General features: G+C 65.9%; 8 protein-coding genes across 16 annotated transcripts in view; 2 read left to right on the forward strand and 6 right to left on the reverse strand.

Annotated features, from left to right (window-relative positions):
• Nucleotides 1-23: 23 nt before the first annotated feature.
• On the reverse strand, nt 24-3,617 carry CUNH14orf93 (chromosome unknown C14orf93 homolog). The gene is given in 5 exon segments (XM_073326956.1): nt 24-1,675; nt 1,953-2,014; nt 2,094-2,351; nt 3,091-3,215; nt 3,218-3,617. Coding segments are annotated over 5 exon segments (1,053 nt in total). The 5' UTR covers nt 3,588-3,617; the 3' UTR covers nt 24-1,437.
• Nucleotides 3,618-11,842: 8,225 nt separating this feature from the next.
• PSMB5 (proteasome 20S subunit beta 5) lies at nt 11,843-14,326 on the reverse strand. The gene is made up of 3 exons (XM_073326957.1): nt 14,091-14,326; nt 12,727-13,033; nt 11,843-12,363 (listed from the first exon to the last, which is right to left on the reverse strand). Exons 1-3 carry the CDS (start codon nt 14,292-14,294, stop codon nt 12,062-12,064), a joined length of 813 nt encoding a protein of 270 aa, XP_073183058.1. The 5' UTR covers nt 14,295-14,326; the 3' UTR covers nt 11,843-12,061.
• Nucleotides 14,327-15,292: 966 nt separating this feature from the next.
• Nucleotides 15,293-19,023, forward strand: PSMB11 (proteasome subunit beta 11). Its single transcript, XM_073326960.1, has one exon. The coding sequence runs from the start codon at nt 16,941-16,943 to the stop codon at nt 17,739-17,741; it is 801 nt and encodes a 266-aa protein (XP_073183061.1). The 5' UTR covers nt 15,293-16,940; the 3' UTR covers nt 17,742-19,023.
• A 257-nt stretch (nt 19,024-19,280) lies between these two features.
• CDH24 (cadherin 24) lies at nt 19,281-29,197 on the reverse strand. The gene is given in 20 exon segments (XM_073326958.1): nt 19,281-20,206; nt 20,209-20,289; nt 20,292-20,346; nt 20,349-20,415; nt 20,417-20,511; nt 20,892-21,547; nt 21,550-21,589; nt 21,698-21,819; nt 22,686-22,822; nt 23,739-23,803; nt 23,805-23,993; nt 25,087-25,122; nt 25,124-25,181; nt 25,183-25,285; nt 26,027-26,167; nt 27,185-27,304; nt 27,380-27,549; nt 27,551-27,672; nt 27,905-28,074; nt 28,077-29,197. Coding segments are annotated over 20 exon segments (2,556 nt in total). The 5' UTR covers nt 28,108-29,197; the 3' UTR covers nt 19,281-20,108.
• Nucleotides 29,198-37,207: 8,010 nt separating this feature from the next.
• On the reverse strand, nt 37,208-57,466 carry ACIN1 (apoptotic chromatin condensation inducer 1). 8 transcript variants are annotated; one of them, XM_073326964.1, is made up of 18 exons: nt 56,678-57,466; nt 53,466-53,531; nt 52,999-53,164; nt 51,898-51,992; nt 50,331-51,584; nt 47,680-47,862; nt 47,358-47,443; nt 44,771-44,912; nt 41,412-41,457; nt 40,951-41,087; nt 40,397-40,549; nt 40,140-40,284; nt 39,621-39,766; nt 38,886-38,993; nt 38,700-38,807; nt 38,125-38,428; nt 37,866-37,966; nt 37,208-37,731 (listed from the first exon to the last, which is right to left on the reverse strand). In XM_073326964.1, the coding sequence occupies exons 1-18, from the start codon at nt 56,813-56,815 to the stop codon at nt 37,459-37,461; spliced, it is 3,651 nt and encodes a 1,216-aa protein (XP_073183065.1). In that variant the 5' UTR covers nt 56,816-57,466; the 3' UTR covers nt 37,208-37,458. The 8 variants fall into 8 exon arrangements, with proteins under 8 accessions (XP_073183065.1, XP_073183069.1, XP_073183066.1 ...); XM_073326968.1 differs by having other exon boundaries at nt 40,951-41,084; nt 52,999-53,110; nt 56,678-57,465; XM_073326965.1 differs by having other exon boundaries at nt 52,999-53,110; nt 56,678-57,465.
• Nucleotides 57,097-59,216, forward strand: CUNH14orf119 (chromosome unknown C14orf119 homolog). Its single transcript, XM_073326970.1, has 2 exons — nt 57,097-57,390; nt 58,199-59,216. The coding sequence occupies exon 2, from the start codon at nt 58,199-58,201 to the stop codon at nt 58,550-58,552; it is 354 nt and encodes a 117-aa protein (XP_073183071.1). The 5' UTR covers nt 57,097-57,390; the 3' UTR covers nt 58,553-59,216.
• A 1,362-nt stretch (nt 59,217-60,578) lies between these two features.
• On the reverse strand, nt 60,579-62,487 carry CEBPE (CCAAT enhancer binding protein epsilon). The gene is made up of 2 exons (XM_073326955.1): nt 61,559-62,487; nt 60,579-60,903 (listed from the first exon to the last, which is right to left on the reverse strand). Exons 1-2 carry the CDS (start codon nt 61,937-61,939, stop codon nt 60,598-60,600), a joined length of 687 nt encoding a protein of 228 aa, XP_073183056.1. The 5' UTR covers nt 61,940-62,487; the 3' UTR covers nt 60,579-60,597.
• A 1,431-nt stretch (nt 62,488-63,918) lies between these two features.
• Nucleotides 63,919-65,231, reverse strand: part of SLC7A8 (solute carrier family 7 member 8) — a 9,898-nt gene continuing 8,585 nt past the window's right edge. For both annotated transcript variants that reach the window (XM_073326954.1, XM_073326953.1), the window contains 2 exons: nt 64,481-64,658; nt 63,919-64,293 (listed from right to left, as the gene is read on the reverse strand). In XM_073326954.1, coding sequence (XP_073183055.1) covers nt 64,163-64,293; nt 64,481-64,658 — 309 coding nt within the window. In that variant the 3' untranslated portion in view covers nt 63,919-64,162. The remainder of the gene's footprint in view (nt 64,294-64,480; nt 64,659-65,231) is intronic.

Raw genomic sequence — 65,231 nt, forward strand, 5'->3', positions numbered from 1 at the left:
ACGCGCTATCTCAGAGTGCAGGAAGCGCCAAGGGACACAGAGAGGGGCCAGGGGTCGGTCAGGAAGCGCCTAGGGGCACAGAGAGGGGCCAGGGGTCGGGCAGGAAGCGCCTAGGGGCACAGAGAGGGGCCAGGGGTCGGGCAGGAAGCCCCAAGGGGCACAGAGAGGGGTCAGGGGTTGGGCAGGAAGCGCCAAGGGCACCGAGGGGTCAGGGGTTGGGCAGGAAGCGCCAAGGGGCACAGAGAGGGGCCAGGGGTTGGGCAGGAAGCGCCAAGGGGCACAGAGAGGGGTCAGGGGTTGGGCAGGAAGCGCCAAGGGGCACAGAGAGGGGTCAGGGGTTGGGCAGGAAGCGCCAAGGGCACCGAGGGGTCAGGGGTTGGGCAGGAAGCGCCAAGGGGCACAGAGAGGGGTCAGGGGTTGGGCAGGAAGCGCGAAGGGGCACAGAGAGGGGTCAGGGGTTGGGCAGGAAGCGCCAAGGGGCACAGAGAGGGGCCAGGGGTTGGGCAGGAAGCGCGAAGGGGCACAGAGAGGGGTCAGGGGTCGGGCAGGAAGCGCGAAGGGGCACAGAGAGGGGTCAGGGGTCGGGCAGGAAGCGCGAAGGGGCACAGAGAGGGGTCAGGGGTTGGGCAGGAAGCGCCTAGGGGCACAGAGAGGGGTCAGGGGTCGGGCAGGAAGCGCCAAGGGGCACAGAGAGGGGCCAAGGGTCGGTCAGGAAGCGCCTAGGGGCACAGAGAGGGGCCAGGGGTCGGGCAGGTAGCGCCAAGGGGCACAGAGAGGGGTCAGGGGTTGGGCAGGAAGCGCCAAGGGCACCGAGGGGTCAGGGGTTGGGCAGGAAGCGCCAAGGGGCACAGAGAGGGGCCAGGGGTTGGGCAGGAAGCGCCAAGGGGCACAGAGAGGGGTCAGGGGTTGGGCAGGAAGCGCCAAGGGGCACAGAGAGGGGTCAGGGGTTGGGCAGGAAGCGCCAAGGGCACCGAGGGGTCAGGGGTTGGGCAGGAAGCGCCAAGGGGCACAGAGAGGGGTCAGGGGTTGGGCAGGAAGCGCCTAGGGGCACAGAGAGGGGTCAGGGGTTGGGCAGGAAGCGCCAAGGGGCACAGAGAGGGGCCAGGGGTCGGGCAGGAAGCGCCAAGGGGCACAGAGAGGGGTCAGGGGTTGGGCAGGAAGCGCCAAGGGCACCAAGGGGTCAGGGGTTGGGCAGGAAGCGCCAAGGGGCACAGAGAGGGGCCAGGGGTTGGGCAGGAAGCGCGAAGGGGCACAGAGAGGGGTCAGGGGTTGGGCAGGAAGCGCCTAGGGGCACAGAGAGGGGTCAGGGGTCGGGCAGGAAGCGCGAAGGGGCACAGAGAGGGGTCAGGGGTTGGGCAGGAAGCGCCTAGGGGCACAGAGAGGGGTCAGGGGTTGGGCAGGAAGCGCCAAGGGGCACAGAGAGGGGCCAAGGGTCGGTCAGGAAGCGCCTAGGGGCACAGAGAGGGGCCAGGGGTCGGGCAGGAAGCGCCAAGGGGCACAGAGAGGGGTCAGGGGTCGGGCAGGAAGCATGTTTAGGGGCACGGGGGGGCAAGGTGTAAACACGCACTCACCCTTTAGCTCCTTGTCAGTGTAGTTATGCTGACTCGTCACCAGTTCGTGCCTCAGTTTCTCCAACAGGAATTTCACCACCCCAATGTTCCAGGAAGACTTGATGCTGCCAAGGTGGCAGAAGGGAGGGCGAGAGTCATGCCAAAGCCCCCCATCCCACTGCCAGACAGGTCTAGAGGTTAGAGTGTGGGGCTGGGAGCCAGGACTCCTGGGTTCTATCCCAGCTCTGGGAGTGGAGGGGGCCTAGTGGATAGAGCAGAGTGGAGAGCAATCCAGGACTCCTGGGTTCTCTCCCTGGCTCTAGGAGGTGGGTGGGCCTAGTGGTTATAGCGGAGCGAAGGGGCATGCCAGGACTCCTGGGTTCATTGCGGGGAGGGACTCACCTTTCAGAGCCATTGAATCTCCTCTGGTTGGTGATGTTGTTGTGGACGTTATGGACGAGTTTCTGTGGGGCAGACAGTGAGTCACTGGCGTGAGGGGTCCCCAGCCGCCCCCCTCCGCCAGCCCGGCTAGCCTCCACTCACCGACAGCACCAGGTCCCTCTTGCGCCGGGAGTTCTTGGGCCCACTGCCCCGGCTGCGGCAGGGGCCGCTGGTGAACCCCAGGGAGAACCGGGGCTCCCCTGGGCTGCCATTCTCTAGGGCCGTGCAGGGGGGTGGCTCCTCGGAACCCGAGGGTGAGGGTTCCCCCACGGGCTGGGGGGAAGGGGAGGGGGTGGTGGGGAAAGCCGGGACCACCACTCGCTGAAGAGGGTCCTCCAGGGGGGGCTGCTCCTCCAGCACCTGGGGGAGAAATGCATCAGCCCTGATGGTGCCCCTCACTCCCGACCCGCAGCCCCCTGGGCTCTCCCCACAGCCCCGCGGTGCCCCTCACTCCCGACCCGCAGCCCCCTGGGCTCTCCCCACAGCCCCGCGGTGCCCCTCACTCCCGACCCGCAGCCCCCTGGGCTCTCCCCACAGCCCCGCGGTGCCCCTCACTCCCGACCCGCAGCCCCCTGGGCTCTCCCCACAGCCCCGCGGTGCCCCTCACTCCCGACCCGCAGCCCCCTGGGCTCTCCCCACAGCCCGACGGTGCCCCTCACTCCTGACCCGCAACCGCCTGGGATCTCCCCACAGCCCCGCGGTGCCCCTCACTCCCGACCCGCAGCCCCCTGGGCTCTCCCACAGCCCCACGGTGCCCCTCACTCCCGACCCGCAGCCCCCTGGGCTCTCCCCACAGCCCCGTGGTGCCCCTCACTCCCGACCCGCAGCCCCCTAGGACACTCCTTCAGCCCCGCGGTGCCCCTCACTCCTGGCTCACAGCCCCCTGTGCCCTCCCTACAGCCCCACGGTGCCCCTCACTCCCAATCCGCAGCACTGGCATTGCCCTTCAAGCCTGTGCCCTGGGCACCAAGTGGGGGTTGGCGTGACTCCCACAATGCATCACTGCCAAGCAGCTCTTGGACAGGAGCCAGCTGTTCCCGGCCAGGGGGGGCTAAGCTACCACCATGGCAGGGCGCAGTGGGGTCTGTGGCTCACACACCCCACCCAGTCCCGAGTCTCCAGGCTGCACAGGTGAGAAACCCAGGCGTCCGGGAGGTTCTGTCGCTGCTCCTAGCTGCCTCAGCTCCTCGATCACCCCTTGGACGCTGCTCCCCAAGCCTTCAGCTCCTCCTCGGGCTCCTCGGGCTCCTCGGCCACCGTCGGGCAGGGGCTGGCCTTGACGGTCGGGGGCGCCCCCCTCCGCAGCCCCCCCACCTCCTCCTCCAGCCGCTGCAGGGCCTGGTTGTTGGCCTTTGCCAGGGCCAGGGCGGCCTCGGCCAGCCCCACGGCCTTGTCCAGGCGCTGGTAAATGACGTGCAGCAGCTGCTCGGAGCTCTGCACTGCCAGCCCGTGGCCCGAGACACTGATGGGGGCACAGGGGGCTGGGGGTGTACCACCACCCCCCTCTGCCCCCGGCTCCCGCTTGCAGGCACAGCAGCAGGCCGTGGCCTCCTGGGCACCGGGGGGTGAGAAGAGGATGGTGGCGCTGAAGGACATGGCGAGCCCAAGGGTTTGTGGGAGCTTCTCGCTCAACGCGCTATCTCAGAGTATGGGCGCACCCGGGGGCGGCTCCCAGAGCCCATGGCTCCCCTGGGCGGGGCTGAGCACTACGGGAGCTGAGGGGAGGGAAAGTCAAGGAAAATATAACCTCGGGGGGACGGGCGACTGTGGGAAGGGGTTGGCATGACCCAGGGGTGGGTGGCTGTGGTGGGGGTGACATGACCCAAGGGGTGAGTGGCTGTGGGGGGGTGACCCAAGGGGGGTGGCTGTAAGGGTGGGGTTAGCATGATGGGAGGACAGCTGTCGGGGGGTTAGTGGCTGCGAGGGGGGGGTTGCATGACAGGGGGGTGGCTGTGAGGGCAGGGTTGGCTTGATCCCGGGGGAGGGTGGCTGTGAGGGAGGGATGGTGTGGCCCTGGGGGAATGAGTGGCTGTGAGGGGGGGGGTGGCATGACCCAAGGGGGTGAGTGGCTGTGAGGGGGGGTGTGGGGCATGACCCAGGGGGATGGGTGCCGGGGGGGGAGTTGGTGTGACCAGGTGGGGGCCTTGGCTGCAAGGGGAGCTTGACGGCTGTGAGGCAGGTGGGTGCCGTAGCCTAGACATCAGTGGCCATGAGGGCCAGGGAGTTGGCGCCTGACCCGGGATGGGGGAAGGGGGTTGGCGCCTGACCCGGGATGGGGGAAGGGGGTTGGCGCCTGACCCGGGATGAGGGAAGGGGGTTGGCGCCTGACCCGGGATGGGGGAAGGGGGTTGGCGCCTGACCCGGGATGGGGGAAGGGGGTTGGCGCCTGACCCGGGATGGGGGAAGGGGGTTGGCGCCTGACCCGGGATGGGGGAAGGGGGTTGGCGCCTGACCCGGGATGGGGGAAGGGGGTTGGCGCCTGACCCGGGATGGGGGAAGGGAGTTGGCGCCTGACCCGGGATGGGGGAAGGGGGTTGGCGCCTGACCCGGGATGGGGGAAGGGGGTTGGCGCCTGACCCGGGATGGGGGAAGGGGGTTGGCGCCTGACCCGGGATGGGGGAAGGGGGTTGGCGCCTGACCCGGGATGGGGGAAGGGGGTTGGCGCCTGACCCGGGATGGGGGAAGGGAGTTGGCCTGACCCAGAAGTGGGTGACCCTTGAAGCTGATGTGAGACAGGCTGGGGACTGGAACGAGGCCAGGCTTGAAGTGGTTTCCATTATATCTAGGGTTGCAGGTTGGGTCAATGGCTCTCAGCCTCCCACTGTACAGATTGCTCCATTGCCACTGGCCACGGGGCTGGGGCGGGTGGGTGGCATGATGTGGGCTGGGGAGGCTGACAGTGAGGCAGGGCTGGGGCGGAGGGTTGGCATGACAGAGGGCTGGGGGGGGGTTGGTGTGACACGTGGTCAGGGGTGGGTTGGCTTCATGCTGGCCGGGAGTGTTGGCGTGACGTAGGTCTGGGGGTGGTTGGCATGATAGAGGGCTGGGGGCGGGTTGGTGTGGTGGAGGGCTGGGGTGGGTTGGCATGACATGGGGCCCAGTTGGCTTCCTGCAGGCCGGGGCGGGGCTTGGCGTGATGGAGGGCCGAGGGTGGGTTGGCATGACATGGGGCCCGGTTGGCTTCATGCAGGCCGGGGGGGGTTGGCGTGATGGAAGGCCCGGGGGGGGTGGTTGGCGTGATGGAGGGCCGAGGGTGGGTTGGCGTGATGTAGGTCTGCGGGGGGGTTGGCGTGATGGAAGGCCCGGGGGGGGGGGGGTGGTTGGCGTGATGGAGGGCCGAGGGTGGGTTGGCGTGATGTAGGTCTGCGGGGGGGTTGGCGTGATGGAGGGCCCCGGGGGGGTTGGCGTGATGGAGGGCCCCGGGGGGGGGGGTGGTTGGCGTGATGGAGGGCCGAGGGTGGGTTGCCGTGATGTAGGTCTGTGGGGGGGTTGGCGTGATGCAGGGCCTGGGGGGGTTGGCATGACATGGGGGCCCGGTTGGCTTCATGCAGGCCGGGGGGGGGTTGGTGTGATGGAGGGCCCGGGGGGGGTGGTTGGCGTGATGGAGGGCCGAGGGTGGGTTGGCGTGATGTAGGTCTGCGGGGGGGTTGGCGTGATGGAGTGCCTCGGGGGGGGGTTGGCGTGATGGAGGGCCCCGGGGGGGGTGGTTGGCGTGATGCAGGGCCCGGGGGGGGGTTGGCGTGATGGAGGGCCCCGGGGGGGTGGTTGGCGTGATGGAGGGCCGAGGGTGGGTTGGCGTGATGGAGGGCCCCGGGGGGGTGGTTGGCGTGATGGAGGGCCCGGGGGGGTGGTTGGCGTGATGGAGGGCCCGGGGGGGGGTGTGATGGAGGGCCCCGGGGGGGTTGGCGTGATGGAGGGCCCCGGGGGGGTTGGCGTGATGGAGGGCCCGGGGGGGGGGTTGGCGTGATGGAGGGCCCCAGGGGGGTGGTTGGCGTGATGGAGGGCCGAGGGTGGGGTGGCGTGATGTAGGTCTGCGGGGGGTTGGCGTGATGCAGGGCCTGGGGGGGTTGGGATGACATGGGGCCCGGTTGGCTTCATGCAGGCCGGGGGGGGGGGGGGTTGCGTGATGGAGGGCCCGGGGGGGGGGGTTGGCGTGATGGAGGGCCCGGGGGGGGGGGGGTTGGCGTGATGGAGGGCCGAGGGTGGGGTGGCGTGATGTAGGTCTGCGGGGGGGTTGGCGTGATGCAGGGCCTGGGGGGGTTGGGATGACATGGGGCCCGGTTGGCTTCATGCAGGCCGGGGGGGGGGGGTTGGCGTGACGTAGGTCTGGGGGGGGCTGGCGTGATGCAGGGCCTGGGGGGGGTTGGCGTCCTGTGGGGCGAGGAGTCCTCTGGGACCCTCATTTCCATAAATGCTAATGACGCCCCTCCCTCCCGGGCCGTTGGTTGTTTACTTGGGGCCCAGCGGTTTAGAATCTTGGCCTGCCCAACGTTCCACTCCCTGTGTGCAGCGCGGGGGCGGGGCGGGGGCGATGGGAGGAGGGAGCGAGCGCCGGGGCCGTGTACAAAGCGCCGCGTCCCCTCGCCACCAACGCTCTCATTGGCTAGCGCGGGAGAAGCCCGAAGTAGCCGATTGGCTGTGAGCCGGCTGTCTCTAGGCCAGGGCAGACGGGAGGGGGGTTCTCAGAGCAAAGATGGGAGAAGGGGTCCCTCAAGGGGGACTTTGATGTTGGGCCCTTTTCATGGCCACCCCGTAGCCATCTAGGATTTCGGGGCTGCCCCCTCAACAGATGATCTCCAGACCTGGTCACACCAACCACGCCCCCACCTCCTGTCAGGTCACCCCAACCTCTGTCATGGCCGCCCCAGCGTGGGTCATGCCAACCACCCCCCACCTCCTGTCAGGTCACGCCACCCTCTGTCATGGCCGCCCCAGCCTGGGTCATGCCAACCACCCCCCACCTCCTGTCAGGTCACGCCAACCTCTGTCATGGCCGCCCCAGCCTGGGTCATGCCAACCACGCCCCCACCTCCTGTCAGGTCACGCCACCCTCTGTCATGGCCGCCCCAGCCTGGGTCATGCCAACCACCCCCCACCTCCTGTCAGGTCGCGCCACCGTCTGTCATGGCCGCCCCAGCCTGGGTCATGCCAACCACGCCCCCACCTCCTGTCAGGTCACCCCAACCTCTGTCATGGCCGCCCCAGCCTGGGTCATGCCAACCACCCCCCACCTCCTGTCAGGTCACGCCAACCTCTGTCATGGCCGCCCCAGCCTGGGTCATGCCAACCACGCCCCCACCTCCTGTCAGGTCACGCCACCCTCTGTCATGGCCGCCCCAGCCTGGGTCATGCCAACCACCCCCCACCTCCTGTCAGGTCGCGCCACCCTCTGTCATGGCCGCCCCAGCCTGGGTCATGCCAACCACGCCCCCACCTCCTGTCAGGTCACGCCACCCTCTGTCATGGCCGCCCCAGCCTGGGTCATGCCAACCACCCCCCACCTCCTGTCAGGTCGCGCCACCCTCTGTCATGGCCGCCCCAGCCTGGGTCATGCCAACCACCCCCCCACCTCCTGTCAGGTCGCGCCACCCTCTGTCATGGCCGCCCCAGCCTGGGTCATGCCAACCACCCCCCACCTCCTGTCAGGTCGCGCCAACCTCTGTCATGGCCGCCCCAGCCTGGGTCATGCCAACCACCCCCCACCTCCTGTCAGGTCACGCCAACCTCTGTCATGGCCGCCCCAGCCTGGGTCATGCCAACCACGCCCCCACCTCCTGTCAGGTCACGCCACCGTCTGTCATGGCCGCCCCAGCCTGGGTCATGCCAACCACCCCCCACCTCCTGTCAGGTCACGCCACCCTCTGTCATGGCCGCCCCAGCCTGGGTCATGCCAACCACGCCCCCACCTCCTGTCAGGTCACGCCACCCTCTGTCATGGCCGCCCACGCGTGGTCCTCCTCCCCATCCATCCTCCCCATGCCTGGCCAGTGGTGCTAGAACATTTTTAATAGTGGGGGTGTTGAAAGCCAGCCCTGTGCACCCCACCCCCACGCTGAGGCTGGGAGCACTCCCTGCACCCATTCCTATGCACACGGCCCTTCTCCCCCCCCCCGGCCATCCCTCCCCACACCGGACTTCTCCACCGCTCCCCTCCCCATCCGTCCCTCCCCACGCCGGGCCTTCTCCACCCCTCCCCTCCCCTTCCTTCCCCACACCGGCCTTCTCCCCTGGCCTTCTCCCCTGGGTGCGTGTACATCTGTCCTCCCACCCGCAAGAGCTGTGCAACCGAATCCTGCTCCCCCACAGATATCTATCTACCCCCTCCAGGCCCTTCCTGCCCACCCCCACATCTATCCCCCTCCCCTTTCCAGCCCCTCCCTGTCCAGCCCCCCCCATCATCCCCCCTCCCCATCCATCCCCCTGCATCTATTCTCCTCCCCCTCCAGCCCCCCCGCATGTATTCCCCTCCCCCATCCAGCTGCCCCTCCCCGTCCAGCCCCCCTGCATCTATTTCCCCTCACCCTCAAGCCCCCTTGCATCTATCTATTCCCCACTCCCTCCCAACCAGCCACCCCTCCCCCCGCCAGCCACATCCCATGTACCTATCCCCCCCCCCAGCCCCCCCCAGCCGCCCCCTCTGGATTGCACACGGCCCTGCCCCAGGCCGCCTCTTTGCACGTGTGCCCAGGCCAGGCAGCGCAGGGGGGTGGGGTGGGGGGCCCGGCCTGGCCCCCCAGCGCCGCGGGTAAAGGATACAGGAAGGTCGCGGGCGGCTCTTTGTATTCGTGTGTGTGCACCAGGGGACGTGGGCCACATGCCGCCCCCCCCACCCGCTCTGATTGGCTGGGGCACTGCACACGCCCGCCCAGCTTCCCCCCCCATCTGCACACGCCCGCCCTCAGCACACACCGCTCCCCCGGCTGTTCCCACCCCTCAACCCCCCCGCTGCTCCCACCCCCCCAGCTGCACACGCCCGCCCTCAGCACACACCGCTCCCCCGGCTGTTCCCACCCCTCAAACCCCCCCCCCGCTGCTCCCACCCCCCCAGCTGCACACGCCCGCCCAGCTTCCCCCCCCCCATCTGCACACACCCACCCTCAGCACACACCGCTCCCCCGGCTGTTCCCACCCCCCAACTGCACACGCCCGCCCTCAGCACACACCGCTCCCCCGGCTGTTCCCACCCCTTAACACCCCCCCGCTGCTCCCACCCCCCCAGCTGCACACGCCCGCCCTCAGCACACACCGCTCCCCCGGCTGTTCCCACCCCCCAACTGCACACGCCCGCCCTCAGCACACACCGCTCCCCCGGCTGTTCCCACCCCTCAACCCCCCCCCGCTGCTCCCACCCCCCAACTGCACACGCCCGCCCTCAGCACACACCGCTCCCCCGGCTGTTCCCACCCCTCAACCCCCCCCCGCTGCTCCCACCCCCCAACTGCACACGCCCGCCCTCAGCACACACCGCTCCCCCAGCTGTTCCCACCCCTCAACCCCCCCCCGCTGCTCCCACCCCCCAACTGCACACGCCCGCCCTCAGCACACACCGCTCCCCCGGCTGTTCCCACCCCTTAACAGCCCCCCGCTGCTCCCACCCCCCAACTGCACACGCCCGCCCTCAGCACACACCGCTCCCCCGGCTGTTCCCACCCCTTACACACCCCCCCGCTGCTCCCACCCCCCCAGGTGCACACACCCGCCCTCAGCACACACCGCTCCCCCGGCTGTTCCCACCCCTCAACCCCCCCCACTGCTCCCACCCCCCCAGCTGCACACACCCGCCCTCAGCACACACTGCTCCCCCCAGCTGCTCCCACCCCCTCAACCCTCCCCCCGGCTGCTCCCACCCCACCAGCTACAAACACCCACCCACAGCGCGCACACCCCCAGCTGCTCGCACGCCTGCCTCCCCCCCCACATGCATTCCTTGGTGGGTCCCTGCCAGGGGCACCCCAGCTGTTCCCATCCCCCAACCGCTTCCCCCCCCAGCTGCATATGCCCACCCCCAGCATGCACTGCTCCCCTGGTGGCTCCACCCTCCCCCTTCCGCAGCTGCACATGTGGGCCCACAGCTTGCACACCCCCAGCTGCACACATCTCCCTCTCCTGCATGCCTCAGTGGGGCCCTGCCAGGGACACCCCAACATGCTCCCACCTTCCCAGTCCCCCCCCAGCCACCCTCTCTCTGTCCTTTCTCCCCTCCTGGGTTGGCTCCCTGTCCCCCTCTCCCCCGGTGCTCCACCCTCCCTCTCTTCATGCCCCAGCTCCGGAGCACCCTTGTCTCTCTTACTCTCCCCCCACCTCCATCCCCCCTTTCCCACTCCTCACCCTACGGTGGGGATACAGGGGAAGGGGCAGTGGGGTCAAGCAGAGATGGGGTGCGGGCAAGGTTAACCCTGGGTCACCTCCCACAGAGTGACCCAGCAAAGAGAAGTGGGGGTGAGATGGGGTGTGTGAGGCAGGATTGAGGAGCATGGGCCACTTGGGGGGAGCCCAGGACTCCTGGGTTTTCTCCCTAGCTCCAGGAGGGGAGTGGGGTCTAAGTGGTTAGAGTGGGCAGGGGCTGGGTGCTAGGACTGACTCCTGGGTTCTCTCCCTGGCTCTGGGAAGGAAGTAGGGTCCATTGGTCAGTGGGGCTGGGAGCCGGACTCCTGGGTTCTATGCCCGTCTCCTTGCTGCTCCCTGGTGGGTTGTTGACATGCAGCCACCTCGGCATCGCAGGCGAAGGCAGGGCACAGGGCCGGTTCCGAAGCCCATGGAACATGATCCGGCCGGATGGCACCGACCCCGGGCCGGCTCTGGGGTGGGCTGCACAGAGCAAATCCACCTGTCGCCACTGACACCCTCATTGGCCAGCTTCACCTTCCAGCCCCACGTCTTGTCTGTGCTGGCTGGGACAGGGGCTCCCGGCTGCACTCCCCACCGCAGCGCTGGCTGGGACAGTCGCTCCCGGCTGTATCCATAGGGCTGTACTCACCCCCGCAGCACTGGCTGGGACAGTCGCTCCCGGCTGTACCTATAGGGCTGTATTCACCCCCGCAGCACTGGCTGGGACACTCACTGCCGGCTGTACTCACCCCCGCTGCACGCGCTATCTCAGAGTCGGCTGTATCCATAGGGCTGTACTCACCCCCGCAGCACTGGCTGGGACAGTCGCTCCCGGCTGTACCCACACAGCTCTACTCACAGCTGTAGCACTGGCTCACGCCCCAGCTCGTCCTCATTTCCCACTCCCCCATTTGCGGGGGTCAAGCACCACTGGCCGGCCCCTGGCAGGCGAATGACAAACCGCACCTGACAGGCGGCCGATGCCCTGGTGAGTTCCCCTCTGGGGATCTGCCAGGCAGCCAGCTTCTACCGCAAGGAAAGGCCGCACTGGCAGAGCCTCCTCGCTCGCCCCCAGCTGGCTCTGAGCCTTTGTTCGAGGAATTAATGAACTGGGGCCCGCTGGGCAGTGCCACAATACTCCCTGGAAGCCAGCAATGCGCAAGGGTCAGGCGAGGTTGCCCGGGCCCTGTCCCTGGGGATTTACAGCTGGTAGGGGTAGCCCCTCAGGCTGTAAAGCCGGGAGCAGCCAGGCACTGGCCCTGCCGATCCTGACTGCCCCCCATCGGCGATGTCCCCTGTGCCTCCCCCAGCCTTCCTGGGAGGCCAGAGAACTCAGGGTCAGAGCACTGCGTCCAGCCCCAGCCTGCCTCCCCCACCCCCCACCGGATTCCCCGAGCCAGGCTCCCCCTGATCCGGGGCAGGTTGAGCCCCAGGGAGTGGGTGGCGCAGGCGGGCCAGGCTGGGCTCACTAGCAGCCCAGCTTAGGACTAGGCCCACCCCCTACCCCCCCAAATGACGACACTCTCCAGCAGTGGGGCAGAAACAGCTTTATAGGGAGCCAGCAGGGTCCTCGCACCATGGGCCCCTGCAGCCACCCCATGGCCCTAGCTCCACCCCCAGCTATAGGCCATGTCCCCTGCGATGTGCAGTTACCCCAGCCAAGCCCCTTCCTTTGTAACCTTCAGGGAATCCCCATGGCCAATCCGTGCCCCCCCCCCCCCCGGCGCGGCCCCAGCCCACACTCAGGGTGCCCCGTCCCCCTGCGGGTCCCCGCAGTACTGAGCGTGAAGCTGGGCCACGTCGTCGGTGGAGACGCGGACCCAGCCGTCCTGCCGGACATGGTACAGGTTGACCTCGCCCCCGGAGTAGGCATCGCGGTAGGTGGCCTGATAGATGGCACGGCGGGCCAGGTCGTAGGCCTCCTCGGCTGACATGTCGGGCGCGTAGCCGCGGTCTAGCACCCCGTAGGCGTACACCGAGCCCGAGCCCACGGAGAAAGCGGTGCCTGAGAGGCGGTTCCCCTCACTGTCCACATAGTACAGGCCTGAGGGAAGAGGGGGGTTACTGCAGGCTCCCCCCGGAGATGCGGTCCCCCCTCTTCCCAGGGACAGGGGGCTCCCCCTCCCCAGCTACGGGGTCCCCCCTCTTCCCAGAGACAGGGGGCACTGCACATGTAACTCCTCTCCCCAAAGTGAAGCCAAAGGGGAGGGGATGGGGCAATGAGGGTCCCCTGGAAGGTGTAGATAAGGGGATCATCCCAAGGGGGAAGGTAGGGACAAATGAATGGAGGGGGGAGGAGCTGGGGAGGGAGGGGAGACCCTGGGAGGGGGCTGGGTACTCTGGGGCCCCGGGGGGCAGGAAGATTCCCAGGAGGGGGCTGGGTGCTCTGGGGCAGGGGTGCCCTCACCTGGGCCCCGCTTGTCCCAGCCGCAGATCATGGTCCCCAAGCGGAGGCCCAGCCCCTTGTACTGATACACCATGTTGGCCAGCAGCTTGGAGGCGGCAGCCACGGAGATGCGCTCCTTGTTGCGCAGCTGGTAGATGCGGCACTGCCGGGCCAGCAGCCGCTCCCAGAAGCTGCAGTCGGCGGCGCCGCCCGCCATGGTGCCCAGCAGGTAGGGGTTGATCTCGATCACCTTCTTCACCGTCTGCGAGGCCACGTAGGAGCCGGCTGTGGCCCGCGAGTCCACCGCCACCACCACGCCCTCCTGGAACTGGGGGAGGGAGGATCAGGGGGCACCGAGCTGGGGTACGCCCCCCCAGGGCACAGTGCCCCCCCACCATGCCCTCCTGGAACTGGGGGAGGGAGGATCAGGGGGCACTGAGCTGGGGTACGCCCCCCCAGGGCACAGTGCCCCCCCACCATGCCCTCCTGGAACTGGGGGAGGGAGGATCAGGGGGCACCAAGCTGGGGTACGCCCCCCCACGGCACAGTGCCCCCCACCACCACACCCTCCTGGAACTGGGGGAGGAGGGGTCAGGGGCACCGAGCTGGGGTACGCCCCCCCAGGGCACAGTGCCCCCCACCACCACACCCTCCTGGAACTGGGGGAGGAGGGGTCAGGGGCACCGAGCTGGGGTACGCCCCCCCACGGCACAGTGCCCCCCCACACCCTCCTGGAACTGGGGGAGGAGGGGTCAGGGGCACCGAGCTGGGGTACGCCCCCCTGGAGCACAGTGCCCCCCCCCACACCCTCCTGGAACTGGGGGAGGAGGGGTCAGGGGCACCGAGCTGGGGTACGCCCCCCCAGGGCACAGTGCCCCCCCCCACGCCCTCCTGGAACTGGGGGAGGAGGGGTCAGGGGCACCGAGCTGGGGTACGCCCCCCTGGAGCACAGTGCCCCCCACCGCCACTTTCCTGCCACTGGAGGGGGTGGGCGGGTCAGGGGCACAAGCCCGGGTATGGCCCCGCTGGGGCAAGGCACCCCCACTCCGAGGATGGCAGCCCCATTCCTACACCCTCGCTCCACCCCAGATCACTGCCCAACCCACTCCGGGGCAGAGGGGCTGACCCTGACCCCACTGTGCCCCCCATATGGACTCTGGCGCAGCCCTCAATCCCCTTCCCTGCAGCATGTCACAGGGGGCACCCCCCTAATTCCCGCCCCACACACATAGCAGAGTCTGTGCCCCGCCCCCTCCTCCCTTGGGGGGGGGGTCTCCCAGCCTAGCCCCGCCCCCCCGGGGGGGTCTCCCAGCCTAGCCCCGCCCCCCCGGGGGGGGTCTCCCAGCCTAGCCCCGCCCCTGGGCTCCCTCTCCGGCCCCGCCCACCTTGAAGGCCAGCGTGGTGGTCCCGTGCAGCAGCTCGATCCTGGCGTCCCCCGCGGCCGGGAGCCCCCAGGCGGGCGGGGCCAAGCCGGGCGGGCCTGGGGCCGGGCGGGGCCCGGGGGCCTGGAGCTCGCAGCGCCCCGCCAGCCCGAAGAAGCCGGCCCGGTTGACGGGCAGCTCCGGCGGCAGCAGGCTGGCCAGCGCCATCTTAGATGAGGGCAGGATGGGGGCGTGGCCTCGCCCTGTCCCATATGTAAGGCCGGCCGCCATCTTGGGTGAGGGCACAGCGTGACTCGGCGGCACTGTGACCGCCATGTTGGACGGAAGGGCTCTCTGACTTCACCTCCTATCAGATGTATGGTGCGTGGGCGCCATCTTCGGTGAGGGCAGCGCATGCGCCTTGAAGGCGAGCTGGCTAGACTACCTAGGTCACTCACAGGATTCGGAGGCCACCTTGGGTTGGGGTGATGGGCTCGCGTAAAGCTGTGCGTGGCGGCCATCTTGGAAACAGGCAAGGCGGCTTCACTACCTGCTGAAAGCGGCGGTCCGCCATCTTTCCGAGGTCAGTGAAGATCACGTGACAGATCCCGCAGCGGCCATCTTGGTTATGAGCAGCCTCACTTCGCTCCCGTCTAACACATGGTGAGTGGCGGCCATCTTTATTAGGGGCATGACTGGCCCTGGAAAGGGCCCCGCCCCCCAGCGCGTGCAAATCCCCCTGCGGCAGGTCACACCTGCAGTCCGTGTGCAAGGGCCGTGCAACCTCGGGCTGCCACCTTTCTACTCCCATCCAGCCGAACACCCTGGCCCCGCCCCTCCCCGAGGCCCCGCCCCCTCACTCATTTTCACTGGGGTGGGGTTGGGGCGGGGCAGGACTCTGGCTGGGATGGAGGGGGATCAGGGTTGGGGCTGGGGGAGTGAGGGCTCTGGCCGGGGGGGCGAGCACCGGGGTGGGGCTGGGATGGAGGGGGATCAGGGTTGGGGCTGGGGGAGTGAGGGCTCTGGCCGGGGGGGCGGGCACCGGGGTGGGGCTGGGATGGAGGGGGATCAGGGTTGGGGCTGGGGGAGTGAGGGCTCTGGCTGGGGGGGCGGGCACCGGGGTGGGGCTGGGATGGAGGGGGATCAGGGTTGGCGTGGGGGGTTAGGGCTCTGGCTGGGGGCAGTGCGCGGAGCCCCCTCACTACCCCTTGGAGCTGGAGGGGGGACATGCTGCTGCTTCCAGGAGCCACAGGGGGCCAGGGCAGGCAGGGAGCCTGCCTTAGCCCTGCCATGACACTGACCAGACTCTTAATGGCCCGGTCAGCAGGTATTCCTGTCCAAAACTGGACACTTGAGAACCCTAGTGCAGCCCCCCCTGCACACTCACTCGTCAGTTGGCAGCCTCTGGGGGCCAGTGTGCAAAGCCCCTTTGTGAATGTGCAAACCACCTGGGAGTGTGCAACCCCCATTGTGAGTGCGCAACACCCTTTCGACTGCGCAACCCTTCTTTGCTGCATGTTTGTGCATCCCATCATGTGAGCATGCAACTCCCGGGAGCATGCAAATCCCGCTTTGGGAGTGTGGAAACCATTTGGGAGTGTGCAACCTGCCACATGAATGTGCAAGCCCCCTTGAGTGTGCAAGCCCTTTTTGCAAATTGGTAAGCTCCTGGGTGTGTGCAACCCCCTTTGTGAGTGTGCAACACCCCCTTGACTGTGCAACCCCTCTTTGCCAGTGCACAACTCCCCCTTTGCATTTATGCAAACCCCTTTGTGTGCATGCAAATCTCTTGCTGGGCGTGAAAATCCCTTTGCAATATGCAGATTCCCTTGGGAGCCTATAAATTGCCCCATGAATGTGCAAGCTACTGTCTCTGTGTGCAACTCCCCCCTTCCCCCCCAGAGCATGCAACTCCCTCAAACCTTCTTGGAGAGGTGGGGGTGAAACAAAGCCCTGTGCTGGAGTCAGCTGCCCCTGATGTGCACGAAAATGCCTGGTGTGTAAGGGTGGCTCCTTGCCCGTCAACATGTGTGTGTACAACCCCAACTCAAGTGTGCAAAATGCCTGGGGCTGGGCCAGCCCCCTTTGCACGGCAGCCAGTGGCTCCCTATGCAGGTGCAGCCCCCCTCTCAGGCTCCCGTCTCTGTGTGCAAGCTACCCCTTGTATGGATCAAAACACACCAGCCCCCACATGCATGTGCACAATCCCCTCTGAGTGTGCAAAGTGCTCTGCCATGCCCCATGTACAATTCCTCTGAGTGCATCCCCACCCCATTTGTACAGAACCCCTTGCACCTGGCCGTATGCCTTTGGGTGTGCCAAGTACCCGGGCACGTGGAAAGCAGACGGCAGGTGTGCCAATTCCCCCCAACCCTCCAAACGCCTTGGGCATGCAAAGCCCCGCTGAGACCGTGCAAAAGTCCTTGTGCGAGTGCAAAGCCCCTTGTGCGTGTGCAACCCCCTCCCCACCTCGGGTGTGTGTGCTGCCACTCCACTCCTGAGCATGGAGACCCCCATTTCGCCCGCGGCCCCCCCAGCCCTGGTAGGTGTGGGGCAAGGGGTCCGGTGCTGTTACCTGACACATCCCCTGTGCGTCTCTCTCTGCCCCCAGCTCTGGGCAGGGGACTCGGCGTGGGGGTGGGGGGACGCCGGGCTGAGCAATGGAGCGTGACAGGAGCTGACAAGGCAGCGTCTGGGTGGGGGGGAATCAGAGACCGACCGGGGGGCTCCCTCCCGCCCGCCCAGCGCTGCTCCCCCCCCGACTCTCTCCTGCCCCAATGACACTGTCTCCCCTCCCCCCAGCGACATTCCCCTCCCCCGTCCCCCTATATTTGCTGGTACCCTCCCTCCCCGCCCCACTCTCCTGGCTGCCCCATGGCTCTGCAGGACTTACTGTGCTGCCGGCCCCGCCCCCCGCCGCCCCCGTGGCCCCTGCCACCCCCCTGCCCGGTGCCTGCTGACATCCCCTGCCCCCTGCCCCACGGCACCACCACGCTGGCCTTCCGGCTGGCCCAGGGCGTGGTGGCAGCAGCTGACACCCGCTCGTCCTGCGGCACCTACGTGGCCTGCCCGGCCTCCCGCAAGGTGCTGCCCGTCCACGCCCGGCTGCTGGCCACCACCTCGGGGACCTCGGCCGACTGCACCACGTGGCTGCGGGCCCTGCGCTGCCAGCTGGCCCTGCGGCGCCAGGAGGACGGGCGGGAGCCGGGCGTGGCCGAGGCGGCGGCGCTGCTGGCGGGCGGGCTGCGGGCGTGGCGGGGGCGCGGGCTGGGCGTGGCCGTGGCGCTTTGCGGCTGGGACCGCGCCGGCCCCGGCCTCTGGTACGTCCACAGCGACGGCACCCGCCTGCCCCTGGACCTGGTGGCCGTGGGCTCCGGCTCGCCCTACGCCTACGGGCTGCTGGACGGGGCCTACCGCCCTGACATGCCGCCCGCCGCCGCCTACGCCCTCGCCCGCCGCGCCGTGGCCCACGCCGCCCGCCGCGACGCCTACTCCGGGGGCTGCGTCGACGTCTTCCACGTGCGCCAGAGCGGCTGGGTCTGGGTGTCCCGCGGCGACGTGGGGGAGCTGGGGGGCCTGGCCCGGGCACCGGGGCCCACCGAGGAGGAGGAGGGAGCAGAACAGACCAGTGTGGACCAGTATAAACCAGCAGGAACCAGCCTGGAGCATCATTAGCCCGTCTATACCAGGATAAACGGACTTGGAGCATTATGAATCGGCGCGGCCCAGCGCTCAGCAGCACGACGTGGCTTAGAGCAGCGCAAAACAGCCGGGCACCGTGACTACACCCGGCTTGGACCCACCCCGCTCCAGCAGCCCCGCGCCGGCCCGGCGTAACCCAGCCTGGCCTCCCGCGAAGCAGCAGGCCCCGGGCGCCGCTGGACCCCCTGGGACCGCCCAAGCAGCGGGGCCCTGGGCGCAGGCGGCTCTGGCCGGAACTGGAATAAAGCAGCAGATGAGCAATAAACGCGGCTGTGGCCGGGCAGCGCGGTATCTGGGGCCCGAGACGTATGGGGGGGGGGGAGGTTTCCATGTTTATCTCCCCATCTGGCACCAGCCCTCCATCCCCCGCCCCACAGCGCCCCCTGCAGGCGAGGCTGGGACTGGAGTAACTGGGAGCCCCACGCGCCCAGCTGCTGGGGGGTGTTATTTCAGCCACGCCCTGGGCATGTCACTCCCTGATCTGAACTGGGGTCCGGGGGCGGCAGGGTCTGGGCTCCCCCCGACTCCTCCTTCCGCTCGGCTGCTTCGCTCCCCCTCCGACTGCACTGCCCCACGGCCCTGCCAAGCGGCCAGCTGCCCGCCCCGTCTTTGTCCCTCCGTCCCTCACTCCCTGCCCCACTCCTTCCGTCCAGCCCTGCTCCCTCCGTCCCTCGCTCCCTGCCCCACTCCTTCCGTCCCTCTGTCCCTGCCCCACTTCCTCCGTCCCTGCCCCATTCCTTCCGTCCAGCCCTGCTCCCTCCGTCCCTCGCTCCCTGCCCCACTCCTTCCGTCCAGCCCCGCTCCCTCCGTCCCTCTGTCCCTGCCCCACTTCCTCTGTCCCTGCCCCACTCCTTCCGTCCAGCCCCACTCCTTCCGTCCCTCTGTCCCTGCCCCCTCCTTCCGTCCAGCCCCACTCCCTCTGTCCCTCTGTCCCTGCCCCACTCTCTCCCTCTTGCTCTCACATTGACCCACCATCTCTTGCTCCCCTCTTTCCCCCATTGCTCTGCTCTGTCCCACCAGCCCCTGCTGAACCCCCTCCCCATCTGTCTGGGGGGACCCCAGTGTTCACGGGGGGCCCCATTAGCAGGTCCTTCATGCTCCAGCAGAGCGAGGGAGGGGGAAGGGCCAGCGGAGCAGTGCCCCCACCCTTCTTTGCTACTGTTGGGGGGGGTCCTGCTGGCCCCTCTCCCCTTCTCATTTACATAGAAATTAAATTGGAGACAAAGACACTTGGGCAGATCAGTCATTATAGCATCCGCCCCCGGGGCCCTGCATGAACCCAGGAGTCCTGCCTCCCAACCCTTCCCCCAGCTCCCTTCTCCCTTCCCCTTCTCCCAGCTCGAACCACCAGACCCCACTCCCCTCCCAGAGCCGGGAGGGAACCCAGGAGTCCTGCCTCCCAACCCCTCCCCCAGCTCGAACCACCAGACCCCACTCCCCTCCCAGAGCCGGGAGGGACCCCAGGCATTTGGACCCCGCAATGAGGCAGAGGTTTGTAGTTTAAAAAATAAAGTGTTTATTACGAAATTATAACATGGACACTTCCCCCTCTTCTCGAACACAATCGTACGTCCCTCCCACCCTACACAATGGCACCCTCCCCCCCGCAGTATCCAGTGGGATTAAAAGTCCCAGTGCAGAATCCAAGGGGGGTCAAGGGGTCTGGTGGCTTGGGGGGGGCAGGGAGGTTCCTAGATCTGTGGGGTCCAGCCCACACCCTCATCCCCTGGGATTTCTTGGGGCTCTCCTGGCTGGGGGCGGCGGCAGGATGCGACGGTGGGGGTCTCAGCCTGATGGGGGGGCTGGATATGGCATTAATCGGGGCCGGGGGGTCACAGTCAGTCACAGTGGGCGAGTGGCCATGGGGGCGAACACAGGACAGAGGCCGAGCTGGGGCGGGGGAGGCCGTGGGGCCGAAGCACTGAGAGGGGGCAGGGTGGAGCAAGGGAGGGGTGGGTGCCATGGCCAGATGTAGCCACGCCCCCATGGCCCTGGTCATGCTTTGGGGGCTGAGAAGGGGGTGTGGCTGGAAGTGGGAGTGGCCTGCTTGGGGGCGTGGCTAGGAGAGTGTTGTGGGCCTGCAGGAGTGGCCGTGGCCGTGGCCATGGCCTGGCAGTGGGCGTGGCCTCACTAGTGTGGCCAGGAGGTGGGCATGGCCTTGCTGGTATGACCTACAGGGAGGGGGCGTGGCCTTGCAGGTGTGGTCAGGAAGTGGGCGTGGTCAAGTGGCATGCCCAAGTGGCATGCCCAGGGCATGGATGGAGGTGGGCGTGGCCATGCTGGCATGACCAAGAGGGAGGGGCGTGGCCTCTCAGGAGTGGCTGGGAGGTGGGCGTGGCCTCAGGCGGGCCCCTCTTGGCCCCCATAGAGCTCGGCCACAGTGCAAAAGAGGGGCCCCCACTCACCAGGGTCACCCCCCTCCCCCGCGCTGCCCCCCAGGAGGAGCCCAGGGGGCTGAGGCTGCCGCAGGACGTGTCCCCCCCGTCGTAGCCGTAGACCTGCAGCGAGTCGTGGGGGGGGCCCGGGGGTCGGCGTCGGCCCGTCCCAGGCGGGCGGCAAGGCGGGCGGGGGGGCCAGGGAGGAGTCCGGGGCGGGTGGACGCTGCAGGGCAGCCATGTCGAAGGCCTGGGTGTCGGCCTCGCCCCCCGTAGCTGCTGATGTTTTCGCGCACCTCGCCCTCCTCCGCCGGCGCTGCCCGCGCCCCCCCCCTTGGGGCGCCCCCGGGCCAGGAGCCCTGCCAGCGCTGGGGGGAGGGGGGGGTCAGTGCTGGGCCCCCGGAGCCCCTTTCTCCCTCCTGCCCCCCAGAGCTCCTGCCCCATCCCGCCCCCACCTTGGGGCGCCCCCAGGCCAGGAGCCCTGCCAGCGCTGGGTGGAGGGGGGGTCAGTGCCGGGCCCCCAGAGGCCCTCCTACCTCAGCCATCCCTCCCCTATCCTGCCCCCAGCCCTCCCATACCCCCCATCTGGGTGCCACCTGGCCCGTCCCCCCGGTTCCCCTCCTCCATCCATGCCTGCCTTGGGGCCCCCCGGGCCAGGAGCCCCGCCAGCGCTGAGGGGAGGGGGGTCAGTGCCGGGCCCCCAGAGCCCCTCCCCCATCCCGTCCCCCCAGACCCCACACCCCCCTCACCGAGCAGGCTGGTGCCGCAGCCCAGGATGGCCAGCAGGGCAGCAGCGCTGAGCCCGGGGGGGCTCGGGCAGTGGGGGGGGCACGGGCAGCGAGGGGGGCTGGCAGGAGCGCAGGCTGCCTGCGGGGGGGACTGGCAGATGCTCAGCGTCAGGGTGGGGGTGCCCATCGGGGGGACGTCCCCCATCCACCAGCTCCAGGGGCACCAGCAGGGGGGGACCCACCTGGGGGGGGCAGCCACAGGGCCTGGAGCAGGAGAGCGGCTGAACCATGTGGGGGGAGACGCAGAGAGTAAGTGAGGGGGTTGGGGGAGGGGTGGGGAAGTGGCGAGGCTGGGGGAGGGGTGGTGAGCAGAGGGGAAGGGGGAGGGGGACAGCGTGGGGGGCCAGGGGAGGAGTGGGGAAGTGGGGGGACCTTGGGAAGGCCGGGGACAGAGGACAGCATGGGGGGAAAGAGGGGGGGCAGCTAGCAGAGGTGAGGAGCGCAGGAATGAGGCGGGGCTGGCAGAGGGGTGGGGAGGGGGAGGGGGACAGCATGGGGGGCTGGGGGAGGAGGGGAAGTGGGGGGGCAGGGGGGCCACTCTCACCCTCATTGTCCCACACAGTGATGTTGGGGGGCCCCAGCCCCGGGGGGGAGCGAATTGTCACCCGACTCCCGCCCCACCGTCGTCCCGGTCCCGCGCCCAGATGGTCTGGATCAGCTGTGGGAGGAGAAGAGCGTGAACCCAGGCGTCCTGGCTCCCAGCCCCCACCCCCACTGCACCCCCATCGGCCCCGGCAGGGAGGGACCCAGGCATCCAGGCGCTCACCTGGCCTGGCGCTGTGCCGTGACAGATGAAGGGCTCGCTCCCTGGTGCCAGCTGGGGCACGTTGTCGTTCACGTCCAGGGCGTGCACAGCCAGAGGGACGGGCGCAGCCCGCGCCGGGCTGTCTGGAGCAAGAGACGGGGAGGGGCACGCGGCCAGCACGGGCACGCGGGGGGACACGCCCGCCACACGTGGACACGCCCACCATGCGCAGAGACACGCCCGCCACGCGTGGACACGCCCACCACATGTGGACACACCTGCCACGCGTGGACACGCCCACCACATGTGGACACACCTGCCACGCGTGGACATGCCCGCCACGCACAGAGACACGCCCGCCACGCACAGAGACACGCCCGCCACACGTAGACACGCCCGCCACACGTAGACACGCCCGCCACGCGCCGGGTATCGTGCCATGATCCACAGCAACACCAGCACACATGCCGCCAACACAGAACATGCAGCCCATGTGCAAAGCCCGTGTCAGTCCACACGCGGCCAACAGGTAACGATGCACAAGCCGTGCACGAGTCCCAGAGCATCAGCAATATGCCGCCACCACGCAAAGCCCACATGCAATCCAGGGCCAGCCACCAGCCAGCCAACACATAGCCCACACGCAAACCACGCCCAGAGCCGGGGCCACACGCAACCAACACGCAGCCCACGGGGCAGCCATGCCCGATACACGACGCACACACAGCCCACACACTGCCACAGGCCAAACACCAGGGCGAGTACGGAGCCCACAGGCCACCGACACACAAAGAACACGCCAACAACATGCAAACACCATCCCACCAACACGCAGACACAGAGGGGGAGAAAAGGCTGGTGAATACATACTAAGGCAAACCAGAACTGTCAGCACCCCCTACAAGGGCAGCTGCCCCCCACTGGGCCCCCATAGACCTCCCCCCCTCCCCCCCTCCCCCAGTGGTGTCAGCCCCCCTGGGCAGCTGCCTCCGGCTGGGCCCCCCCTTACCTAGTTCAGTGGCCACCAGAGTTAGGTTGTGCCAGGCCAGCGTCTCCCTGTCGAGGGGCAGGGCCGTGCGGAGGGTCCCGTCCTGGGGGCTGATGCTGAAATACCGCCCGGGGTCTGAGTGGGGCAGGATGGAGTATCTGGGGGAGCAGCAAGAGATCGGGGCGGGTCAGGGGGCTCTCCCACGGCCAGCACCTCCCCGTGCCCCACAGTGCCCCCTGCTGGGAGCTCTCCCCACGCCCAGCACCTCCCCGTGCCTCACGGCACCCCCTGCTGGGCACTCTCCCCACGGCTACCACCTCCCCGTGCCCCACGGCACCCCCTGCTGGGCACTCTCCCCACGGGCAGCGCCTCCCCGTGCCCCACGGCGCCCCCAGCTGGGAGCTTCCCCCCGGCCAGCACCTCCCCGTGCCCCACAGTGCCCCCTGCTGGGAGCTTTCCCAACGCCCAGCACCTCCCCGTGCCCCACGGCACCCCCTGCTGGGCACTCTCCCCACGGCTAGCGCCTCCCCGTGCCCCACGGTGCCCCCTGCTGGGAGCTTTCCCAACGCCCAGCACCTCCCCGTGCCCCACGGCACCCCCTGCTGGGCACTCTCCCCACGGCTAGCGCCTCCCCGTGCCCCACGGTGCCCCCTGCTGGGAGCTTTCCCAACGCCCAGCACCTCCCCGTGCCCCACGGTGCCGCCTGCTGGGAACTCCCCCCACGGCCAGCACCTCCCCGTGCCCCACGGCACCCCCTGCTGGGCACTCTCCCCACGGCTACCGCCTCCCCGTGCCCCACGGCATCCCCAGCTGGGAGCTTCCCCCCGGCCAGCACCTCCCCGTGCCCCACGGTGCCGCCTGCTGGGAACTCCCCCCACGGCCAGTGCCTCCCCCAGTCCCATAGCACCTCCTGCTGGGAGCTCCCCCCCAGCCAGCGCCTCCCTGTGCCCCGCGGCACCCCCTGCTGGGAGCTCCCCCCACAACCACTGCCTCCGTGTGCCCCACGGTGCCTCCTGCTGGGAGCTCCCCCCATGGCCACCACCCCCAGTGCCCCCTGCAGGGTGTGGCTGGTACCAGATGGCGCTGCTGGGCATGTCCAGGTTGAAGGCTGTGATCTTCCCCACCACGGTGCCAGGGGGGGCTGTCCTCGGGCACACCCAGCTGGTAGCTGGGCCGGGCGAAGGCTGGGGGCTCGGCTGCGTCCTCCATGGCCACATGCACGGTGGCCACGTCCTTGAAGGGCCCCTGGCGGATGTACAGTGGGTCAACCTGCGTGTTGGCCGCCTCCACCCCCAGGGTGTATGCTGGGCGCTGCTCGAAGTCCAGCGGCTGGGGGAAGCTGGGGTGGGGGGAAGAGGAGGGGGTTAGCAGTCGGTCTCTGGGGGAGATGGGGGTGTGACGAAGTGGGACTGTTCTTAATGTTCTCTCTGAATACGGTGTAGGTGCCTCAGTTTCCCCTATGCAGTTCTGAAGTATCTCGGGGGTGGGATAAGGGGGTGTGATTGCTGCAGAGCCCTAGTGGGCCAGCGTGATGCTGTCTGCACAGAGAATGGCCGACACCCCGTCTCCTGGCCACTGATGGCCTGGGGCCCCCCTGCGAGGAGCCAACTGAAGGGGTTGGAGAACACAGAGATCAGGTGGCCTCCTGGCCCGGGAAAGAGACAAAGGCCAGAGGAGGGGCTGGAGAAATGGAGTTTGGAGCTGGCTGGGGAAATGGAGCGGGGTCCAGACGGGGCTCTGGCCTCCTTGGCACCAAGATGGCCCTGACTTCGGGCTCCTGTTTCCTGTACCTACAAGCTCTGTTTTGGCTCCTGTTCCCGTCGTCTAATAAACCTTCTGTGTTACCGGCTGGCTGAGAGTCCCGTCTGACTGCAGAGTCGGGGGCCAGGACCCTCTGCCCCCCAGGACCCCGCCTGGGCGGACTGGCTGTGGGAAGCGCCCCGAGGGGCAGGGGAGGCTGAATGCTCCGGGGTCAGACCCAGGAAGGTGGAGCCGGGGGAGCTGTGTGTCCTGCAGACGGGCTGCGCCCCGAGAGGAGGCTCCCCCAGAGTCCTGGCTGGCTTCGTCGGGAGCAGTCCCAGGCATCGCCCGGGCACCCCGTGACAGGGGGCGTCAGCAGCCGGGCTCGGGGGGGGAACGGGGGGGTTAGCAGTTGGCCCTGAGGGGAGGATCCCAGCCTGGGAAAGAGGGCATTGGGAAGCTGAATGGCAAAGGGACCCAGGCATCCAGGAAGGGGGGTAGGGAAAGGGGGCAGCAAGACACGTAGCCATGGAGGGCACAGCGGGACCCTGGTGTCCGGGCGGGATGGGTCTGGGTAGGACGGCAGGACCTTGGGGCGGGGGGGCGGGTAGCTGGATGGGACCCCAGGGTCTAGGGAAGGGCAGGGGAGGCTCACGGGGACTCAGGTGTCCGGGTGGGGCACCTGGCTGAGGGTGAGGAGGCCGGCCCGGGGGTCCAGGGCCCAGCGGGTCGGTGCTGATGGCGAAGGGCCCATCCCCGTCCAGCAGCCTCGCGTTGCCCCTCGTCCGGATGGTGGGCCCGGAGCCGCCCCACGGGGGAGCCAGGCAGCAGCGTCTCCAGCACCGAGAACTGGTAAGAACCTGCCGGGGGGGCCGGGGGTCAGCCAGAGGGAGACGCCCCCCCAGCCAGCCTTGTGTCCCACAGCGCCCCCCACTGGGAGCCCCCCCATAGCCAGCACCCCCTGCACCCCCTAGCGCCCCTCCGCTGGGAGCCCCCCATACCCAGCACCCCCCTGCACCCCATAGCCCCCCTCCGCTGGGAGCCCCCCATACCCAGCACCCCCCACACCCCCTAGCGCCCCTCCGCTGGGAGCCCCCCATAACCAGCACCCCCTGCACCCCATAGCGTCCCTCCGCTGGGAGCCCCCCATAGCCAGCACCCCCTGCACCCCATAGCACCCCTCTGCTGGGAGCCCCCCATACCCAGCACCCCCCTGCACCCCATAGCACCCCTCTGCTGGGAGCCCACACACACCCAGTGCCCCCCCAGTAAACAGAAGGAAGGTGAAAGGGGGAGGGAAGGGGAAGTGAGGGGCGATGGGGGGGGAGTTAAAGGCCAAAGGAGGGGCATGGGCACAGCAGTTGTGGTTTCGGGGTGGGGAGGTTGGGGAAATGGGGTGGGGATAGAGAGGGTTGGGCGGCACAGCAGCTTGGGGATACAGGGTGGGGGGTGATATGTGAGGCTGGGTCCCGGGGCTGAGGGAGAAAAGGGGGCATGGGGTGGGGGCCAGGGGGCTGAGTACATGAGCAGGGCAGGAGAGGGAGTCAAGGGGGGTGGAGGAGGGGCAGGGGCAGCAGAGGACCGGGGGGGGGGCAGTGGGTCTCTCACTCTGGGGTAACTTGGGTCATTGACGTCGCTCAGGGTGACAGTGACACTCCCCAACAGCCCCCCGGCGTGGCCCCCCAAGTCCTTGGCCTGGATCACCACCAGCAGCTCGGCCTGTGCCTCCCGGTCCATGTTGGGGATCGCGGTGCGCACCACGCCTGCCACGGGAGAGAGGGGGCAGTCAGAGACCAAGGGGGCAATGGACGAGGCTGCTATGACGGGTGGGTGGGTGGACGGATGTAGAGATGGACAGACAGACGGACGGATGGACAGACAGACGGATGGAGGGGCAGACAGGTGGATGGACAGAGGGATGGAGGAGGGATGGGTGGATGGAATAGACGGACCGAGGGACAGGTGGACAGACGGACGGACGGGTGGACGGACAGACGGACGGAGGGACAGAGGGAGGGACGGGTGGACAGACGAGTGAATGGAGGGATGGACGGGTGGACGGACAGACGGACGGAAAGAGGGAGGGACGGGTGGACAGATGGACGGATGAGTGGACGAGGCGACGGATGGGTGGACGGATGGGTGGACGGATGGACGGATGAGTGGAAGAGGCGATGGATGGGTGGACGGATAGACGGATGGAGGGAGGAACGGGTGGATGGAGGGAAGGATAGACGGAGGGACGGGTGGACGGATGGACGGATGAGTGGACGAGGCGATGGATGGGTGGACGGATGGGTGGATGGGTGGACGGACAGACGGATGGAGGGAGGAACGGGTGGATGGAGGGAAGGATAGACGGAGGGACGGGTGGATGGATGGACGGATGAGTGGAAGAGGCGATGGATGGGTGGACGGATAGACGGATGGGTGGACGGAGGGAGGGACGGGTGGACAGACAGATGGACGGGTGGACGGAGGGAGGGATGGACGGACAGAGGGAGGGACGGATGGGGCGATGGACGTATGCTCTGAGGGAGGACACTCAAAGACACGCAGATGGAGGCCACAGAAGCCATGAGCAGGGGCAGATGGGTTGGAGGGGGCAGGAGGGCACAGACACTCGGGATGGGAGACGGACAAACTGGGGCCCCACATCACACACCTCCCCACTTCCTCCCCCGCAACCAACACCAACCCTACATGGCCCACCTGCATCCCAGCCCCCCAGCAGGCTTCACCCCGTCTCCCCCCACCTCTCCGGGCGGCGTCTGCCCTACCGGTCTGGGGGTCGACGGAGAAGAAGGGCAGCCCCTCCAGCACCATGTGCACCAGCTTGGAGCCATTCCCATAGCTCGGGTCATGGGCGTCCTGGGCCGTCACCTGGATCACGGATGTCCCTGGGGGGAGAGCGCAGTGAGGGGGGTGGGCTGCGGGTCGGGAGTGAGGGGCACTGGCAGGCTGGGCGCACTCACCCACGCTGCTCATCTCGGGCGCAGTGGCATGGCAGGGGCCGCGCGGGCAGACGGGCGGGTGGTCGTTGATGTCCTGCACTTTGATGATGAACTCGGAGGGCGGCTCCAGGGGCCGGTTTGAGGCCTGGGCCACGGCCTGGGCCAGCAGCGTGTATTGGGCCTTTTCCTCGGTCCAGGGTCTTGGTCACGAGCACGTTCCCCGTCCGCTCGTCGATCACAAACACCGTCCCGGCCCCTTCGCCCGTGAGCACATACTTGATCCGCCCCTTGCCCCGGTCCACGTCCGAGTGCAGCTGTGGGGAGAGGGGCGCATGGACCCAGGCGTCCGGGCTTGCAGCCCTCTGAAGGACCCGCTCCCTTCCCAGATCCAGGCAGAGAACCCAGGAATCCTGGCTTCCAGCTCCACCCCCGCTCTAACCCCTAGACCCTTCCAGAATACCCAGGTGTCCAGGCCCTCCCCATGCCCACGGGACCCAGATTTCCAGGCCCTCCCCACCCACAGGACCCAGGTGTTCGGGCACTCACCCTGCCGATGAGGACAGGCTCGGGGCCGGCATACTCCTCGATGACCAAGAATTGGTTCCAGACCCAGCTACGTCGAGATCTCAGCAGGGGGCGCTCCCAGCCCTGGGTTGGGGCCCCCCGGGAGCCCGGCCAGGGGGGACCCAGGCATCCGGCGCAGCCATAGCCCCCAGCCAGGTCAGCAGGAGCCCCAGGATGCTGGGCATGTTGCCCACTCACGCTGCCTCCTGAGGGGGGCACTGCCCATGGGCCCCCGCCCAGCTACCCCATCGGGGGGCACCTGGAGGGACACGGGGCTCAGCTATGGAGGGAGACACCCTAGAGCCCCTCCCCCTCCAAGCACTGAGATGTCATAAAATCCACCGTGAGCAGGTGGGGGGGCACAAGGGGTGAGCAAAGGGGGCAGAGAAACCAGCGTCCAGTGTGATGAGCTTCCAGGGCTCAGCAGAGAATTCAACAGAGCTGGGGGCTGTGGGTCAGGAGATCTGGGTGGGGGGCAGGGGCTGCAGGTCGGGAGTGAGGGGCACCAGCAGATCTAGGTGGGGGGCAGGGGCTGCAGTCGGGAGTGAGGGGCACCGGCAGATCGGGGGGGGGGGGCAGAGCCGGGGGGGAGGGGCTGCAGGTCGGGAGAGAGGGGCACCAGCAGAACCAGAGTGGGGCAGGGGCTGGAGGTCGGGAGTGAGGGGCACTGGTAGAGCCGGAGTGGGGCAGGGGCTGCAGGTCGGGAGTGAGGGGCACCGGCAGATCGGGGGGGGGGGCAGAGCCGGGGGGGAGGGGCTGCAGGTCGGGAGTGAGGGGCACCGGCAGATCTGGGGGGGCAGGGGGGCAGAGCCGGGGGGGAGGGGCTGCAGGTCGGGAGTGAGGGGCACCGGCAGATCTGGGGGGGCAGGGGGGCAGAGCCGGGGGGCAGGGGCTGCAGGTCGGGAGTGAGGGGCACCGGCAGATCTGGGGGGGCAGGGGGGCAGAGCCGGGGGGCAGGGGCTGCAGGTCGGGAGTGAGGGGCACCGTGGGTCTGGAGGCAGATTTACAGCGGAGCTGCGTGACCGAAATGGCTAATGAGGGTCGGAGCCGCTGGAGACAGACGGAGAAGATCCCCGCGCCCCCCCCCGCGTCCCCTCCCCCGCCATTGCGATTGTCACACTCAATATTTAATGTCTCCGGACGCGCCCGTCGGACAAAAGAAGGGGGGAGCCGTTGCCCCCCCGGGTTCCCCCATCCCAGACACCCTATCGGGGGGGTTGGAGAGAGGGAAGGAGGAAGAGACAAGGAGGGAGAAACACAAACAGCTCCCAGCCTACCCCCCCCCGACTCCGACCCCCCAGACTGGGCCCCACCTCCTGACTCCCCCCAGTCCCTGGGCCCCCCCACTTCGATCTCCCGCATTTACCTCCCCGCGCTCCCCACTTTCCCCCCAGCCCAGATCCCCCCACTGAGCCCCTGAGCTCCCCTGACCCCCCAATCCTCCCGCAGGTTCCCCCCCGGCGCTGAAGAGACACCAGGGGAATGTGGAAGTGGGGGAAGGAGATTCGGGGGGACCCCCGTCCCCGCTCTCCAACACCCACAGACGCCCCCCAGGGACTTACCTGGGCCTGGGGGACCCTGGGTCGGTGGGGGGAGCGAGGGCAGGAAGCGGGGCGGGGGGGACGGGAGAGGAGCGGGAGCCGCGGCCTGGACACGAGCGAAGGATGCGGAGACGGAGCTGAGTCCTGCCCCCCCGCACCCCTCCGCCCGCCTCCTTCCCTCCGGCCCCCGGAGCCGCCTGCTGCGGGGGAGAGATAAGAGACCCCCCAACCCCCTTCCGAGTCTTCCTCTGCCCCCCCAGCCCTGCTGGTGCCCCTCACTCCCGACCCGCAGCCCCCTGCCAGCCCAGCCCTGGGGCCCCCCGCTGGTGCCCCTCACTACCGACCCTGCTAGCCCAGCCCTGCCCCCCTCCACCTCCCCAGCCCTGCCGGTGCCCCTCACTCCCGATAGCCCAGCCCTGCCCCTCCTGCCCCCCTTTTCCCAGCTCCGGGCGAGCATCACTTGCCCTCGGCAGTGGCTGGGAACCGGAAAATGTGATTGTTTTTAATGAGCTGTGGAATTTTTAAGTGGGGTGTGGGGGGGAGATTTATGGGGAGCAGGGATGGGGTGACCCAGCGGGGGGACACAACTCCCTTGGCAGCCCTCCCAGCACTCCTCTTATCCCCAGCTGGGCCCCCCGGAGTCACAACCCGGAAAGTTTGTGAAAGCTGAATTGATACAGTCCCTGGCCGCCTTCAGCCCTGGCCTACAAAGAACCCAGCGCCCGGGTGAGGGGCACCAGGAGGGCTGGGGTGGGGGGCAGGGCTGGGCTAGCAGGGGCCGTGGGTCAGGAGTGAGGGGCACTATGGGGTAGAGTTTTGTTAATGTCCTTATGGCCCCCAGGTGACCATCTAGGAGTGAGGTGGCGGGTTAGTACTTTGGACCAGAGGAATTGGGGGAGGGATGTTGTTCCCCTAGGCCCTGGGCCCCTCCTGCAGTGGGGCAGATAAGGGCAGGTAGGCCCGGGGGGCAGAGTGGGGCAGTGAATTCTAGGTTGTGGGGCTTAGCATTACAGAGACAGGGGTCAAAGGTCATGGGGCCAAAAAGCACCAGTGTTCTTCCCTCCTGCAGCTGGTGCCAGGGGGGTTGGAGTGCTCCCCCATGTATGGGGCAGGGGCCTCCCCCACTTGTCTCCCCCTCACTAGGCCAGGGCGACCTTTCTCCAGGCTGTAGCAATTCTTAGAGGGAGGCTCAGGCTGGTACCTGAAGCCCCCTTCCCACGAGGAGGCTCAACCCCCTTTTCTTGTGCCCCCATCCAACCCCCCCCACAAAACAGCTCACCAAACCTCTCATTTTTCACACTAAAAATTATTTTTTCAGCATCAGGCAAGAAAACATTTGCTCTTCTCCTCTGCTGACCTGGCCAAAATTAAGAACTCAGCCCGTTCCCCTCCCTCGTAGCAGGTTTCATTTATTCCTTTTTCCTTTGAAAACCTCCAGCTATAGTCAGAGCCCTACAAACCAAGACCAGCGCCATTTCTCTGCTTCTTTTATTTTCCAAGCAAAAAGAAAACGGATAAAAGCAGAGGAAAAAGGAAATGACCAAAAAATGGTGCCCCCCCCATTTTCAAGGTTTTTAGCCTGGCGAAAGCTGGATAAAGGGGCCTGTTCTCTCATGTCTAGAGCAGTTTTCCCCCTTCGAAAAGTGTTCAATTAGAGTGACCCCTCCCCTCCCCGTTTTCATATTTCTGACACCACCTCCTGGGAAAAACAGAACAAAAAGACTAAGAATGGTCACAATTTTGCCATTCTCTGAAATCTTAATTCTTAGAACCCTCAAAAAATAAATACCACTTAAAAAAAAAAAATCAAAGCAACCAAAAAGTCCCCCCTTTTTCTCCTGCGGTGGTTTTGAAGCCTGGGAAGGGGGCGGCCCACTGTTAATGGCACTTGGGCGCGGTTTGAGGCGGGGAGAAAGTGGTTACCGACCTTGCAGATGTGACGCTTGCGTCAGTTCCATGTTAGGCGTGTGCCACAGGCACCATGGTTGGAGATTTTCCCCTAGTGGTACCCTGGAGGCCAGTCCTGGTGCCCCCTGGACCCCTGGGCTCATGCACCGGTAGAAGGGGTCCCACCAGCCCTGTACCCTTCAGTTCCTCGTCAGCGACTGAGCCAGCGAGGATGGAGGGCGGGTCCGGACTGGACGTGAGCAACATCTCGAAGAACAAGTTACGAAGGTCAGTCAGCGTCTTTTCTCCGAGTGCTGGCTCCCATCCATTCCACAACAGGTGACTCCCAAGGAGTGTCCCCGGACCCCTCTCCCAACGCTGGCATCGCCTGGGCCTGCTGGGTGAGGGTATAGCGGGCTGCGAAGGGACGGACCGATGCCCACTCTGCAGCCCGGCAGATGTCCTGGATTGGTACTGGCGCGAGGAACGCTGCAGACGAAGCCCTTGCAGAGCGAGCCGTGACAATGACCCGAGGGAAACGTTTGTCTGCCTGTAACATACCCAGCTGCAGGCGGGTATCCAGTCCGTGATCCTCTGAGATGACACCAGCAGACCCTTTGTCCTGTCTGCCACCAAAGAGCTGCGTTGACAGCAACGTTCCTCAGCCGAATCCCGAGGAAGAAGACAGGCAGAAAAATGTCCCGGTTGTTAGGGAGCTGGGACACCACCTTCATGAGGAAGGCTGGGTTAGGACACAGACAGACCTTGTCCTCAAAGGACAATCAGAAGTGGGGGTTCTGATTTTGGGAGGCCACCTTCCATGAGCAGCAGAAGCTGGGAACAAGATGCCAACAGCTTGAAGAGGGGGCCCCCCAGCAGCTTTGACAGCACCAGACTCAGGTCCCATGGGGGAATTGGGTCATGGACCTGAGGGCGGAGCCTTTCCAGACCTTTAAGGAACTTGACCATCATCTCATGCAAGAAGTCGGATTTCCCGCAGAGCGGAGGGTGGAAGGCCAAGATGGCTGCCAGGTGGACTCTGATGGATGATAGGGCCAGATCTTGGTGCTTCGGATGGAGCAAGACTGGGTGCAGAGAGGACTGAGATGGGGACAGACCCCAATCCAAGGCCCAACATGTGTAATGCTTCCACTTGGCCACACATCGCGCTGGGAGAGGGTTTTCTGCTACCCAGTAAGACTTGCTGGACCTGCTCCAAGGAGGCCCTCCTCAGGGTTCAGCCATGGAGCAGCCAAGCCATCAGATGCAGGGACACGAGGTTTGGATGAAGCAACCAACTGCTGTTCTGCGAGAGCGAGTCCAGGAATAGTGGGAGCTCGAACAAGGCCGCCACCGACAGGTCCAGAAGCATGCCAAGCCACTGGGGCTCTCAGAATAACCCTCGCCCTGTCTCTCTTGGTCTTTAAGAGGACGCTGTGGACCAAGCGTGTCTGTGGGAAGGTGTACAGCAGTCACCCCCGCCCACAAGAACAGACGACGTCGGATGCTGAGCCTGTGCGTTGAGCAAACCTGCTGCCATTTCCTGTTCCATCTGGAGGGGGAACAGGTCCACCCAAGGAGTCCCCACCTCTGGAAGACAGCGCTGATGACCTCTGGGAGGAGGGACCAGTTGTGGGGAGAGGAGAAGGGCCTGCTGAGGTGATCCGCCCCTGCGCGTCCTGGGGGTGGTGCGACGCCTTGAGGCGAACAGCGTGTTCCACGCAGAAATCCCATAACCGAAGAGCCTCCCAGCACAGAGCAGCACAGCGAGCTCTGCCTTACTTGTTGGAACCGGGTCTCCGGCAGGTAGTCTCTGGCCCAAGTGGAGTCAAGCACCGCTCCTACAAACTCTATCCTCTGAACCAGTATCAGAGCTGATTGCTGTTTGTTTATAAGTAGATCCAGCTCCCGACAGGTGGCCCATACCATGCTGTGTTGGACCTGAGCCTGTGAATGGCCTTAGACTGCCCGTCAAGGTATGGGCAGATCTGTAAGCCCTGACATTTCAGGGAAGCTGCCACCACCGCTATGTGGTTTGTGGAAACTCTTGGGGCTGACAAGAGACCGCAGGGGAGTGCAGTGAATTGGTACGGGTGCTGCTCCAGCACGAACCGGAGGAATCGCCCGTGCCCACAGAAGATGGGAGATATGGAAATAAGTGTCCTTTAAATCAGCAGCTCTCAACCTTTCCAGACTACTGTTCCCCTTTCAGGAGTCTGATTTGTCTTGCAAACCACAAGTTTCACCTCACTTAAATCACTTACAAAATCAGACAAAATAAAAATGCGTCGCAGCACGCTAGTACTGAAAACCTGCTTCCTTTAAGAACATAACGGCCAGACCGAGTCAGACCCAAGGTCCATCTAGCTCAGTATCCTGTCTTCTGACAGTGGCCTACACCAGGTGCCCCAGAGGGAATGAACAGAACAGGGTATCATCAAGTGATCCATTCCCAGCTTCTGGCAAACAGAGGCTAGGGACACCATCCCTGCCCATCCTGGCTAATAGCCATTGATGGACCCATCCTCCATGAACTTATCTAGTTCTCTTTTGAACCCTGTTATAGTCTTGGCCTTCACAACATCCTCTGGCAAGGAGTTCCACAGGTTGACTGTGCATTGTGTGAAAAAATACTCTCTCATTGTTACCATATAATTATAAAATAAATCAACTGGAATGTAAACATGGTACTTACCTTTCAGTGTATAGTCTATAGAGCAGTATAACCAAGTCGTCGTCTGTATAAAATTGTAGTTTGTACTGACTTCACTAGTGCTGGCACTTACAGTCTCTCCCCTTTTTCTTGCAGGCCTTGCTCCTGGGAGACCTGAGAACCTGAGAGGTGGTTGTGGCTAGAAGTATCTCTGAGGTTCGGGGCACGTAGAGAGCAGCGCGTGGCCCTGGAGTCCTTCAAGCCGTGCAGCTCAGGGTTCGTCTGCTCCACAGGAGAGGTCTGGGACTGACTGCTGAGCCTTGTAAGAAAGGCCCGAAGACCGCAGCCACAAACTGCACCGGACAGACACAGCTGATGCCAAGGATCTGGTTGCCAAATCGGCCACGTCTAAGGCGGTCTTGCCTCCCTCCATGATGGCCAAGAGTTCCTGCCTCGACTCCTGGGATGGGGGTCTTGACACTTGGCCACAGAGTACCAAATATTAAAGTAGCGTCTCCCCAGCAACGCCCGCTGGTTGGAGATATGAAGTCATTGGCTGGCTGCCAAACACACCTTCCTACCAAACCAATCGAGTCTTTTCATATCCTTATTTTCAGGGGTGGTGCTTGTTCCTCCCTGTCTGCCCTGCTTGGTAGTGGCTGAAACCATCAGGGGCTGCTTCCTCCTCCACTGCAACAGATGGAAGCTCGGTACTAGGGTCGGAGTCTGAATCCAGGTCCAGTACTGGGGTACTCCTCGGAGACCACTGAGGATGACATCTGGGAGTAAGGTCCACGGGTTCCAATAAGGCCAATGTGCCGGCCAATGCCCAGGTGTCCAAGCACCTGCAGACAGATCTGCACTGAGGTCTGATGTGTACGACTGGTACCAGTGCCTCTTTGGGGGAGGGATGGATTAACCCTGGAGTCAGAAGATGATTCCTCCCTTGGGGACCATGGCGGAGCCATTGCTATGTCCACGTACTGGCGGTGATGGGGGGCCGGGGAGTGGCATCGAGCCTGAGACAGGTGCTGCGACACCAGGGATATGTGTTGTGGCTCTGGGGACTGATGCCAAGAAACTGGTGCCCAGGAGGCTGGTGAACGGTGCTGTGAAGCCGGAGAGCTGCGCCGGGTCGGAGACCATGGTGGGCCCATGGGTGGAGGACTTCCCCTGGAAGGGGCTGGTTGAGGTTCCAGAACGTGGGGGGCACCGGGAGAGACATTAAGCACCTCACTGCCTGGAACGCCTCCAGGAGTCAATGGAGCTTGTATGTGGAAGACGCCCCGACCGCTTCCAGGAGTCGGTGATGGGTCCTGGACCAGGCTTGGTGCCTGGGGGACCGTTGCTGCTGCCGCCCATGGTTCTGGGGAGGACAACTGGCCTGGTGTGGGTCTCACCTTGTCCCCCACCTAGTCCTCCGAGGCACCAGGGAGCGTCAGGTTTCTGCTCGCTGATTCTTGTGCCTCTTCCTTGGCATGGGAGATGGAGAGTGGTGAAAGGGAGTGCCGTGGTGCTGGGAGGGGCCCGGTGTACACCAAGGCCGATGTTCCTGGGCTAAGAGCCACTTCCAATAACGGGGCATTCAAGCGAACGTCCCTGTCCTCAGCTGTGCCGAGTTCTGCAGATCTTGCACCTGTCCTTGACGTGAGCTTCTCCGAAGCACTTTGAGCAGCTCGCATGCAGGTTGCTTGCTGGCCTGGGCTTACGGCAGGCAGCTCACGGTTGGAAAGCCAGGCACCCGAAGCGGGACACCGAACTAAGTAACTAAAGTAAAACTCTGAACTATACACAAGAGAAAAACTCCAAGAACAAGTCCAAGAAGCACTAGGAAACTTGCAATCGCAAGAGATGTTCCGGCAACTGTCTCAGGCGGCAAGAAGGAATCGAAGGGTGCGGGGGCAGTGGTGCCCCTTTATACCGGTGCATGAGCACAGGGCTCCAGGGGGCGCTAGGCCCAGCCCCTATGGATACCACTAGGGGAAAAATCTCCAGCAACCATCACACAACACACACCTAACATGGAATGGATGCAAGCGTGCGTGTGAAAAAGCCCCTCCTCCCCAACCCTTTCTTCCAATTGTCAGTAATTTCATCCCAGTAAAGTATTTTCGCTCCTTCACAGATTTCACTGAGTTTTTTTAAAACTCACAAAGGGAGAGAATGAGGGAAAACCTACATTTTTAAACAGGCTGGCATTTTTTTAAATTAGCCTAAAAAATAAAACTTGTTTTAAAAAAAATTAGTCCCTTTTCAATCAATTTTAAATATTTTAAGATTTATTTTCCCCAGCGGGCAGAGTAATTCCTCATTCAATGGGAACATTATCATTTTTTCACCTGGGGAAGTGTTTGAAAAGGGCCACAATCCCCACTTCAATTGGTTTGCAGAGTGTGAAATTAAATCAACTTGGAGTGTAAAAGGGTTTTCTCTCCAAAATGCGGGTTCTCTCTTCATGTCACAAGTTGGTATTTGTCCTAGGAAAACTGGAAAAACCTGCTAAAAATGTTAGCATTCCCTCTCCTTGAACAGTCTGTTTCCCCCCAATGTTGCCAAACAGCTGCAGCCGGCCCCAGGAGATCAGAGATGCGGCAGGCGAGGAAACGGCTAATCCCCCCCATCTCTGGAAAAATCAAGGCCAGGTCCCCTGTTTCTCTTGGGGTTTTAAACCCTGCAAAGCTACAGAATTGGTCCATCACCTCGCCTGTCGCTTTGGGGCCATTTCAAACCTGTCAGCGTGTTTCCCGCTTGCAATACGTTTTTCTGGTTTAAAGTGTTTTTATCCTGGAAAATTACAAAGAAAACCACTGGGAAAAGGGCCTTTCCCCTCGTTTAACAACTGCAGCCTGGTTAACGAGTGACGACACTTTCAACTCCGCCAACCTTCCCCACTTTTTAACACTTTTACCAGATGAGAAATGCTGGGGTGTCTGTGAGAGAGAATTTGGGGTGGCAGGAGCAAAAACACCACTTGAAAAATACCATCTTCCTGGGGTTTTACGAAGGGATTTGGTTGATTTTCCCCCAAACACCCACTCACTTCTTCCGGCTGGTCCTGGGAACAGCCCCACAGCAGAGCAGGGGCAGGGCACTGAGTAGGTTTTGTGGGGGGCTGGCTGTACCTTGGGGGTGACCCCAAAGAGCCACCCAGGGGCCACAATCCTGGCGCTTGGCCCCCCAGGAATCACACACACCCCTCGCGTATGAAACTAACTCCGGCTTTTATTCCTCTCGATTCCCAGCGACAGCAGAATAAAAAAACATTTGTCCCAAAATAAAATACAAATTAATGGGGTTCGGGAGGGGATCTGCCCCGGGGGGGGCAGCGGGAGAAGGTGGATCTGCCCAGGGGAGGCAGAATTATCCGACGCAGTAATCCAGCAGCCCCCGGTAGAGCCCCAGGGTGGCCCCATGGGGGGCTGGGCCTGCCTCCCCCACAGCTGGCCAACGGGGACTCAGCGGCGCCCCCCGCGGTCCCTCACTGGGGTGCTGCGGCTCCGGCTCCGGCTGTGCCTCTTGGCCTCCCGGCGCTCCCGGCCCCCCCGCTCAGCACCGCCTGCCGCCCCTGGGGCGCCCCCGGCCCCCCGCTCCCGGCTGTGCTCCCGTCGCTTGTCCCGCTCGGCCTGGCGGCTCCGCTCCCGCTGCCGCAACTCCTCCTCCTCCAGCTCCTTGCGGCGCCGCTCACGCTCCCGCGCCCGGGCTGCCCGCTCCGCCTGCTTCTGCACGAACTGTGAGAGACGGGGTGAGAGCCAGGCTGGGGAGCCCCCAGTCCCACTCAAGAGCCCTGGCCAGCCCCGCCCCAGAGCCCCCCCAGCCTCCCACACTGAGCAGGGGCAGGGAACTGGGCGACCCCCACGCTCACCTGGGTGTCAGTCAGGGGCAGCCAGTAGATACAGGGGGCGGCCTTGGTCTTGCGGAAGAGATCGTCCAGCAGCTTGGCGGGGGGCTCCTCTGGGGCCTTTTCTGGGGGGGGCAGGGTGTCAAGGGTCAGTGGGGGGCTCAGCAGGGTCACACCCCCAGGTGCAGCCCCAGTCCCGCCCCCACATCCCTGGCCAGGCCCCGCCCCCAAATCCCTGGCCAAGCCCCGCCCCCAAATCCCTGGCCAAGCCCCGCCCCCGTACCTTTCTTCTCGCCCTTCTTCTCCTTGGCCTTGGGTGGCTCCTTGCGGCGGCGCTCGCGGGAACGGGAGCGGGGCCCCTCGCGCACCTTGTCGCGGTCCCACTCGCGCTCGGCCCGTGTGCGCTCCCGCCGCTCCATCTCGCGCTCCCGCTCCGCCCACTGCTCCCGCACCGCCCGCTCCGGCTCCCGCGAGCGCTCTCGGGGGGCTGAGCGCCGGCCCCCGCGCCCTCCGGCTGGCCCAGCCCCCGGGGCCGCCGCCGCTGCTTCCACCACCCGCTCTGGCAGCAGCCCCCGGTGGAAGTCCAGCTGAGGGGAGAGAGTGGGTCAGAGGTTGCCCCTGCCCCCCCACAAACTCCCAACAACCCCCCAGCCCCACCCCAATTGCCCCAAAATCCTCAGTGCCCTGACACTCCCTGATCCCCCCAAACTCCTCCCAGTCCCCAACGACCCCCTGCAAACTAGCCCTGACCCCCCAAACTCCTCCCCCGACAGAGCCCCATGGGGTAATCCAGCCGAGGGGAAGGGATCAGAGGGGGTGTGGTGCCCCCCGACAACCCGCCCTGCCAGCAGCTGGTACCTCATCCTGCTCGGCGAAGTCGGCGGACAGGAACTTGGGGTTGGACTGGGGCCATTTCACCCCGTGCAGGGCGTTGCGGGTCAACACAGCCTCCTCCACCGTGCAGTACTGCGGGGGAGAGAGAGATGGAGCAGGGGCGGTGGGGACCGACCCGCGGCAGGGAAGGACAGACGGACACACACTCACTGTGACGTAGCAGTGTGATTTGATCTTGTCAATCCAGAAGGCTTCTTCCACTAGTGTCCCCGTCCGGCCCAGCAGCTCCTTCAACTGGCCCAGCGTGAAGGGCCGCACCTGCAGGAGAGGGGTGGGCTGAGCGGGGCAACGCCAGGCAGTGGCAGACAGAGCAGGGCTCCCACCTCTCCAGAGCAGCCTGAGCCTGGCCTTTCCGGGCCGGCAGCCCCTGCCCCGTTCACTCCATGCCTGGCAACAGACCAGGCAGGCTCCAGCAGAGCCAGGCTTGGCCAGGCCCGGAGCCGGGCCCCGACTGGGCAGGGCGCGGCAGAGCCAGGCCCGGAGCCGGGCCCCGACTGGGCAGGGCGCGGCGGAGCCGGGCCCCGACTGGGCAGGGCGCGGCAGAGCCAGGCCCGGAGCCGGGCCCCGACTGGGCAGGGCGCGGCAGAGCCAGGCCCGGAGCCGGGCCCCGACTGGGCAGGGCGCGGCAGAGCCAGGCCCGGAGCCGGGCCCCGACTGGGCAGGGCGCGGCAGAGCCAGGCCCGGAGCCGGGCCCCGACTGGGCAGGGCGCGGCAGAGCCAGGCCCGGAGCCGGGCCCCGACTGGGCAGGGCGCGGCAGAGCCAGGCCCGGAGCCGGGCCCCGACTGGGCAGGGCGCGGCAGAGCCAGGCCCGGAGCCGGGCCCCGACTGGGCAGGGCGCGGCAGAGCCAGGCCCGGAGCCGGGCCCGGGTTCAGCCCCCACTCACCAGGTTGCAGATATGCACAATGGGGCTGGGCTTGGCGCGGGGGGGCGACGGGAGCTGGGCCGTGCGCACAGGGTCATCGATGGTGATGGAGACGCCCGAGCGCTGCTGGCTGATGGAGCGGCGCGTCAGGGTGTCACTGAGTGTCACTGCGGGGGGCAGAGAGGGGTCAGGTAGCCATGGGGGAGCCCCCGACTCCCCCAGCCCCATATATGCCTCCCTGACCCCTGAGTCACCCCCCCCAGCCCACTCCCATGGTCTCTGCTTCCCCCACTGAATCCTGTGACCCCCCCAGCCCCACACACTGCCCCCCAGCCAGGCCTTGCCCTGCACTCCAGGCACCCACAACCTCCCACACTGCCTGGAGCCTCGTTCGGCCTTGCCCCCCAGCCCATCCCAGCCTCCACCCCCATTCCAGGCTCCCCCAGCCCAGTCCCCCATTCCGGGTGCCCCCAGCCCCCCCGCCTAGCCACCATCACTCCCCCAGGTCAGCCTGGCCTCACCCCCCACCCGAGTCCTGACCTTTCTTGACTTCATGCTCCACGGGCGGGGGCAGCGGTAACTCTGCTGTGACCTGCGGGGCCTCGGGCTGCTCTTCCTCGGGCTCCTTCTCCTCCTCCTCCTCCTCCTCGCCCTGCCCATTCTCCTGCCCCTCGGCTGGCACCACCTGCCACAGGAGAGAGTGAGCACATGGAGAACGGGACAATGTCGCCCCGGCAGGGGGGAATGGGAGCCCGGCATCCAGGATGGCAGTGCAGGGCTCTCTGGCTGCCCCATACCTGTGTGACCGTCCGGCAGATCTTGAGCCCCTTCTCATGGGCGGGCGGCTCCCCGTGGCGCTCCCCCTCGTCCTCCGAGATGCGGGAGTCATCGGCGTGAAGATCCACCACCGCCTCCTGCCCCGCCACCGGCTTCATCTCGGGGATCAGGCTCTGTGGGCACCAGGAGAGAAATGGGTCCCAGGTGTCCAGGGATACCACCTAGAGCCCACCACACCGATCCCCCAGTAGGGAGAGCCATGGGACCCAGGAGTCCGGGGACACTACCTAGTGCCCACTGCACCAACCCTCCAGTGGGGAGAGTGGGGTCGAGGGATCCAGGCATCTAGGGACACCACCTAGAGCCCACTGCACCAACCCCCCAGTAGGGAAAGCCCAGGAGAGCCATGGGACCCAGGTGTCTGGGGCCACCACCTAGTGCCCACTGTACCGACCCCCTGGTGGGGAGAGAGCGGGCGAGGGATCCAGGCATCTGGGGATGGCGCGTGTCCCCCCATGGGCAGAGGCTGGAAGAAGGAAAGGGACCCAGGTGTCCAGGGCAGGGTCCCCCATACCTTAAGCGACTCGGTGGTGATGCTGATGGACGGCTTCTTCTGGGTGGTGGCCGTGCTGGCCCCCCAGCGCCGCTTGCGCCCCCCCGACTGGCCGCCCTCCGTGTCACTGTTCCCCGCTGCTGCCCCCTTGGCCGCTGCTGCAACCCAACAGCCAATCAGAGCACACCATGGGGCCACTGCCCTACCCCTGGGCCACCCCCAGCCCGAACAGCCAATCAGAGCACAGGATGGGGATCCCCACAAGGACCACCCCTAATATCCAGGGCACCCCCTATTCCCCCCCTCCACACACACACAATCCTACAGCCAATCAGCACATGGGGCAGGGACCGAGTGCCCCTCCCCCATGGCCAATCCCACTGCCCCGCGAGCCCATCCCTGACCCACGGGCACCTATGGAGTCAGGGGTCCTAGGAACCCATCCAGGTCTCAGGGGGGCCCGGTCTCGGGACATCACTTACACACGACGGAGATCTTCCTCTTGAAGGCTTTGTGCTGCGCCGCAGCCTGCAGAGAGAGGGAACGAGACAGAGGAGGGGAGAGAGCCCCACACAGGGGGAGGGGGCCAGTCAGCACCTCTCCGTGGGGCAGCGGCCCCCAGACCCGCTGGGGTGGGGGGCGCAAGTGGCTCAGATGAGGCCAACGGGCTGGGAGACGGGGGGTTCTCAGACAGTCCAGGAATAACGGGGCACCCTCCCCCCTAGCAACAGGGCACAGCTAGGGCTCAGAGTCCTGGGAAAGGGGGTCTACCCCAGAGCCAGCCCCACACACTGCCCCCCATGACTCCGATTCCCCTCACTGCCCCCCGCCAACCCCACACACTGCCCCCCATGACCCCGATTCCCCTCACTGCCCCCCGCCAACCCCACACACTGCCCCCCATGACCCCGATTCCCCTCACTGCCCCCCGCCAACCCCACACACTGCCCCCCATGACCCTGACCCCCTCACTGCCCCCCGCCAACCCCACACACTGCCCCCCATGACCCTGACCCCCTCACTGCCCCCCGCCAACCCCACACACTGCCCCCCATGACCCTGACCCCCTCACTGCCCCCCGCCAACCCCACACACTTCCCTCCATGACCCTGACCCCCCTCACTTCCCTCCATGACCCTGACCCCCCTCACTGCCCCCACCATTCCCACAAACTGCCCCCATCCGACACACTGTCCCTGCCATCCCCCTACACTGCCCCCCAACACGACACTCTGCCCCCCATGACCCATCCCCCCACTGCCCCCCATAAGCCCGATCCCTCACGCTGCCCCCCACCATCCCTCCACAAGCTGCTGGCCCCATCCTGCTCTCTGTGAGCCCTGTGACCCAACTCTGCCCCCCGAACCTCCACGCCCCACGCTGCCCCCCTGGATTTATTCCTGGAAAGCTCAAACCCCAAAGAGGGAGCTGGGGACCCTGCTGCCCCACAGATCCATTAACACCTTGGAGGCTGGGCCCCTCCCCCAAAAATCTCCACACAAAGAGTTTAACCAAAAACCTCCTTTGCCTTTAAAGAACGTAAGGAAACCAAAGAGACAAGAAGAAATAAAGGTGCAGCCAGAGGCGCCAGGTACCATCTCACACCTGGGGCGTCCTTCGTCGGCCAATCGCACCGCAGTGCCCAGGGTATCTAGGCAACGGCCGGTCCAATCGCAATGCACCCTCCCAGGTTTGGAGGGGCGGGGCGGGGCGGCAAGAGACAAGGTGGTGGTGGCGGAGGAACCTAGCGCTGGCTGGCGTCCCGGAGGAGAGAGGGCAAAGGTGGGAGCCGCCCGCCGGCGGGGGGCTGGGTGGAGAGTCCCAAGAGAGCGGGCACCCGGGGCTGGAGGTCCTTGGAGCAAGTCCTGAGAGCAACGGAGACCCCCGGGGTGGAGGAGAACCCCAGGGGCAGGAGGTCCTTGGAGCAAGTCCCGAGTGGGGTGGAGGAGAACCCCAGGGGCAGGAGGTCCTTGGAGCAAGTCCCGAGCGGGGTGGAGGAGAACCCCAGGGGCAGGAGGTCCTTGGAGCAAGTCCCGAGCGGGGTGGAGGAGAACCCCAGGGGCAGGAGGTCCTTGGAGCAAGTCCCGAGCGGGGTGGAGGAGAACCCCAGGGGCAGGAGGTCCTTGGAGCAAGTCCCGAGCGGGGTGGAAGAGAACCCCAGGGGCAGGAGGTCCTTGGAGCAAGTCCCGAGCGGGGTGGAAGAGAACCCCAGGGGCAGGAGGTCCTTGGAGCAACCCCTGAGAGTTGCAGGGATTCCCCGGAGATGAAGATCTTCAGAGCTCATCCCTTGAGCAGACAAGTTCTGTCCCTGGGGGCTGGAGGTCCTGGAGCAAGTCCCAAGAGCAGCGGACACCGCAGGGCCCGGACATCCTGGCATAGTCCTGAGAGCATTGGAGACTCCCCAGGGGAGGAGAACCCCAGGAGCTGGAGATCCTTCAAGCGAGTCTGCGAGCAACGGAGATGCCTGGAATCAAGGAGAATCCCAGGAGTGGAGATCCTCACATGGTCTGAGAGCAATGGAGACCCCAGAGCTGGAAATTCCTGGGGGCTGGAGATCCTAGCATGGTCTGAGAGCAAATGAGACCCCAGGGGCTGGAGATCCTTGGAATGACTCGTGAGAGTTGCAGGGACCCCCAGGAGGTGAAGGTCTTCAGAGCTCATTCCTTGAGCAGCTGAGTTCTGCCCCTGGATGTCGAGTCCCATGAGCAACAGAGACCCCGAGGGCCGGAAGAGACGCCTAGGGGCTGGAGGTCCTTGGAGAGAGTCCTAGGAGCAGCGGAGACCCTTGGGGCCAGAAGAGACGCCCGGGGGACGGAGGTCCTTGGAAGGAGTCCCAGGAGCAGCAGAGATGCCCAGGGGCCGGAGGTCCTTGGAGAGAGTCCCAGGAGCGGTGGAGGCTCCTGGCAGCACCGACCCTTCGGGGGCGCAGGTCAGTAACAGAGGGGTTTGCAGTGAATCCACCAGTCTGGAGACCCCCAGGGCTATCAGTGACCTTGGGGGCCTGGAGATGACCCCCAGGTCCTTGGACAGTCCATCAGCCTGGAGACCCCAGGGGCCAAGGTTCATGAGCAGCAGGTCCCCCGGCCCCACATGCAGATGACATCCCAGCGGAGCTGCGCGGGAGCAGTGTCTCCAGGGGCCCCCCGCGACTGGGAGCTTGGACCGCCTGGACGCCAGGGTTCATGCTTCCCTCCCCCCGCCCGCTCTCTGTCTCTCTCTCCGCATCTCTCTGGCGCGTGCGCCCGCTGGGCCGGATGCTCTTTAAAAACGTGGATCAGAACAGAGGAGTCCAGAGGAGAAGGTCAACGGGGGATTGGGGGGGCCGTGGGGGGTCCTGCCCGTCCCCGGAGGCGGCTCTGGGAGAGGGGGTGCCCCCAGCCGGGGCGGGGGGAGCACCAAGGACTGGGGTGGAGCTCGGGAAAGATGGACCTCGTGACAAGGCGACATTCTGCAGAACCAACCACCGCCCCCGCAGCCCCCCAGGCCCTGCGTCCCCAAACTACAGCAAACGGGGGGCCAGGGGGAGGCTTGGCTGGCTCTGGCGGGGGTTCTGGAAACCCTCCTGTGGCAGGGGGTGCCCAGGAGAGCACCCCCAAATTGGCTGGCAGCGCATGCGGGCTTATCCCAGCCCCCTGTCTCCTCCACTGTGAGCAGCTCTGGAAGTTGGGGAGACCTCCCACAAATGCCTTGGAAGGGGGGCAGACCCCTCCCCCACCCTGGTTTTGCCAGCAAAGTCCTCCCCATTGGCGCCACCCAACCCATGCCCTGCCCCTTGCTGGCTGAGCTACCCCCCCGGGACCCCCACCTGCCCACCATGCCATGGGGCGCCCCGCCATGCTACCTCTTTCCTCTCCTCGTCCTCGGGGCCCCCGTCGGGGCGCTCATCAGGGCCGGGGGGCTGAGCAGGGGGGCCGGCCGGGGGGCTGGCGCCGGCCTGGTGGGGCTCCAACTCCATAGGCACCTCCTCCTTCTCCTCCTGGTTACTGGGAGGAAATGGGGGGTTACTGGGGGGTGGGCGCCCTACATCCCTTCACCCCCAGTGCCCCAACCCTTCACCCCCAGGCCCTTCACCCCCAGCCTCCCCTCATCCCAGTGTCCCTTCACCCCCCAATGCTCCCCGCTCCCCCGAGCCCCTACACCCCCGCTCCCCCATACTCCTAGCCCCTTCACTCCTGGCCCCCCCACCCCAAGCCCTTCCCCCCAGAGCCCCTTCACCCCACCCCATACCCCCAGAACTCCCCGCACCTCCTTCACCCCCAGAGCACCCCACACCCCAGAGCCCCTTCACTTCCAGCCCCCATACCCTTCACCCCCAGAGCTCCTTGCCCCTTCACTTGCAGCCCTTCCCTTACATCCTGCGCCCCTTCACCTCCAGCCCCTTCACCCCCAGAGCTCCTTGCACCCTAGAGCCTTCACCCCTGGCCCCCGTATACTCCCAGAGCATCCCGCACCCCAGCGCCCCTTCACTTCCAGTCTCCCCATCCCCAGCACCCCTTCACCCCCAGAGCCCCTTCACTCCCTGCCCCCCACATCTCCAGCCCCTTCACTCCCCCAGATCCTTCACTCCCAGCCCCCCCATACCCCCAGCCCCTTCACCCCTTTCACCCCGTGCACGCCGAAGGCCTTTCACTCCCGCCCCCTTCCCTCCACCTCCTGCACCCACAGAGCTCCCCGCATCCCAGGGCCCTTTACTTCTGGCCTGCCCCCACCCCCACTCCCTCCCGCATCCCCCACCCCCCACCCCCCCAAAGCACAGCTTGGAAGCACCCTCCTCCACATCCCCCCGCCCCCTGCAAACACCCCAACCTCCCTCCCCGGCCAGCTCAGCCCAGGCGCGGCGGGGAGGGGGAGGGGGACCCCGGGCGGGGGGGCCGGGCCGCACGTGGGGGCCGGGAGGGAATGAATGGGGGGAGGGGCACGCGCCGGGCCGGAAGCCGGCAATGAATGGGGGGGCGCAGCAGGGAGGGGCCGGCAATGAATGGGGGGCGGCGCGCGGGCCGGGGGGGCGGGCTATGGGGGCGGGGGCGGGTCTCACCCGCGGGCCCGGGGGCCCGGCATGGCGGCGGCGATGGCGACTCAGGGCTGCGGACCGGGCCGGGGCAGCGGCGGGCGGCGAGCGGGCGGGGCGGCCATTTTACCGCTACCCAGCAGCCCCCGCGCGGGGGCGGGACCGCCGCAGCCCCCCGGAGCCCCCCCGCCTCTCAACAGCCCCTCCCCCCTCAACAGCCCCCCCGCCCGGCTCACGGCCCCCCCGCTCATAACCCCGCCCCCTCAGACCCCCCGCTCACAGCCCCGCCCCCATCAACGCCCCCCCGGCTCACAGCCCCGCCCCCTCAGACCCCCCCGCTCACAGCCCCGCCCCCATCAACGGCCCCCTCAGACCCCCCGCTCACAGCCCCGCCCCCATCAACGCCCCCCCGGCTCACAGCCCCGCCCCCTCAGACCCCCCCGCTCACAGCCCCGCCCCCATCAACGGCCCCCTCAGACCCCCCGCTCACAGCCCCGCCCCCATCAACGCCCCCCCCCGGCTCACAGCCCCGCCCCCTCAGACCCCCCCCGGCTCACAGCCCCGCCCCCATCAACGGCCCCCTCAGACCCCCCGCTCACAGCCCCGCCCCCATCAACGCCCCCCGGCTCACAGCCCCGCCCCCTCAGACCCCCCCGGCTCACAGCCCCGCCCCCATCAACGGCCCCCTCAGACCCCCCGCTCACAGCCCCGCCCCCATCAACGCCCCCCCGGCTCACAGCCCCGCCCCCTCAGACCCCCCCGGCTCACAGCCCCGCCCCCATCAACGGCCCCCTCAGACCCCCCGGCTCAAAGTCCCGCCCCATCAACGCCCCCCCGGCTCACAGCCCCGCCCCCTCAGACCCCCCCAGCTCACAGCCCCGCCCCCTCAAACCCCCCCAGCTCACAGCCCCCATCAACGGCCCCCTCAGACCCCCCGGCTCACAGCCCCGCCCCCATCAACGCCCCCCCGGCTCACAGCCCCCATCAACGGCCCCCTCAGACCCCCCCGCTCACAGCCCCGCCCCCTCAGACCCCCCCGGCTCACAGCCCCGCCCCCATCAACGCCCCCCGGCTCACAGCCCCGCCCCCTCACACCCCCGGCTCAAAGCCCCGCCCCCTCAGACCCCCCCGGCTCACAGCCCCGCCCCCATCAACGCCCCCTCCCGGCTCACAGCCCCGCCCCCTCAGACTCCCCCCCCCCGGCTCACAGCCCCGCCCCCATCAACAGCCCCCTCAACTCACAGCCCCGCCCCCTCAGCCCCTCCCCCATCTCCAGCCTGCACAGTGGCTGGCCACTAGCATGGCCTAGTGCAGCCTCTCCCCACAGGCTCAGGGACCCAGGCGTCCAAGCCCACCCCTCCCCCATCCCAGCCCCTCCCTGCAGGCTCAGGGACCCAGGCGTCTGAGCCTGGACACTTACTTCGTAGGCTGCCTCTGCTCTGCCTGGCGCGGTGGGTCCCCCGTGGGCACTGCCCTGGCTGGGCCCCCCGGGGTCTCTGAGCTGCCCTGTGGGGAGAGGCAGAGGAGGGGCCTGTGTTAGAGGGGTCCCAGGCCTGCCCCCCAGCCAGCCTGTCCCCCCTCTGGCCCCGGGGCCAGAGCTGGGCCAGCATCCCGGAGAGGAAAAGCCCCATCCCTCCCAGCCAGTCACGCCCCCTGGAGGGGAAAGGCCCCATGCCCCATTCCCCCAGGTACCCCATTCCCTGCCCCCCGAGGAAAAGGCCCCGTGCCCCTCTCTCTCATACCTGCTGTGACAACGGGCTGTGCCGGTGCCCGTGGCTGGGGCGTCTCTGGGGGGCCGGTGGGGGCGAGGGGGCCGGTCTGCCCTCTGCCATGGGACTCTCCGGCGCCTCCTGCTGTCCTGCTGGGGAGGGTTCTTTGGTGCGTGGGGAACTGGGGCCAGCCCACAAGGCGTCAGGGCTGCGCGACTGGGGCATCCAGATAAACAGACAGAGCTTTAGTGAGGCATTGACCCCGGCTGCCCCCCACCGCCAGGTGTGATCTGGAACAGGGGGAGGAGACCTAGAGCCGGATCTAGAGTATCGACCCGATGGGGAGCAGGAGTCTGGCTCCTTGGGGCTTGAGAACTTGCTTAGGATCTAGAACCACCAGCTGGATCTGTAACCAGGGTGTAGGGTTTGGAGAGGGTTGGGGTCTGAACAGAACTGGCGGGGGGGGGAATGTCCTCAGGGTCTAGAACATCAAAGGCCCATCAAAGAACCTAAGAACTGGATCCCTCTCACCCAGGACCCTGTGTCCGACTGGCCAGAAGAGGGCAATCATCGAGCGAGCCACCCAGCTCCTGGCAGCCCAAGTTTTGCGACCATCCGGCATAGGGGGCTGCATCCCTGACCAGCTTGGCCAATGGCCATTGCTGGACCCGGCCTCCAGAAATGTGGCTCCTTGTGTGTCAAACCCCCTTCTACTTCTGGCCTCCACCCATCCCCTGGCAGTGAGTTCCACAGGTTAACTGAAATCCTGCCTGCTGGAAACCTGCTGCATATTCATGAGCCCTCCAGTTTGTGTTAGCCCTAGGCACAGTCTCCGCCCCAGCCCTCTGCTGTGGGCCCGCGGTAGCCCCTTCTCCCTCCTGAGCAGGCCCCGGCTTTGCCATCTCTCCTCACAGGGAGCCCACTCCAGCCCCCACAGCCTGGTTCTGGTCTTTCTCCCAGTGCCCTGAATCTGTGCGTGCGGGATGCCAGGGGTGGGCACTGGGCACCCAGGGATTCAGACAGGGGTAGGATGAGATTTCCTGTCTCGTTCTCTCTTCTAATGCGCCAGGAGCTTTTCTGAGGGCGGCTGCAAGGTGAGTGGCTGTTTGCCGGGAACAAACCGCGGCTTCGAGATCTCTCACGTGGGTCCAGCACACTGACCCAGGAGAGACCTTCCCCATGCCCCCGCTCGCTGGGCTAGGAGCCCTTGGGGAGGGACCTTGGCCCAGGCTCTCTGCCCCTCCCAACCCCGCCCATGGCGCCGCAGTCGTGGGCCTCCTCCATGGATCTCCAGAGCCTGGCGAGGGAGATTTCCCTTCTCACAGCCCATGGGGCCCTTTGCTAGAGTTTAGCCAGGCACCGAACTTCAGCCCGGGCCCAGCACTGCCAGGAGAAACAGGCATCACAGGAGCCAGGTGCCAGCCTGCTGGGTGCGAGGCCGGTTCCCTAGCACAGAGCCCTGGGCCTGGGGCATTACGCTAGGTTAATTCATCACCGCACTCCACATCCTCAGCCCCATCACCCCCAGAGAACAGCTGGGGAGGGAGGTGGGAATTGACCTGTGGCCAGGCAGCGAGGAGCAATGCCGAGAGCGTGTCTCTGCCACGGCCTTGGGCTCCTTTAGTGCCAGATTCCCTGCTTCCGACGGGCTTCCGGCCACTCCTCCTGTGACACTGCGTGTCTCTTGCAAGCGGCTCCTCTGGCCCTGCCGGGGGTCAGCTCCTCTCTGAGTCGCCTTTGGCCTCTCTGCACCTCCTCCCCTGACTATTTGTAATTTGGAGGATTTCTGAAATTTGAGCCTCTCTGACTCTCCCTGCAGTTTGCAGGCATTTCACCCTGGTCCTCTGAATTTCCGGGTCACCAGCTGCCTGCGTTGCCATCGATCCCTTTCTGAATGTAGATGCTACTGTGGGGGCGCCCCCCTGTGATGTTCAACTTCTCTGTGTTATGGTCACTAATAGCCAGCGCCAGAAGCAGGATCCACATGGATTCTGGAGCAGAGGCCTAGAGAGGCAAGTGCCCTGCAGGGTCTGGGGCAGGGGTGGCCCACCTGGGGCTCCGGAGCCACATGCGGCTCTTCAGAGGTTACCGTGCGGCTCCTTGTCTAGGCACCGACTCTGGGGCTGGAGCGACAGGCACCAACTTTCCAATGTGCCGGGGGGTGCTCACTGCTCAACCCCTGGCTCTGCCCCAGGCCCTGCCCCCACTCCACCCCTTCCCACCCCCTCCCCATAGCCTGGTGCGCCCTCGCTCCTCCCCCCCCGCCCCCCGAGCCTCCTGCATGCCACAAAACAGCTGACTGGGAAGTAGGGGGAGGAGCTGATCAGTGGGGCAGTCGGTGGACGGGAGGCGCCGGGAGCTCGTGGGGGGGCTGCTGACGTATTACTGTGGCTCTTTGGCAATGTACATTGGTAAATTCTGGCTCCTTCTCAGTCAGGGCTTGACTAGAGTCTAGAACGCCCACCTGCACCTGGAGCGAGCCCAGCACCCCAGGAAGGGGAGCAGGAATGGGGCCCAGAGCTAGGCCACAGAGGGACAGGGCATCTTTTGGGTCTATGATGGGGGGTTGCGATCTAGAACACCAAGACTGGGTCTGGAACTGGCCTAGCGCTCTAGGACATGGCTCTAGCATAGGTTTGGGTTCTAGATCGCACAGGGAGCAGGGCAGGTGGCTTGGGGCTCACCTTCCTGCTGCTGCTGGAGCTGGAGCGCGAGGCCTGGCGCTTCCTGGTGGGTGACTCGGAGCGGCGGCAGTGGGACCCGGAGGAGGTGGAGTCTGAGTCGGAGTCTGAGTTGGACCCACCCCTCCGCCGGCGCTGGGGGGGAGGGGAAGGTGATGCTGGGTGGGCCCCTGATGGCCTTTTCTGACTGGGGGGGGGCTCCTTGGTCAGCAGAGGGGGAGGGGGCTCATCCTCCCCAGGAGGGACCATCGGTGCCTCCCCTTCTGACAGCTGGGGAGGGGCTGGGGAGCCGGGGGTTGCAGATGCCCCCCCTTCCTGTGAGATCTCAGGGGGCCCCTCTGCCTCCTCCTGGGGGGCCCCCTTGTCATCCTGGACCCCAGCCGCTCCCTTCTTCTCTGGGGAATCCTTCTCCTGGTGGGCCGTCGGGCTGGCCTCCCCTTTTGCCTGGGGGGCCGGTGAGCTGGCCTCCCCTTTTGCCTGGGGGGCCGTCGGGCTGGCCTCCCCCTTCTCGTGGGGGGAGGGCAGGCTGGGCTCCCTCTTCTTGTGGGGGGAGGGCAGGCTGGGCTCCTCCTCTTTCTGGGGGACCATTGGGCTGCACTCCCCCTTTTCCTGGAGGTCTGGCAAGCTGGGCTCCCCCTTCTCCTGAGGGGCTGGTGGGCTGGGCTCCCCCTTCTCCTGGGGGGCTGGAGTCACAGCTGTCCAACTTCCCTGGGGTTCCGAGGGCCTGGTCACCCCCCTTTCCTGGGGCTCAGGACCTCCGGGCCCCTCTGTCTCCAGGGGCATCGGAACCTGGGCTGACCCCCTTCCTTGGGGCCCTGGTGATCTGGGGCCCCCCATTCCCTGGGCCTCAGGGCCCCCCACTTCCTGGAGTGCTGGGGATCTGGGCCCCCCCACTTCCTGGGGTGCTGGGGATCTGGGCACTCTTGTCTGTTGGAGTGTTGGGGCCATGAGGCCCCCCTTCTCCTGCCAGGACCCCCTGATTTCCTGGGGTGAGCTGCTTGCCTGAGGGCCTGGGGGCCAGGCTTCCCCCATCCCCCGGGAAGACTCCTTCCCCTCTGGATCCTTTGCTTCCTCCTCGTCCTCCTCGTCCTCCTCTTCCTCCTCCTCATCGTCGTCTTCCTCCTCCTCCTCCTCCTCCTCTTCTTCCTCCTCCAGCTTCAGGGCGGGCTGTGGCGCACTCCTCCGGCCCCTTGGGGTCGCCTCCCGCTCCTCCAGCCCCACGGCCTGGGTACCCTCCGGGGCCTTGGCAGCTCTGGCCTGGGAGAGAAGGGGAGTGGCTGATAGAGGACGCTCCCTGCTGCCCCCCTGCAGCACAGCACCCTCTGTCCCCTCCACCCCCCACAGCACAGCACCCCCCACACCCTCCAGCACAGCGCCCCGTCTTCCTCCCGCTCCCCACAGCACAGCACCCGCTTCCGCTCCCTGCAGCCCAGCGCCCCCCGCTGCACCCACCCCGCTCCCTGCAGCCCAGCCCCCCGCTGCACCCGCTCCCTGCGGCCCAGCCCCCCGGTGAGCCCCTGCCCTGCTCTCTGCAGCCCAGCGCCCCCTTGCTGTATGCTGCAGCACTGACCTGCCTGACTCTGGTGGAGCGGCGCTCCTGCCTCCTGGTCCCCTCCTCGTCGGAGTCGTTTCTCTCCCGGGAGATGGGGTAGCTCTTCCCAGAGGCTGGGAAATGACAGGGAACCATCAGCTCAAGGGGCTGGGCCTGGAATCCAGCCTGCATCCTGCTCTAGACCTTTGCACCACCCCCTGATCCAGAACCTCTCCCTTCTGGATCCCCAGGCCAGGCCCACTCTGTTGAATCTAAATCCCCCCAGGGAAGTCTAGATGTGTGCCTGTTCTAGAGGCCATGCCAAGCTTGGACAGAACCCAGCACCCCGTGATCTAGGACCTCGCTCCTTCTGAGCCAGAACCCACTTGTTCTAGACCCAGCACCTTCTTTTTCCATTCTTGCTGCCTCTCCGCTTTTCTATCTTCTCAGGCAGTGAGGACAGCATTCTAGATCTCTACTGTATATGGTCTGAAAGAGTGCACCGAGGGGTCTGGACCCAAGCAATGTTCTAGGTGTCTCAGTCTAGACCCCCTGATTCTAAAATGCTTGGTTACTGTTGCAAAGAGAGCTCATGAGCAGAGGCAATGACACACCCCTGGGGAGAGCGAGGTTCTAGATCACCTTAGCTTTCTGGGTCCCACACACCCTTCTGCATCGAATCCTGGACTGGGACTGCATGTTCTAAACCAGTCACAGTGCTAGGTTTTCTAGATTCCAGGCCAGTCATTCCAGAATCCCACTCCAGAACACCAGCTCCAGAGCATGCTGTTCCAGATCCCAGGGTTCTAGAGTCCAGTCAGCCACCAGCTCCAGATGCAGAGGGCAAAGCTCGCTCCAGTCACAGAAACAGGGAAGGACGCAGGTAGTACTGGGCAGACCCAGAGATGCAAACCTGGCAGCAGCCCTGCCATTGGTTGACACCCCCTCTGCAGTCAGCCAATCAAAGGCACCCATTTCCACCTCATCTGGTGGCTTGGGTTCTGAAGAAGCCTCATGCCCACTGGCTGAATGCTGAGGCGAATTCCAGCCAATCAAACGTGCCCGGTGCCCACACACAGGCTGAGAAGAACCAGGGTCCCTGGACACAGATACTAGGGACTGGGCCCTCCCCACACTCACCCTCCAGCTCGGCTGCCTCCCGCGCCTCCCTCTGCAGCCGCTGCTGCAGCAGCTCGTGCTGCTTCTCCAGGTATTGCTTGATGAAGCTGTTCTGGCTCATTTCCTCGCCGATCTGCAGGGAGATGAGAGGATGAGGGGGCAGGATGCCTGGGTTCCATCCCTTGCTCTGTGGGGGGATGGTAGTTAGAGTGGGGGTGGGGCTGGGAGGCAGGACTCCTGGGCTCTCTCCTGGCGCTAGGAAGGCAATGGGCTCTAGTGGTTGGGGGGGGGGGGGGGGCTGGGAGCCAGGACTCCTGGGCTCTCTCCCAGCTCTGGGAAGGCAGTGGGTTCTAGTGATTAGAGGCAGGGCTAGAAGAAGGAACAGCTCCTCGCTCTCACTGTGGGCTGGCGGTGGCTGGGGTGACAGAAGAGCCCTTGTGCTGCTTGCACCTGCCCTCAAGCCCCCCGGTACTCGTGACGGGCCTCACCTGGGAGTTAGGCTGGAAGGTGGCGTGCAGGGTTGAGTGCTTCTGGAGGTTCTCAAGCATCAGGGCCTGGGGTGGAGAGACACCGAGCTCAGAGACGGATCCCTGATGCCAAAGGGGCCCCCAGCCCTGGCCCCCCAGCCCAGCCTCCACTCCCCAGCTCCTCCAAGTCCTCCTGTCCCAACCCTACACACAGGGCCTGCCCCCGCCCAGCTGAGCCTGACCCTCACACGTGTGACCCAACACAACCATCCAAGTGCTCTCTTTTATCCCATCCACAACCCAACTCCCTCAATGCACCGCCACAGCCCGCCGAACTGCACAGAGCCTCTGCAGCCTGACCCAACATCATCTCCCCACTCTTCCAAAGCCACGTCCTCCCCCAGCCTTCGTCCGTGACTTGACCCAACCCAGCTACGCCCACCCCAACGGCCACCTTCCCACCCAATGTCCGTTCGCAGCCCCTCCAACTCAGCAGTCATCCCATCAAGCCTACATTCAAGGCCTGACTCAACCCTACCCATGCAATGTCTGCTCTCTAACCCACCCCACAACCCAAGACCCCCAGTCGACTCTCTCAACACAACGCCCATGGGCTGACCAACTCAGTGTGTGCCATCCAACCCACTGCCCCTCCACAAGCCACAGACCGAGCTACATAGCCCTGAAAATCCACCATTGCACCAGACTCTGAACAGTCTCTGCCACATTCCTGGACCGTCCCAGGACATCCGCCATCCAAAACAACTCCACCTCGACACAAGGCATGTCAGTCATACTCAATCCGCCAACATCCCCATGCATCCCACTCAAAAGCCACCTTTCAACTCACCCATCCAGCTTCAGCCCACCTCAATCCATCTGCTGCCCATATCCGCGCCTGCCAAATCATCAACCCAACAGAACAACACAAGAGTGGCCTTCCAACCCCACCCAGGTCAGCGCTCTGTTACAGACTGGGTTCAAAGCCCATTATTATCAATGAGATGAAAAGCTGTCCTTCATTCAGGCTTAGCACAAGTAACAGTAGAAGTCTCCAAGGCCACTCATGAATACAAACAACTCAGACACAGAGGTATGCGTGGGTCAGAGTGTGGGAAGACTAGATTCAGCACAAGCAAGAGAGAGACATGGACAGAGGGAGAAAGCCAAGCCGACAGATTGGAAGCACAGTAACATGGCCTGAAGAGAAAACTAAAAGCTCGGGACAGTGAACACAGGAACCAGCTGCTGGTGTTGGATTCCTCCTGCATTCAGAGAAACAAGATTATGTACGTTCTTGGTAAGCAAACAAAACTGCATCAGACAAAACGCCAGATTCCATCGCCAATTTCTACTCTCAGCTGGAAAAACCCCAGGGCACTGGACTAGTCACTTGACCCAGTCACTTGATATATGTAAACTAATCTTCTGAACACAACCACCACCCAATCCAATTCCACCGCACAACTCAACTACAACACAGTGCAACATCAGGTGTCCAACCCAACCACCACCCCCCAGTCCAGGTCCACCGCCCAAACCCACTACAAAACAAACCAACATTGGATGCCCAGCCCAACCAGCACCGCCCAATCCAATTCCACCACACACTCAACTACAACCCTACGTCAGCTGCCCAACCCAACCAGCACCGCCCAATCCAATTCCACTGCACAACTCAGCCCAACATTGGATGCCCACTCCAACCAGCACCGTCCAATCCAATTCCATGGCCCAATTCAACTACAGACCAACCCAACAATGGCTGCCCAATGCAACCACCACCATCCAATCCAATTCCATCGCACAACTCAACTAGAACCCAATCCAACCACTACCATTTAATCCCACTGCACAACTCAACTAGAACCCAGCCCAACATTGGCTGCCCAATCCAACAACCACCACCATCCAATCCAATTCCATCTTGTAACCCAACAACTCAACCCAATGTTGAATGCCCAACACAACAGTTGCCATCCGACCTATTCCACTATACATCTCAGTGGTAGCAGATGACAGAACAAGGAATAATGGTCTCAAGTTGCAGAGGGGGATGTTTAGGTTGGATATTGGGAAAAACTTTTTCACGAGGAGGGTGGTGAAGCACTGGAATGCATTACCTAGGGAGGGGGTGGAATCTCCTTCCTTAGAAGTTTTTAAGGTCAGGCTTGACAAAGCCCTGGCTGGGATGATTTAGTCGTGGATTGGTCCTGCTTTGAGCAGGGGGTTGGACTAGATGACCTCCTGAGGTCCCTTCCAACCCTGATATTCTATGACATCTCAGACGCAACCCAACTCAACATCCATCATCTAATACAATCCCATCATGTCATTCAACAATAATCCAACATCAAGTGCTAGCACAACATTCACCCTCCAACCAAACCGACTGTGTCCCTCAACCACAACTCTACCAACCATGAACTGTCCAACACAACATCCACATGAAGCCCTGCCACCCAACATTGGTGGTAACGGAGGGATTTCCCCAAGCCTCACCGTCCTACAGAATTTGTGGTAGCAAGAGGATCCCCCCAAGCCTCACCTCTGTGGTTTGTGGTGGCAAGGGGATCCCCCAAGCCCCACGCTCCCTGAGGACGGCGGCAGTGTGATCTTCCCAAGCCCTCTGCCATTGGTGGCGGCAGTGTGATCTCCTCCAAGCCCTGTCCCCTGTTGATGGTAGCAGTGGGATCTCCCCAAGCCTCAACCCCTCATTTGTGGTACCAATGGAATCTCCCCAAACCCTGCTTCCCATTGGAGTCAGAAGTGGGATCTCCCCAAGCCCCACCCTGCTGCTGCTGGTGCCAGTGGAATCTCCCCAAAACCCTGACTCTTGGTGTGGGGGGTGAGATCTCCACAAGTCTTGCCCCCACTTAGTAGGGGCAGTGGGATCTTCCCAAGCCCCGTCCCCCCGTTGGTGGGAGTAGTGGGATCTCCCCAAGTCCTGCTCCCCATTGGCGCCGGCAATGGGATCTCCCCAAGCCCCGCCCCCCGTTGGTGGGGGCAGGGAGATCTCCCCAAGCCCCGCCCCCCCTGCTGGCGGCAGTTGGCTCTACCCCGGCCCTCCCCCCACCCTTGCGCCCCCCGGGCTCCCCCTTTCCGCGCCCCCCGCCCGTGCGAGGGTAGGATCCCCGCGCATGCGCGCCGGCTTCCCTCCGGGGCCCCGGGGCCCTGTGCCGGGCGGGGAGCGGGGGTCCCCCTGCGCATGCGCACTGCGTCCCACGCCTCACCCCACGGAGCCGCTTGATGAGCGCGCTCTTCTGGCCGCTCTTGGCCAGGCCGCGCTGCTGCAGGGCCGCCTTCAGGTCGGCGACCCGCAGCGCCTGCAGCGGCCTCCCGTCCAGAGTCACCTCCTCCCCGTCCGCCATCTTGTGTGGCGCCGCTACCGGCCTCCTCCCTCGCCCGGCCCGGGCCCGCTCGGCAACTTCCGGCCGCGCGTCGGCTCTTTCCGGAGCCGCTCGGCCGCCTCCGGGCCGCCCCTCGTGCGCCTTCGGCTCCTTCCGGCGCCGCTCGGCGACCTTCGATACCCGGAAGTGCCCGCCTCGGCTCTTCGGGTCTTTTCGGCCTCACTTCGGGCTGCGCCGGTACCGGCGCGCACCCGGAAGTGGACTTCGGGACTTTCCGTCACTCCTCGGGAGCTTCCGGGTAGAGGCTCGGGACCCGGAAGTGAGGTCCAGCGGTGCTTGGATGAGTCCGTCCTCACTCGGAAACATCGAGCACGTCCGGCGCCGACTCGGTTTCGTCATTGCGCATGCGGCCGTCGCCAACCGTTCGAACGCGCTCGGTTATTTCCGCCGACAGGCGAAGGAATCAAGCGTGCGCTCGGGCCGCTCCGGAAATGCTCGGATGCTTCCGCCCACCACGCGCGGAGAGGCCAGGGTGAAAACGAGGCTTGGCCTGGGGCTGCGCGTGGAGGCGCCTGGCGATCGCCGTGTGGACCCGGGTGAGGACTGAGATTTGCTCCGGCTGGGCTCTGCCCCACTCGGGCCCCGCCCCTCCCCCTCTCTGCCCCAGGGCGGGGCTAACAACACTGGGACGGGGCTACCCCGAGTGGGCGGGGCTGTGTCCGGGCTCAGGGCTAACAGCACCGGGGCGGGGCTGCGCCCAGGAGGGCGGGGCTAACAGCACCGGGGCGGGGCTGCGCCCAGGAGGGCGGGGCTAACAGCACCGGGGCGGGGCTGTGCCCAGGAGGGCGGGGCTAACAGCACCGGGGCGGGGCTAACAGCACCGGGGCGGGGCTAACAGCACCGGGGCGGGGCTGTGCCCAGGAGGGCGGGGCTGCGCCCAGGAGGGCGGGGCTAACAGCACCGGGGCGGGGCTGCGCCCAGGAGGGCGGGGCTAACAGCACCGGGGCGGGGCTGCGCCCAGGAGGGCGGGGCTAACAGCACCGGGGCGGGGCTGTGCCCAGGAGGGCGGGGCTAACAGCACCGGGGCGGGGCTAACAGCACCGGCGCGGGGCTGTGCCCAGGAGGGCGGGGCTGTGCCCAGGAGGGCGGGGCTAACAGCACCGGGGCGGGGCTGTGCCCAGGAGGGCGGGGCTAACAGCACCGGGGCGGGGCTGTGCCCAGGAGGGCGGGGCTAACAGCACCGGCGCGGGGCTGTGCCCAGGAGGGCGGGGCTGTGCCGATGAGGGCGGGGCTAACAGCACCAGGGCGGGGCTGTGCCCAGGAGGGCGGGGCTAACAGCACCGGGGCGGGGCTATCCCCAGGAAGGCAGGGCACTGACCCAGGCACTGACCCTTCTCTCCCCAGATGGCGGGGCGCCCCCTGCCGGTGCACGGGGCGGCCCAGGAGATGCGTTGTGTCCTGCACTGGTTCTCGGGCTGGGCACCCCCCCAGCGCCAGCACTTCCTGCGTGACCTGCTGGCCAAGGCTGTGCCTGGCAAGCTGCGCCCCCTGCTGGAGGGGCTGGAGGCGCTGAGCCTCTCCGGGGCTCCTGCCCCGCCCCCCTCCCTCTTCCAGTGCCAGCTGCGCCTCTGGGACCAGTGGTTCCGGGGCTGGAGCGAGCCGGAGCGCAACCACTTCCTGGCCCGGCTGGAGCAGGTCGACCCGGACTTCACCGCCCACTTCTACTGCCAGCTGGCGGCCACCGCTGGGCAGGAGTAGGTGGCTGGGGCTGCCCCCCGCACCGTGCCAGGGGCTGTGCAGGGGGGTGAAAACCCCCCACATCTGCTCACCAGTCTCCATTCCGCTGAAGCAGTTTATGTAGGACCTACCAATAAGGCAATGCATCACCAGCAGGGGGCTCTGTGACAACCCCTCCCCCAGTGTGGCTGGATGAGCCTCAATTTCATCAAGAGGACTTCTGTTTATGTGGGTCCTACAGTAAGCTGGCCTGTTGATGTAAGACCTACAAGAAGTTGGCAGCTGTGGGGAAGGCACAAAGACCCTGTGGCAAATCCCTCCCCGCCTTACCTCAGGATGAACATCACTGTCCTCAGGTGACTTCCATTGTCATAGGACCTACAATAAGTGAGTCTGTTTACGTAGGACCTACACATAATTACATCAGCCAGCCAGGTGCCCAGCGGGGGTTGCCGAGGCCCCAGGGCGACCCACTCCATGCCAGCCACCACGGTGGCATCTGCTGACATAGGCCTGACACAACTTTATGCGCCCCACCCCCCGCATGGGCTACACTAGTGGCCGTTTCTTCATGGGGACTTGTTTATGTAGGACCTACAGGCCTGTCCTGAGTGCCTGGAGCAGCCGGCAGAGGCCTGGGGAGGGGGGCGGTTACTGAGTTATAAACTGAATGGGTCCGAAAGTACCAGCGCAGCGTCCCCGTGTGGTCTGTTCACAGTGCTGCCACGGGGTGGGGGCTGGGTGCCCAGACTCCTGGGTTCTCTCCTCAGCTCTGGGAGGGGGTGGGGTCTTGTGGGTGAGAGGAGGGGGTCTGGGAGTGGGATGGAGAGATGGAGGGGAGTGCAGAGGGTGAGGGTTTCCCTTGTTGGGGTGGGGGGGGGGCACACAGGTGGCGGGGGAAGGCGCACAAGGGGCGGGAGAGGGGGGCGCACAGGGAGTAGGGGAGGGGATCTCTCAGCTCCACCCTGTGGGTGGCGAGACCGAGACCGGGAGTTTCGCAAACCAGCCCCATGGAAACGCCCGGGGGGGGGCTGCGGGGTAACGGCCTGTTTCACAATTCAGTGCAATCTCCCTGCCCTGGGGGGGGCAGGGCCTTGGCCCGGGCAGGGGGGGACGCTCCGCTTCCGGGGGTGGGGGGTGGGAGAGACAGTGTCTCTGTCCCGCCCCCCAGGCGGGTCCGGAGGTTGAGACACCAACCACGGGCTGAACCAACCGGCCTTGCACAACGCCTGCGGCCGGGGGAGGGGAGACAGGCCACAGCCAAGGACCCAGGCGTCCAGGCCAGTGCCCCACGGGTCCCCCATCGCTCCCAGGCCAGCAGAGAGAGCCTGGGATGGGATCCGGGCAAGCCCTGAGCAGTCTGGGCGGTGGCTGGGGGGCTGTGGCTGGGGGGCAGTGAGCCAGCCTGACTAGGATCCCCCAAGCTGCAAGGGTCCACTGCTCAGCCCCCCCAATCTGTGCCCCCTAATACGGGTGACCTCCCCCCGTTTGTGGCTGGACCAGGGTTGCTGCCCTGCTTCTGGCCTAGCTGCGCCTCTGCCTCAGTTTCCCACAACACCCCGCAGCCCAGTGTTTCTTCCAAATGGGGGGTTGCAGCCCTTGGTTCATCCGATTCCTGCCTGCCCCCTGGGGCCCCACATCCTTCCCTGGGGAGGGGGCCAACTAATGATCATGGGGTGCTGGGCTCCCGAAATGGGTGGGACATCCTGTGACTGTGACCCGGGGGGCCAGGGATCACTGCCCCCTGCCTCCCCACAGATCACAGGGACCCTGGGGGCCAGCAATTGGCTCCCCCTTGCCACCCACAGATCACCAGGACAGTGACCCTGGGGACCAGCGATTGGCCCCCACAGATCACCGGGCCAGTGACCCCGGGGACCAGCAATTGGCGTCCCAGCCCCGACGGATCACTGGGCCAGTGACCCCGGGTACCAGCCCTTGGCCCCCCCCGGCCCTGCCCCCACGGATCACTGGGACAGTGACCCCGGGGAGCTGCGACCAGCCCCCCCTACCTCACCCCCCACAGATCACCAGGCCCGGAGGTGTAAGCAGGTTTATTGGCCGGCTCAGCTGCAGGCCCCCAGCCCCTTGCCCAGCACGGCGGCCTCGGGCACCTGGCGGAAAAGGGCCCGGAGCGTGTCGAGCTCCTGGCTCAGCTGCGCCACACGGCTCTGCAGCCGCTCGTTCTCCGCCGCCAGCTCCAGCACCCGCTGCTGCGTCTCCAGCACCCGCCGCTTGGCCTTGTCCCGGCTCTTGCGCACGGCGATGTTGTTCCGCTCCCGGCGCAGCCGGTACTCCAGGCTGTCCTTGTTCACCGCCTTCTTCCCCTTCCCCGGCCCCGGCGAGGCCAGCAGCGGGCTGCAGGGGGGGCCCTGTGGAGAGAAACGGCCAGCTGGGGCTGTGGGGCAGGAGCGAGGGGCACCAGCAGAGCTTTTGGGAGGGAGCCCAGGCCTGGGCTAGCAGGGGGCTGAAGGTCAGGAGTGAAGGGCACTGTGGTGGGCTGCAGGTTGGGAGTGAGGGGCACTGGGGGGTGTAGGGGGCTGCAGGTGGAGAGAGGGTGGGTGCGAAGCAGGGAGACGCCGGGGATCTGCGGGTTGGGGGTGTGGGGGGCTGCAGGAGGGGAGCGAAATGGCGCTGCGGGCTGGGAGTGAGGGGCACCGGGGGGTGTGGGGGGCTGCAGGTGAAGAGAGGGTGAGTGCTGGGGGGGCTGCGGGTGTGAAGCAGGGAGATGCCAGGGGATCTGCGGGTCGGGAATGTGGGGCACGGAATGGCGCTGGGGGCTGCGGGCCGGGAGTGAGGGGCACCAGGGAGTGTGGGGGGCTGCAGGTGGAGAGAGGATGGGTGCTGGGGGGGCTGTGGGTGTGAAGCAGGGAGACGCCAGGGGATCTGCGGGTCGGGAATGTGGGGCACCGGAGGGGTGTGGGGGGCTGCGGGAGGGGAGTGGAATGGCACTGGGGGCTGCGGGTTGGGAGTGAGGGGCACTGGGGGATGTGGGGGGCTGTGAGGCGGGAGTGAGGGGCACCTTACCTTGAGTGTGCGCAGGGCCGGGCCGGCGCCCCCTGGGGGCAGGCTGATGGCCGTTTGCCCACAATGCGCCACCTGGAAGGGCAGGGGGTTGTAGCCACTGCGGCGCCCGGGCTCAGCCCCCCGTGGCTCCTCCTTCACCAGGGTGCCGTAGCCCTTGTGGGCGGCCCCGTAGCCCCAGGGCTCCCCCTGCAGGTAGCCCGGGTAGGGGGTGCTCTTCGGTGCCCGCTGCGGGGGGCCCTGCAGAAGCTCCGACAGCAGCTGCTCATCACCAATGTAGGCAGCCAGGTCGATGGAGCCCTCATGCTCCCCGAGTGCCCCCAGCTCTGACGCCATGGGACGCGGGGGGGCCCGCTCGCAATCGTAGAACCCCCCCTGCGACATGGCTGTGCTCTCTCCCTGCGCTTGCGCCTCGCTCGCTCCTTCGCCTCTCTCCCGCCACTCGCCACTTGCTCGAACCTCTTTGCTCTCAGTCACTTTCTTATTTGTTTCTCTCTTGTTCTCTCTCTTGTCCCTTCCTTCCTCGCAGGCTGTGTCTGCCGCTTGGTCTTGCCTCTCTTCCTCTTTTTCACGCCAATTCGTTCCTTCGTTTCTTTCTCTCCGTCAGTCACTTTCTCCTTCGTCCCCCTCTCCGCCTGTTCGTCTCTTTCTTGGGTTTTCCTCTCTCGCTGATTTTCTTTCTCTCCTTTTTCTCAGATTCGCTCCTTTTCCCTCTCTCTGTTGGCCCCTTTCTCCTGCTGTCTTTCCTCCCCTCTGTCTGTGTCTAATCCACCCCCCCGCCCCCTGCAGTCCCCCGTAGCTTCTCTCTCTTCTCTCAGCCCTGTTTCATTCCCTCTCTCCGTCCAGGTCTCTGCCGCGCTCCCCCGCTTCTCTTCCCAGCTCTGCCTCCTTCTCTCTCTCTGTCTCTCTCTCTCATTCCCCCCATCCCCCCGCCCCCCTTTTCCTTCCTCTTTCCGATGGGCTCCCCGGCTCCCCCTGCTGATGGCCCCAGGGGACCCCACCCTGCGACAGCCCCAGAGAGGGGGCCCCCTTCCCTGCCCTCCAAGGAGGCTGGGCTGATGGCAGTGGACATCTCCCCCCAGATGTCTGGGGGAGCCCTGGGGGCCGTAGCACCAACCCCTCCCTATGCCCCCTCTTTTCAAACACCCCAACTTCACCCCTCTCAGCCCCCAGCCCCGCCCCATGCCCCACAAGCCACATCCACTGATTGACTCCACCCCCGCTAGCCCAGCCCTGTCCTCCCAGCCCTGCTGCCAGTGCCCCTCACTTCCGACCCGCAGCCCCTGCTAGCCCAGCCCTGCACCCCTGCTCTGCCGGTGCCCCTCACTCCCAACCTGCAGCCCCCACCAGCCCAGCCTTGGGCCCCCCAGGCCTGCCAGTGCCCCTCCCTCTGGACCCGCAGCCCCTACTAGGGTAACCAGACAGCAAATGTGAAAAATCGGGATGGGGGTGGGGTGGGGGTAATAGGAGTCTATATAAGAAAAAGACCCCAAAATCGGGACTGTCCCTATAAAATTGGGACATCTGGTCACCCTAGCCCCTGCTAGCCCAGCCCTGCACCCCTCCTCCCCTGCAGCCCTGCTGGTGCCCCTCACTCCTGACCCACAGCCCCTGCCCACCCCAGCTCTGCCAGTGTCCCTCACTCCTGACCCACAGTCCCCTGCTAGCCTAGCCCTGGGCTTCCCACCCTCTACCCCACACAGTTGCCTTGGGCCCGTCAGCCCAGTGGGGCAGGCCTGAGGTGTGAGGGCCATCACTGGCCACAAGGTGGCACCATTACATGAAAAATCCCATCCCAGGTGCTGTGGGAAGGCCACTGGCTGGGGGGGGGGGGAGCTACTGGCATGGGGTGGGCACTATGGGGCAGGGATCGCTATGTGTGGGGGAGCTCCTAAGAAGGGGTGCAGGTCCCAGCAGGGGGTGCTGGAAGGCACTAGGTGGGGGGGGCCCCCAGCAGGGGGGGCTATGGGTGTAGGTTCCAAAAGGGGGGAATTACAGGGGTCTCAATAGTGGATGCTGTGGGGTGCCAGGGGAGTGCCAATAGGGGGCACTGGGGGGTCTCAGCATGGGGTGCAGGGGGGATCTCAGCATCGGGTGCAGGGGGTCCCAGCAGGGAGCACTGGGGGGTCCCAGGAGGGGGTGCTGGGGGGGGTCCCATGGGAGTGCAAACAGGGAGCACTAAGGGGTCCCAGGAAGGGGGTCTCAGCAGGGTCCCTGTGGGTCCCAGCAGGGGGCACTGGGAGGGGCCCAAGAAGGGTCCCGGGGGGTCCCAGCAAGGTGCATTATGCGGGATGCCAGCAGGGGGCGGTTATGGGGGTTCCCAGTCCTCAATGTCCTCAGCCCCCCAGCTAGGCTCCACAGCGTTGAGGTCATTGTATTTATTACATCAAAAACCAGAGACAAACGGTCGAAAGGCCACAAAGTTGGGGCCCGAACGTCGGGGGCCACAGAACAGGGTTAAGGCATCTGTGAGTGATGGAGCTCCCACCTCTGGCAGCAGGGTGCTGTGGGGAGCGGGGCAGGGGCCGTGGGGAGCCGTGGAGAGCGGGGCGGGGGCCGTTGGCAGGGGCAGGCGTTGTGGGGTGCAGTCCATGGCAGGGTGGGGGCTCAGTTGTGGGGCTGGTTGGGGTCCCCGCTGTTGCACATGGGTTCCAGCTGCTCGGTGCGGTCAGGGTTGGGGGGCTCCATCTCAGGGTACACCACCCCACACAGCTTCTGGGCCACCCGCGTCACTGCCGCTGGAGGGAGACGGGGGGGGTTAGAGAGCAGTGGGGGCACGGGCCCTTCCTCCGCCCCCTGGCCAGCTGCTCCCCTTCCCCCGCTCGGCTGCACCCCAGCTGTGCCCCCTTTCCCCCGCTCCCAGGCCGGCTGCCCCCAAACCCCCGTCCCTTGCACAGCCGGCTGCGCCCCCTTTCCCCCACTCACCCAGGCAGGTGTAGACGGCGGGTGGCTTGCGGTGCCAGGCCACGCCCAGCCCGTAGACGGGCACCCCGCTCAGCATGATGGCCAGCCCCACGCCGCACACCACCGGCTCCGACCACAGGCTGAAGACCAGCAGGAAGGCCCAGAAGAGCAGGTAGACGACGGGGAAGAACAGGCTGACCTGGGGGGGGACATGGGGCTCAGCCGGAGTCGAGGCATACAGGGGGCAGTGGGGCAGGGCTCACCTTCATGCGGTGGGCAGGATATGCAGGGTGGGGCTCACCTTGGTGCGGTTCAGCACGTGGGGCAAATGGGGCAGGGTAGGGGGTGGGGCATGTGGGGCAGGAGGCAAGCCCTGGGGGCAGGGAACACAGGGGAGGGGATGGACTCACCTTGATAGGCCTGGCCATGTGGGAATGGGGATGGGGAATGGGGGCAGGGGGTGGGCTCACCTTCATGGGCCGGGCCATGTGGGGCAGGGGGCGGGCTCACCTTGATGGGCCGGGCCATGTGGGGCAGGGCAGGGGGTGGGCTCACCTTGATGGGCCAGGCCATGTGGGGCAGGGGGCGGGGAATGGGGGCAGGGCAGGGGGCGGGCTCACCTTGATGGGCCAGGCCATGTGGGGCAGGGGGCGGGGAATGGGGGCTGGGGCAGGGGGCGGGCTTACCTTGATGGGCCGGGCCATGTGGGGCAGGGCAGGGGGCGGGCTCACCTTGATGGGCCGGGCCATGTGGGGCAGGGCAGGGGGCGGGC

This window comes from Lepidochelys kempii, unplaced genomic scaffold, assembly GCF_965140265.1.
Source record: "Lepidochelys kempii isolate rLepKem1 unplaced genomic scaffold, rLepKem1.hap2 scaffold_201, whole genome shotgun sequence".
In the NCBI taxonomy this organism is placed as follows: domain Eukaryota; kingdom Metazoa; phylum Chordata; order Testudines; family Cheloniidae; genus Lepidochelys; species Lepidochelys kempii.

Excerpts from the sequence above, each read along its gene's own strand:
- CEBPE (XM_073326955.1), bottom strand. The coding sequence starts at position 61,939 with ATGTCGCAGGGGGGGTTCTACGATTGCGAGCGGGCCCCCCCGCGTCCC. Across the intron at positions 60,904-61,558 it reads CGGCCCTGCGCACACTCAAG|GGCCCCCCCTGCAGCCCGCT; the intron begins GTAAGGTGCCCC and ends TTCTCTCCACAG.
- ACIN1 (XM_073326961.1), bottom strand. The coding sequence starts at position 56,202 with ATGGGAAGCAGGGTTTGGGGAGATTCCATTGGTACCACAAATGAGGGG. Across the intron at positions 44,913-47,357 it reads GAGCAGAGGCAGCCTACGAA|TAACCAGGAGGAGAAGGAGG; the intron begins GTAAGTGTCCAG and ends ATTTCCTCCCAG. Across the intron at positions 38,808-38,885 it reads AATCACACTGCTACGTCACA|TACTGCACGGTGGAGGAGGC; the intron begins GTGAGTGTGTGT and ends TCTCCCCCGCAG.
- PSMB5 (XM_073326957.1), bottom strand. The coding sequence starts at position 14,294 with ATGGCGCTGGCCAGCCTGCTGCCGCCGGAGCTGCCCGTCAACCGGGCC. Across the intron at positions 13,034-14,090 it reads CCACCACGCTGGCCTTCAAG|TTCCAGGAGGGCGTGGTGGT; the intron begins GTGGGCGGGGCC and ends TCCCTCCCCCAG. Across the intron at positions 12,364-12,726 it reads CTGGGACAAGCGGGGCCCAG|GCCTGTACTATGTGGACAGT; the intron begins GTGAGGGCACCC and ends CTCTTCCCTCAG.
- CUNH14orf119 (XM_073326970.1), top strand. The coding sequence starts at position 58,199 with ATGGCGGGGCGCCCCCTGCCGGTGCACGGGGCGGCCCAGGAGATGCGT.
- PSMB11 (XM_073326960.1), top strand. The coding sequence starts at position 16,941 with ATGGCTCTGCAGGACTTACTGTGCTGCCGGCCCCGCCCCCCGCCGCCC.